The sequence below is a fragment of the Crinia signifera genome, chromosome 4 (genome assembly GCF_055691185.1).
Source record: "Crinia signifera chromosome 4, ASM5569118v1, whole genome shotgun sequence".
Lineage (NCBI taxonomy): Eukaryota > Metazoa > Chordata > Amphibia > Anura > Myobatrachidae > Crinia > Crinia signifera.
Window position 1 is genome coordinate 284,873,218 of NC_139220.1, and position 72,089 is coordinate 284,945,306.

Here is a 72,089-nt window from a genome sequence, read left to right on the forward strand (position 1 = left end):
CCCAAACCTGCAGGCGAGAGACAGACCAGGAGCAATGCCAAGCTACAAAGTGAGTGCTCTCTCATCTCACACAGACGCAGTGGCACATTGCATTCACTTCATGACGACACTTGTTTCAAGACCACGTTCCCATAATGTACGTCTGCGAACTTTAGCATAAGAAGCAGGCATCGAAGTCTCAATTAAACAATAAGAGACAGAAAAATGAAACAGAAAAAGACTGTGTAGCTCTGGGAGTAAACTTAAAAGAGCTGATTTATGTATTCCCCCCCCCCCCCCAATGTTCTTTAATGGGGTCAGGGGTAAAGTGGGAGCCAAGGGAGGGAAGTAGCCGCCCTGTGAGTGCATAGAGTCCTCAAATGTGAGGCACCAGGTGGATATCTATTGATATACAGTATATATACTATACTGGGAATCCCCCACATCATGAAAAGCTGAAACTGTATAATGAAGAAGGCTCATAATATATTCCATAGAAGCAATGTGCAAAATTATGTTTATGTCAGCGTACTAGAAGGCTGCAGTGCTTTCAGTAAGATTGCGTTTACGTATTTTACCATTCCCCTAGGCCTCATATGCCGATTGCCCATGCACAACTTCTTCCTCACTTTATGGCACATCACCTGACTTCATTCCACCTACAGTATATAAGACATAAGGCCCTGCAAACCCAGAACTAGGTACACAAATCTGGGTCTAATGCTTACAAAATGGCTTCTTCGTCTTTATGTTCATTTTAATAAAGTTCTCTCTTGTTCCTACAGACAGAAGGGTCCCACTGGTATAAAGTGAAGGACATTCTCTCTAAACTGACCCGTAAAAGTTCAGGACCATCAGCGGCTCCGAGGAGCACTCACACTGCAGAGGCGCAGTACAACTGCAGGTACAGGAACAGCCATCCTCAAATAATGTGGTCTTTGTGCCAATGAGATACAGCAACACTAAATGTGTGAGGATCTAACCATCTCTTCCCTCCTCACAGGACTCAGGCTCTGCATGACGGAACGTCTCAGCACCCAAGAAGACTTTTCCTGCCTGGACTGGTGATTAGACCACGAAACCGTAGCCAACAGTTCCGGTGAGAGGCTGTTTTCTATGGAAATAAACTGATGGTGGAATATACTGTGCCAGATGGATTTACCATCAGTCGCACACGCCGAGGAGAAACGCACCAGAATCTGGGAAGATTGACAATTGCACCAAGTATCAGTGCCAAGGAGTATTCCCCCCTTCTTCACCACACCCTGCACCTAAGTGTTAGCAGCAATGCTCTGCAATAAGGGACTCGCTGACTGCTGCAGATCTCTGGTCAGAGGACAGGCAAATCCTCACAATAGCCCTTATTCAGATCTGAGCTCAGTACAAATTTATTTGGAAAATGGGCAAAACCATGTGCTCTGCAGGTGGGGCAGATGTAACATGTGCAGAGAGAGTTCAATTTGGGTGGGGTGTGTTGAAACTGAAATCTAAATTGCAATGTAAAAATAATGCAGCCAGTATTTACCCTGCACAGAAACAAAATAACTCACACAAATCTAACTCTCTCTGAGCATGTTACATCTGCCCCACCTGCAGTGCACATGGTTTTGCCCATTTTCACAAAAAATTTGTACTGCGATCAGATCTGAATAAATGTACGGATGTTCCCAGTGTATCACTATGCAGAGCTGCTTGATATATATATATATATGTTTAAATGTATGTACAGAACTACAATTGTATATATGTGGTTAAATTATAAATATATTTGGAATTAAAATATTCATATTTTATATACACCAAAGTGTATTTATGTTATACAAAACAAGACTCATTAGAGGTATTTCACCGTTTTGGCGTGGCATAGCCACCACCACGTGGACACCACTAGCAGTTACGGGATGTGCGGTTCCCCCACAGTGTTTGTGTATAATTCGGAGACTGTGGCTGTGCTCAGTTGGTGTAACACAGCGCCCCATGCATATAGTTTTATAGGGCGTACACTAAACAGCCAGGGTGTTAGCTGCAAAAGCAAGACGCTAGAAAGTAAATCCATTACCTTCCTCATGTCGCCAGGTCTGAACACTGGTCACTATGACTTACTGCATGGGCCTCCATCTGGGATTTTTATAAGAAGTTATTTGCATTTGTTGCTAAGGAGACTTCCAGTGGACTCGCACTTCAGACGGACTGGAAATGGAGGCCTCAAGGCTCTCAGGAACATGGGACTCTAATGTCATAATGGCGTCTCTTCTCTTCATCTAATAGGGGAATCAAGAAATGTAATTGTCTATATTGTAACCATAAACTAATATCCTTATATAACCAAACATTAATGTATATATTAATCCATGACATGGATTACACCTAAATAAAGTTCAGGCGCCAGACCACTTATACAATGTCTATAAGCGCCACTTACATATGATGTCCATGAGGGAGAGACCCTTACATACGATGTCCATGAGGGAGGGACACTTACATATATGATGTCCATGATCGAGCGGCACTTACATATATGATGTCCATAGAAACATAGAATTTGACGGCAGATAAGAACCACTTGGCCCATCTAGTCTGCCCCTTTTTTAAACATGTTACCTCAAACCATGTTTGATCCTTATTTTTTTGTAAGGATATCAATATGCCTATCCCAAGCATGTTTACATTGTACTACTGTATTTGCCTCTACCACCTCTGTTGGGAGGCTATTCCACTTATCTACTACTCTTTCTGTGAAGTAATTCTTCCTCACATTTCCCCTGAATCTTCCTCCCTTTAGTTTCAGTGCATGTCCTCGTGTTCTGCTGCTCCTCTTCCTGTGAAGAATGTCTCCCACCTGTACCTTGTTAAAGCCCTTGATATATTTGAAAGTTTCTATCATGTCCCCCCTTTCCCTTCTCTGCTCTAAAGTATACATATTAAGATCTTTTAGTCTTTCCTGGTACGTTTTGTGATGTAGGCCATGCACCATTTTAGTTGCCCTTCTTTGTACAGTCTCTGATGTATTTATATCCTTCTGGTTATATGGCCTCCAGAACTGAACACAATACTCTAGGTGAGGTCGTACCAATGACCTATACAGTGGCATTATTACTTCTTTCTTTCTACAGCTGATACCTCTCCCTATGCAACCAAGCATCTGACTTGCCTTCTTCATTGCTTTGTTACTTTGCCTACCTGCTTTTAAGTCCCCTGAAGACACCTAGATCCCTCTCTTCCTCAGTAGTTTCCATTATAGAGCCATGAGCGAGCGCCACTTACATATAATGTCCATGAGTGAGGGACACTTCCATACGATGTCCATGAGTGAGTGCCACTTACATATATGATGTCCATAAGCGAGTGCCACTTACATATATGATGTCCATGAGCGAGTGCCACTTACATATATGATGTCCATGAGGGAAGGCCACGTACATACGATGTCCATGAGCGAGTGCCACTTACATATACGATGTCCATGAGTGAGTGCCACTTACATATATGATGTCCATAAGCGAGTGCCACTTACATATATGATGTCCATGAGCGAGTGCCACTTACATATATGATGTCCATGAGGGAAGGCCACGTACATACGATGTCCATGAGCAAGTGCCACTTACATATATGATGTCCATGAGCGAGTGCCACTTACATATATGATGTCCATGAGCGAGTGCCACTTACATGTATGATGTCCATGAGGGAAGGCCACGTACATACGATGTCCATGAGCGAGTGCCACTTACATATATAATGTCCATGAGCGAGTGCCACTTACATATGATGTCCATGATGGAGGGACACTTACATATGATGTCCATGAGGTAGGGCCACATACAAACCATGTCCATGAGTGAATGCTACTTACATATATGATGCCCATAAGGGAGAACCACTTTCGTACAACATCACAAACTTCATGTAAGCGGTTCCTAGTCATACACATGATATAACAGGCCCGATGTCATAACTTATGAACATTTTATAGAGTATAAGTAGCGCTCGCTCATGGACATTATATGTAAGTGGTACACCCTTGTGGACATTGTACAATATGGAAGGGTGCACCACTTACATACGGGGGGTTATTCTGTTTGGCACGGTGGGACCGTATACGGGTGGATCGGGCTTTTTTTAATATGCGCATGCGTATCTTTCGCAAAGCGCATGTGCAGGGCCCTCACACTGCTCACGGACGGGTCTCTCCGTGCGAAAAAACTTGTCCGCAAGAGCACGGTCATTGTGGGCGGCATGTGGGCGTTTTTATGGGAGCGGCCGGAATAATGAGGAAAACTGGGCGTAAACATGGGCGTACACGGGGTGTGCACACAAAATGCACGGTGCCACAACCGCCTCGATCGGGGAACGCACCGTGCATTTTGGCCTAAAAACAGGTGGACGCCAAAGATTGCTCCTGACCACCCCTAGAGTTACCGCATGAGAGCGGACGCCTGGGTCTGCTAATTAAAGCTGATTACTAGTCAAACACATACACCTGAATGTAATAAGCAATGCTGCAGGCTATTAAGTGAAAACCATTATTTCACTACCTGCAAGCCAGACACAGCCCTCAAACACATTGGAAGCTTATCTTTCTACACTTCTCTACATGTAAAGGTTGGTTTCATTTTAGGTAATATTCATTCTAATACCTGGTTATATATGTCCAGGTAGTTATTTTATAACCATCTACACCCATTCAGAAAGTGTTTTTTTCTACTTTAAAAAGCAGGACACTCAATTCACAGGAGCCGACATGTGTCAACTTTTTCACTGTAACACAAACATACCAGTTTTTTATTATGAAAAAGACACATAAACCACGTCTAAGAGCAACAATGATGTTTTTGGACTCAATTTCTACTTGTAATGGTGGAGCAATGTCCTAAGGCAGGCATGCCCAAAGTCAGGCCCGGGGGCCAATTGCGGCCCGTGCTGTCATTTCAAGTGGCCCGCAGCCTCCAACTGGAAGCGGGCAGAGCATTAGATGTGGGAAGCACAGCACAGGACACTAAAGGTGGGGCCCTGGGGAGCGCGCCTTTACCTTGCTGTCTGCTGCAGTGAGGAGGTGCCAGCTGCCACAGTCAGATGTGTTTGGCGTTCTTCCCCTGCTGCTGCAATCGTATATCACCCTACTCCACAATCACAGTAACAGCAGTGTTTGGGGGGGTGCAGCAAGGGGGAAGCTTGCTCCCGTAACATGCAGAGTGGAGGAGGGCAGCAACGGAAGCCCAAGCATCTCCTGTCCTTGCAGTGCCTGCTTTGCCTCTCCTTCCTCTGATTCACACAAGGGGCTGGGAAAAATACAGAGAAGGGAGGGGGCAGAGTGGGGGACATACAGTGAAGGAGGGTCAGGCTGGGGGACATACAGTGAATGGAGGCAGTGATGGCCATTCAGAGAAGAGGGAGCAGGGGCAGGCTGGGGGACATACAGTGAATGGGGGCAGAGTGGAGTACATAGTGAATGGGAGTCATACAGTGAAGGAGGGTCGGGCTTGGGGACATACAATGAATGGAGGCACTGATGGACATTAAGAGAAAGTGGGCAGGCGGTGGGACAGAGTGAATGGGTGCAGAGTGGGGAACATACAGTGAATGGGGGACATACAGTGAAGGAGGGGCAGGCTGGGGGACATAGAGTAAATGGGGGCAGAGTGGGGGATCATTCTGATGTGATTAATGATTCAAAGAATGTCAGGCTGAATGGTCGGCCCCCCACATTTTTACCTCATCAAATCTGGCCCTCGTCGGGAAAAGTTTGGACACCCCTGTCCTAAGGCCATGGCCACTATTTTGCACACAATCTGTATTTTTTTTTCCCAAGAACATACATTATGCACTTTCATTTCTGCTATGAACTTTATGTAGCACACTCTGTATGTAAGATGCCACCAAGCACATTATTACAATCACATATCTCTAACAAAGGATCCCAACATCTGCCTATCACACTCTAAAGTCTTATTTTGAACAATATTAGAACATGTTTGCATGTGGCGTACGCTCAGATATACGGAAGTTGTCAGTGGGAAAACGGACGAGATCCGTCCGTGCACTGTGGCGTACGCTCAGATATACGCCAGGTATCGTGGCTAAGAGGAAGATCTGTCCGTGCACGGTGGCGTACGCTCAAGTGAACGCCACTCCCCATTGTCGGTGTCTGTGACCGTCCGTGTGCGGCTGTTCTGTGGGCGGACTTACGCTCACCGTGAGCGTACGGAAAACGCACGGTGTGATGGACCGTATGCACATTTCACCGTACCAAACAGAATAACCCCCACGGTGTCCATGAGGGAATAAGATTTAAAAAAATATATATGTTTTAAGGTCGACACTGCATACATGTTTTTGAAAGGAATGCTGGGTAACAATGACGCAATACCATACTGAGCACCTGACAGGTTTATCTAGGGCAGCGCAGAACACTCACAATGTGCAGGAACATGAAACAAAGATTGAGAACCACATAATTGCATCATATCTATTATACAAAACTAAAGGCAATTTTGGGGAGATCACAGGTGGGGGAGTCATGTACTCACATCTGATACAGCCACATACAGACATGAGTAAAGGATAACAGATCTGAGTCATCCTCCTTTTTTAACCCTTTGAGTGCCAAGTGAATTTGGCAAAATAGGTGTGAAAATTGCCAAGTAAACATTGTTATTCATCATAATGACCTGTAATGTTTACCTTATAGAAAATATCATCTTTATTTACCCAACATTTATTTATTTATATAACAAATGTGAGGGACGCTGGCATTTTTTAGCAGATATTTTGCACTTCTCTCACAGACGTTGGCCTTGGGCCTTATTCTAGTTCACTCTTTCTGACAAATTCCTTCTTATATGGACAAAACCATGTGCGCTGCAGCGGGGCAGATGTAAAATGTGGCAGCTCATCCTGTACATAAAATATTATATTTCTACTGGGGTACATGAAGCGCCCATGATCCACACAGTATCAGTAACTTGATGAGCAAAGTGTGCCCACAAGGGTACACTCCAGAAATAAAAGAAAATAACCTACACCTATTTAAATTACAATAAAATAAAAAGTGCTGTGAGGGCATCTAACAACTTCCGCCCTCACCTCATGTCACATCCTGGTCAAGAAACAGAAGTGGATCTAGACACAACCATATTTTTAGGGCAGCTGATCAATCCTCCAGGAATTCGTGGCATCACTGAGGAAAGAGGTGGCAATTTTAATAGATGAACCAATAATTCTAAGAAATGAGTGAACCGCCTGTATGTGGAGACACGTAAGTTGCATTTTCCCACAGTGCCTCGGGCCTCAATGTTGTCACTGATTCTCAGTAATATTATAAGCTACATTGTGCACTCCTGGAGATCAGATGTTGGTGAAAACATCAATGGCGGAGGGTGTGAGGTAAATCCATTTTCTCTGATAGGATTAATTTCATCTCCGCTTGTACAATGAGGACCTGACTGTAGATATCCCCATACACAATAGAGCTCTCTGTGTACAACACACACAGCCTCTTATTTACAGTATACAATGGCACTTTCATTTAGCCTCAGAGAGCTACAGTCACACAAAACTCCTTGTTTGAGATGGAGTTGGATTCTATTAGTAGGTGTGGACAGGTGGTGGTAAGGGGGGATCCAGTGTGTTCTATGAATGGGGATTACACAGCGCAGATGTACAGTGAGCACTATTGTATGTTAATGTATAAATAGGAACATACAGTATGCCTCCACAGCAGGCAGGGGACGGATTCCACTCATTAGCTCCTAGGTCTTTGTGTTCACAGTTGATATAAACTTCTCACTTCCTCTACAGAGAGAGAACGAGGCATTGTCTGTGGGGATTACTTGGTACACTATTGTCTTAATGTGATGACTGTGTCACATGTATAACTGTGGCAACTGCTGTACCATTCCAATTATTACAGCAAAGAGCTCCCCCTGTGTTCCATAAAGGAACTACACTCCAGTACACAAAAATGAGAGGCTTGAAGAAAGACAGAAATCCGGTTCTACATTATACAGAATAGAGTGTTTGTCTATATTGCCTGACAGCAGCCTCCTGACTGGCAAAACCCAGGATCTCATTCTAACTGACCCTACTTGGAAAGTGAGCAGATGATTAGACTGACAGGTGAAGCAGTAGGGTCACTGGCTGTGCAGCCAGTCCTACCTGTATAATATGGGCAGTACAAATGGGAACGAGCACCATGCTGCTTCCATCCTTGTCTACATACAGTAGCATCAATGTTCCGAAAAAAACTCCCAGATTTCATTCTTAGAGCATAATGTGGGACCAAGTATACGCAGACAAAAAATGCTTTTATATTCATTTTGGTACGCACACCAAAGCTTTTTATTATATGTTCATTTTAATATGCAGTTTCAAACATACTAGGAGAGATGAAGACCTTCTAAAGTAGCTGTGTATTTTATATATTTACTTATGTATTTGTGCACCTTAGGGGGGACAGATTTTTTTGTTGGACAGAGCAAAGGGGCATACACACATTGAGATGCGTGCTAACCTATTGTGTTAAGCGATTCAGGAAGGCGATTTCCCTTGAACTTCCTGGAGTCTAGATCGACCTACACACACATTGCAATGTGCTAAGCGACCATTTCGCGTGGGGTGTACATACAAAATGGTTTGTCCAAACTTAAATCTAAATTGCAGTGTTAACATAAAGCTACATACAAAAACACCCAGTATTTACCCTGCAGGCAAAAAAAAAAAAAACGTTTGTACACCCCTTGGAAAATGGTTTGTTCCAGAGGTTACCTGTTATTATGTTTTGCTCCTGATTGAGAATCAGCCAGCACCTATAATTCAACTACAATTACAAGTAATTTGTCGGGTGTATTTGTGAATGTATCACATTATATGGATGGAAAGGGATTAGTGCACCTATAAATAATTAAGCTGTCCTTTTATTTCTCTTAATGTGATTATTATTTGTTATACTTGTTTACTAAAACAACAGTGCTGCTGGTTTTCCACGGGGCAGTAATTGAATCGCTCCAAGCATTTAACCTGGGTGGGAGCTAATAGAATCCCCCCAGTATGTCAGGTATACCGAGCGTACACTTATGTATGCAACAATAATGCCACATGTCCACAGGACAAAAGAGCTGCTGAATCATGGGCCCATTTATCTATAAATATTTGCATCTTGTACAAAATATTCTGGAGCTTGGTGTTAGCCCGTTGTAGCATATGTACTATACTTTGAAAACGTATTCAGGAGAGGGTTCCTCCGAAACCTTCTCCGGTAATGGCCAATGCGCATGCATGGTCAGCGGGTGAGGGTCCACGTCTTCACGGACAAGTTCTGTAACCACAATGAGCACATCGTAGGGACGGGAGCCCCTGTCTCTGCAGGCATAGATTGTTACACTGTAATAATGGATTGCTGCAATGTGATTCTGGGTGTTAATATCACACCGTGAGCCAAATGTAATAGGGTGTGAGACAGTGGCGTAACTTAAATTTTTGCACCCCCACACCCGCCCGCCCAAGTAAAGTTAAGCCACCCCCTTACCCCTCCCTATGCCACTGCAGATATCCTCCTGGCTCCGTCTCCTGCGGTTCTAATGAAAAATGACACGCAAAATGGCTGCCCCATAATAACAGACAGTTTTTAACGATGCTAGAGGAGGCCTCCGTTTTTAAGGATTCCTAAAAAACTGTCTGCTGTAGGGGGGCAGCCATTTTGTCCTGTAATTTTTCATTAGAACTGCAGGAGACGGAGCCAGGAGGATATCTGCGGTGCCGGACCTGGGATGCGGGGGCGGCAGCACGGGCGGCTCTCAGCAGGCGCTGGGAGACTGTCTGCCCTGATGAGCTCCGGCAGCACCCCGCTGGTGCTTGCTCCCCCAAGCAGCCGCGGTGGCTGCCCTACGGTAGCTACGCCACTGGTGTGAGAATCAGAAAGTTTTTGGGAGAGTTTTCCCAATGTTTTAAAGCAGCAATCCATTACATGGCAAAATGTGCCACTGTGGTGAGACGGAGACCGCGTTCAGCTTAGTGCTAGTGTGCAGGGGAGACCTCGCAGTACATCCTCTGCCTCTACGTCGATACCCGGCAGAGAGACCTGTCAGTCACAGCCACTGTTAGTTCACTGTGTGATGCCGCAGCACTTCAGCCGCCATCACCCTCACAGACACACGGTGCAGACTTCCCTGCTTTAACAGAGAGAGACCTCCATTACCTCCATCCATATACTGCAACTAAAGGATAAGTACAGTACCTGCACCATACACCTGCCTGTGATATACATTGCTATATACTGCATACCTGCAAGTTAACCCTTGACCCTGTTAACTCTGTGCATACCACAATAAACTATATTCCTGGTTCAGCTTCTTAAAAAGTGTGTCCTCTAACAACATAAGCACCGGTATATACTCTGTCAACAGAACTAGGCTGCATCTCCCAGCACTAAAATATAGGGAGGAAAAAAAAACACCAGGGGGCGCTATACAATGGATAGTTGTGAACCACTAGTTTCCAGCTACCAATGTCCCATCAAAATCGGTTGAGAAGTACGCTTTTGCTTTCTTTTGTCATTATCAATGGTGGGAGATATTAATTTTCCTAAAAACCAGTGGCATTACCATAGGGATGGGCATCTAAAGCAGGGTTGCATACCTGACCCTCTCCTTCAGGGAGAAAATGCTCTGTTCCTGGACTTCCCTGGTAATGTACGATTGCCATCACCTGTGGTGACGTCCTTACCTCGTCCTTTTAGATGGGGTAGGACAATTTTTCACACCCCCACAACGGCCTTCTGGCTGAGGTATCTTTATTATTTATTTCTCTTCCCCTCTCACGTTTGTCACTTTTCACGTTCCTTGTTTTTTGTAGTTGTGTGACGTTTTTTTGGGTAGTGTGGTCGACTCTTTCGGGCCTTCCATTTCCCCAATGTGCCGAAGCTCTCGCCTTTTGGGGAGAGCTTTGGTCCCCCAAGGACGACCCCGAGCCACAAGGCGGAGGGAAGTCTACTGAGGGTCTCTCCAAACCTTCGGGTGCGGAGGACCCACTGTCCTAACCCTTCCGGGGGTTGAGGAATGAGGGTCTCTCTAAGCTTCGGCGAAGAGGATCCACCATTCCCTATTTTCCCCTCTTCGGCCTTATGGTTGAGAGGGGTATGGGGAAAAACGGGGCCCGTCTCCTTCGGCAGATGGCTCAATTCGATCGCACGGCCCCCTTTGCACGTGTTTAGGCACAGCACTGGTGGTAGGGAGCACACCTCGGGCTCCTGAGTTTTTTCAAACTCAAACCCTGATCTAAAGCTCACAGATCAGATGATGACTGGGTTTTTACCATCAAAACTTTCGATGCTATGATAGCGATCAGATACATAAAAATAATTTTATTGTTCACCCATGTGCAAAAACCATGTTTGCAGAAGCACAACCGTGACCCACAGTAGTTCATTTTTTTTTTTAATTTATGGCACAAAGTCCCTGGAGCATATTTTCTACCAGGAAAGACCTTGCGTCATATACTAGGTAGAACATGTGCAGCATACATCAGTACATGCCATACACTGACTCATCCTGCGTCCTTCGGCTTACAGGTGTTTATTCACCACAGGTTATTGTGTTTAGATAATGACTGGGGCCTAACACACTGTTTACAATAAATCACAATAATTAACTTATTAGAGCAAAATAAATGGGAAAAGCAGAAGCAGATGATCACAGTGCGAGGAGGATTCAGACTGGAGACTATAAATAAAGCAAACCTGTAACACAAAGCACAGCACAGCATGATCCCAACTCTCTGCAAGCAGATAGGAAGCAGTACTACAGGAGCAGTCCGTCCAGCACTGCAGCGCTGAAGGTTACAACCAGCGCACTGTAGCGCCATCTAGTGGTTGGATGCAAAACTTCTTAAAAGGAGCAGCCAAAAATAATTTATACTTCTGTTGATGACTTTTACAAATATATTACAAGTTATATAGCTTTTGCTTAGATTAACAAAATAATTGACTAAATACCTTCACTTGAGAGCAACTGTTATGTGTTGTGTCCAGCTTTCCTCACAGAATGGACTATGTATTTATTTGAGAACCTCTTCAACCGCTTCTGGGGAGCGAGTACTTTTTACCCAGGCCCGAGTCTGATGAAGCTTGCTACCACCCTCCCCCTTTGCTTACATTGTTTGAGCTTACATTAATGCCAGTGCAACTTCGGAACTCTTCCACCATGGAATCAGCAGAGCGCCCGTTAGCAGCTGTTAACCCGCTCTGTGATTTTACATGGGCTTCCGCTTCATGGTTGAGTTGCTGTTGTTCCTAAACACTTTTTAAACCACTCTCTAATAATATCACCCAACTGTAATATGCTGCTGGGACAACATTTTACAGACCATCCTAATGCACTTCAGCATTTTGTGACAAATGTTTGCAAATGGAGACTGCATGGCTAGGTGCCCCATACACACTAGGCGATATTGTTCACAGTATTGCTTAGCAAGGGTTTTCTGGACGATATCGCAGATAGTATCGCTTGGTGTGTATGCTCAGTCATTAACGATGCACATTCCCGCACGTTGTTAACAACCCCCTCCCCCGACCAAGCATGATGAGAGAGGTCATCGTTAATGTCGGCCATCGCTCCCGCTACATACAGTGTGTGTGTATATATATATATATATATATATATATATATATATATATATATATATTTTACCACATGTTTTGGGAGTACGCACACCTTTGGTAATCCAAGATTGGGCTTGAAGTCTGCAAGTTTTTTGTAGGCTAAACCTCATGCCTAATTGAATTGGTACTTGTGTATCATCTGGGCGCCCGATTTTTTCATCGCATGCCACTACTTAAGGCATGCGATGCGATTTTTCATTGTAAAGACCTGATTTTTTAATGTATAGTCACCCATGGGTCATTTTATACCCCCACTATCCAACTACACATGGAGTTGATTTTATATAGTGTGGAGAGCGCAGCGAGCGGACGCGGATTACTTTATATGTATTCTGCGTCCACTCGCCACACTATATAAAATCAACTCCATGCGTAGTTGGATAGTGGGGGTATGAAATCACCCATGGGTGACTATACATTTAAAAATTGGGTCTTTACAATGAAAAATCGCATAGCATGAATTGTATGCCACTAGATTGCATGTGATGCGATGCAATACAATGAAAAAAAATCGGGCGCCCAGGTATTACACAAGTACCATTGAATTTTCTCCTATGTGGTCATTGGGGGATACATACAATATCTCTGCAAGTAGGATCCTGGCATCCCAAATTTGAGAATCCAGACAGGATTCTCCCTAACTCCCCACAGCCTAACCCCTTGTTCTAGGTTCCTAAAATTAACACCTTCTCCACACAGCATATCCCTAACCCCCCATCCCTGGCCATTTGCTACCCACATATTTACCAATTGGGATGTTGGCTGTCAGTATTCCAGCATCTGCATCCTGATCTGATCATAGTTCCAGCCCCAGTCATCTGAAGGCTGTCGGGATGCCAGCGTCCGTGTACTGACTGCATTCCGTCAGTGGTTGCATTAAATGTATAGATATTGGTCTGAGCATTAAGTAAACGGGAGCATTATGCAGTTTATTCATCGTAGCGTGCCCCAGGAGGGGAGTGCATGAGGGGGGAGGGGCCAACATGGGTACAGCATACAGGGGGCACATGATTATATTCTCCCTCTAGTCCGAAATGGATGGTGAAGTCAGAACAAGCTGGCCCTACATGGGCGTGCCAGCAAAAACAATGGGCACCTCCATAGAAATGCTGGGAGTGCCCAGTCGAATGCAGGTGTTCATTTGCCTGCTAAGGATGGGTGCATGATGTCACACTGTGTACGCACCTTCACAGCGCAGGTTTCAGTGATATCCAGGCTTGAGCACAGGTGACTTAATTTGTACCTCAGTTATTTTGATTGTCCATCTCTGCCAAAGCCTGGATATCACTAAAACCTGCACTGCTGGTGTGTCTTGAAGTCCGTGGTTGGTAATGCCTGGTATAGAGATTCAGTTGCTCACATCTAGCATACCTCTCAGCGTGAGACGAAATGCTCTGTTCCTGGACCAAATGCAGCATGACCCCCCCATTTACCAATGCATGGTTCAGTGTGCATGCACAGTGCAATAGATCATCCTGTTGCCCATATGATCGACCATGGAACAGGTCATTGTGATGTGTACCTGGCCTTAGGACAGGATCATGCTTGCTTGGCACCTAGTGTCATGTCACAATGGTTAGGTGTAATGTCTGCCGCGCACAAGATCAGTTTAATCCAGTGGTTCCCAAACTGGGTGCCTCAGGACACTTGCAGGGGTGCCTTGGGTTGGTATACCAAGATCATTTAATATTATTTATGGTCAATGTACCAGGCAAAACCAGTGCTGGTGGCTGCCAATCATAATATATGTGGACAAACCGAAGCAAATCCTGTCCCTCGCCAGATAACTGTGACATATACACACAATGCACTTAATTGAATATATTTTTTTCTGAATTTAATCGATAAGAAACATTTTGCCTAGAGGTGCCTTGAAAATGTTTTGATGCTCTAGGGTGCCGTGATTCAAAAAAGTGTGGGAACCACTGGTCTAATCTGTTCAACATAACAAAAGGTATTCTGTGCCCCTCAGTGGTCTCTCCCATCCTTACCCAGTATACACATCACGCATTGTGCCTACAGAGGAAGTGATCCCACCACTGCTTTGTTATTTAATACAGAGACATAAATGGGTGGGCGGAGAGCGGCTCTCCAGAAAGACAGCTATCTCCCCTTACTACGCATTTGTACAGGTATAGAAAGTGCGTCTAGCTCAGGAGAATGCAAATGAGAGGGAACCAGACATCTGAGAAAAGAGCATGTGCACCAACATGGATTATTATTAGCAGGGATACCCCCCCCCCATCCCGAAGACCCAAGGAGCCCAGCAAAGACATAATTAGCAACAGTGGCATATATTGCGTGTGCTCATCTTACCCCTGCCCGCATGCAGTGTGTGTGTGATGGGCACAGGTGCCAGCCAGTAATTCCCTTGTACTTCCGAGCCTCTCTGACAGACAGCACACAGGGTCAGTGGTGAATAATATGGGACATTTGTACAGCACTTGCTGTTTCGGATCAGCTTTTTTGCCTCTGAAGCGGACTGGGCTTCCTTTAGACTGTGTATATTATATGGTTTTTATCTGTCATATATACTGAAATACATAATTTTTTTATGTCCACTTCATTGATATGCAAGAAGGAATATTACATTTACACGACGTGGTGTATGTACGCTTGACGCAGAACTGGGCACATATGCCTAATTACTCTGTATCTTAGGGAACCTAACATCGCCCCATCACTACTCCACTTCATGCCAAGTGGGTTGGTGCACTTGTGCCTCTTCCGGTGCCCACACACTAGAAAGTTCTGCTATCTTAAGATGGGCGCAGAAATTAGCCTTGAAATCTTTTGTCCATCCTGGACAAAAGATTTCAGGCAAGCGCACATCTTTACCAAAGATTTTTCTTAAGATCCCGAGTGCGTTCCTATGGATCTTTTGTTAAATCTTCTGATCTTTCGTGCAGCATGTAAGATCAGAAGATTTAGCAAAAGATCCACGGGAGCGCGCATCGGACCAATATCGACTGATTTTTTGCCGATTAGCTGTAAATATCAGACGACATATCGGCCGATTTATCGGAAATTGGCCAAAAAAAATGTTCTAGTGTGTGGGCACCTTTACTCTCAGGAGAGCACAATACATTATACATAATGTATACGTCTTGTTCAGAGAATTCTACTGCACATGGAATAGAAGCTTATCCCTAGAATGCATAGGAAGAGTCTGTAGGGTTTATCTCCCATGTGCCACACACTGAAATGACCAGAGACTTTAGATTCATATGGCAGAGTCCTTTGCAGTTCCAGATTTGGTACATGTGGTCCTCAGGTCACAGGCCATTCGGTACCTCTTCTCAGATATTCTCACCAATCCCACTGCATGGAGGGTACCACAAGTCCAGTGTCCTATTCTCTGGTGTACTACTCGCAGTGGCAGCCCAATACCCTCTAGAGGCTCATCTCTCCAGTCTATACTGTTCTTGGTAATTTGCTGGGACTGCTATAGTATAGATAATGCCTATCCTTGTGTATCATTCCTATTTCCTTATAGGTTTTAAGCTTGCGAGCAAGGCCCTCCAACCTCTATGTCTGTAATCACCCAGTTTGTCTCAAAATTCAAATTGTAACGAGCAACGGAATATAAGAAACTAAATTAATATACATGCGCCAATTTGCCTACAATTACAGATGATCTTTCTTCCACCTCATCCCAGATGTCTTCTTGACTTTCCAAAGCAAAACCGCCTAGAATTACAGGTCTTCTGCTATGGCAAACTATTGCAGAATCTTCCACATACACTCTAGGAGGGTAATCCAATAGCTGTGGGACTTACACCCCTTATACACTGCCATAAATATCCCTGGTTATTGCACATGAACGAGCCACTACCCGGGATGTTGTCCAGTGTAAACAGACCCATGTCGGAAGGCCCAGTGTACAAGGGGTCACAAAATGGGCTTTACCCTGGTTGGAGCCGGGAACAAAAACCTGGGTACGTTTTGGCTAATCATTTTAAATGGGGTATTACTGGGGGACTTTTAGCACCAGAGGTTAAAGCCTGAAGCTATTCAGTTACGGCTGGTAACCCAAAGGGTGCACTTACCCACCACCACCACCCCCAGAGCAAGTTGTATATTTATGAACAATGTGTATAGCTCCAGACACTTAGGAGTTTATTCTGGTTGTCTCACAAGGCTGCACATTTCATTTACCAGATGCCACCCAACACCCCCTCGAACACCGCGAAGCACGGCTACGAATGGATGTTTAGCCTAAACATCCATTTGCAGCCTTGGGTGCGGTGGAGGAATCATTAGACGGTCGGCAACCTTCAAAAGATTTCTCCTGCGCTCACAGATCTGAGACACCTCTGTGGTGTCTCAGATCTGCAGGCATCCTGTGTGGCTGCACTGTTGTGTGCGAGCGCCAGGCAAATAATCTATTCTCCATGGACACTACACAGCAACTGCACATAACTATGCGCAGTCGCGAAAACTCGCTCCCCTACGAGTACACGCAGGGGAGCGTGTCCTTCAGAATAGGGGCCTAAACCCAGAATCTAGGTGTACCATTCCTTACCCATGAGGCTTATCAAATATAACTGAACAGGCATGGGGACGTTTAACTCCAAGGTTAAGGTCTGCAACTGATTGCATTTCCCCCTCGCTGTCCTACTGACAGAAGAATGACCACATAATCCAGCTCATACAGAAGAGATAAAAACACCAGTTTTATCATTTTTATTTTAAAAACAAACAAATCCCCTACAATCCCACCCAAATTACAATTACACAGTATTAAAATAAGCTATTTCTCAGATTAATTACATAGGAAAAAAAAAACATAAATACAGGCTTGAAAACTAGTAGAGTTTTAAAAATTGTAGCACAAAGATGTCAGCTTTTATCCCACCCAGCAGAGCCAGCTTCCAGGATCACCTGACAGGAATAAAGGAGAACGGTCTCTGATCCTGCTCGGCTATAGCAGTGTGTACAGTGATTCAGAAAACTTGTCATGCTGGAGGAACAGACGGAAAGGAGCAAGGGAACGGTTTTTGTGGAGGTAAAAAATGCTACTATGTAAATAACGCAGTTTGTTACACAAGCAACATCTTATTAGCAGCCCCCTAGTATGCGTCTGACAGAAGTCAGGACAGGGACAGAGACGTTGGTGGTATGGGGATTGTAGTCAAATATGACTTGTAAATATCTCCAAATGAGAATGACACAGAGTATACTGACACTTCAGGGATGAGACGGGTGCCGGACGGCTCTCCGACAGTCGGGATTCCGACAGTCATTCCTCCGACGTCGGAATCCCGACTGCTCCCTTGTGGGGGTCCACGACCCCCATAGAGGGAGAATAAAATAGGTGGCAAGCGCAGCCCGCCACCGAGCCCGCAAGGGGCTTCATTGCGCTCCCCACGCTGTGCAGTTGGGATTCCGACGTCTGAGCAATGACTGTCAGAATCCCGACTGTCAGGGAAATATACCACACCCGGATAAGACACAGAATCATACTGCATAAATAATCAGCTGGAGTAGTGTTAATGGACGGATAGTGGCATAGGACTAGGTGTTTGGTACATAAACAAAAAGGAGAGGTAGCATATAGTGACTCAAGTATGGAGCAGGGATCTTCACATTCATAGCGCCTTATAACTTTCTCAGAGGTACGAGGAGACAGCCTACAAGGAACACATTCCAGGGCAGGTTAATAGAACAGGAAACCCGGTCCTGGCAGCAGACACCAGGATATTTGGGAGAGGGTTAGCGGGGACACATGACTTTCACCCTATGAGATTCCTCCTGAAAAGTAAAATGTCAGTATATTTTATTAGATTACCTTTCGTTACTCATTTGGGCATCTATTAATCTAAGGAAACCTTTGGCAAATGACCACATTCCTGATCATGTGACCACCATTATAGTACAAACAATTCCTTTGTTCTCCCAACCCATTGTGTAGTCATTGCTTTGTGTGTGGACAGAAACGTATACTAAGGTAAGTAGAGGCCTCTAGTGTCATTACATCACAAATGTCCTTGCTAATCCCATTACAGAATTTACTGGAATTTAAATCTATAATGAATTAAAATCTAGAAATGACAACTTGTTTTACTTGAGAAAACGTACTTACTGCATGCGGACACCTTTAGATGAGAGAGTGTTAGACACAGCTTTCTTGTTATAGATGAGGTATCGCATCCTTAAAATTCTCAGGTACAATATGTTATGGATATAGTATAACTTATCAGAAGCAATAAAGCAGCCACATACAGTAATAGCGGCTTCTGGAGTAAGGGGGATGGCAGGAATCCTGTGCGGAACGCAGTTGACGATTGAGTGGAGACACAAAAATGGACGATTGGACAGATGTACAGTTTTGCAATTAAGATCTCAAGGGATGGACATTCTATGACCCTACGACCCGCAATTCAGGACAGAAGTGAAAATATCACAACTATAAAAATAAATTAAAAAATTATAGCAAAAAGGCACTTTAGGAGATGGTCAATCTGCTACCCACACGGGAACGTAGCAGTCAGGATGTCACCGTTCCACAATGCTCACAGTAGCAGGTTGACACTGACCATTTACGTCAACATTTGCAAAGTGTTGACATTGAGAGAATGTCGACACCAGCAAGGTCTACATTTCCATGAGGCTTAGGGTTATAGTAAGGTACACAATGACAAGAAAAACAGTATGTCGACATAACACGAATGTCAACATAATGTATGTCCAACAAATACCCAACCCAAGCCCAACTGCCCGTTGTCTGCCTTTCACCCTCACAATGCCTGGAGTATAACCATGCTGGGAAGCGGTCAGGGCAATAAGGACTAGGATTGGGTACAGTATAGGTCAGGTCACATAACAGTAGTGTGTTGTCAGATGTGACCAAAGAGTCTTTGTGGTGAATACCTGAGGAGCCGAACAGCCAAGGAAACCCAACTGTGATTGCTTTACTGAACTTGGATCTGATGACACATGTAGCCGTCCCTGGTAAAACAACATCTCAGTCCAATAGAACCATGTTCCTCAGAGTTCCGGCATCAATCATCAGCTACGATAGACAAGGCTCGCAGTTCGGACAGTTTGGCCTCATTTTCCTTCTCTCGCTCAGCATCTGTTAGTGGCACCTCATCCACTTGCTGGGCCAGCTCTCCAAAGACCCTGGACATCTCTGTATAATAGACCACCTAGAGAGAAGAAGATTGCACACAGTAAGTGCAGGCCCTATGTACAACTAGAGCCATTATCTATAGGGCATATGGATGAAGGTGTAGTAGTATGAGGAGGAACAAACCTCTGCCCGGATCAATGACTGGAAGCTGGGCTTGAAGAAATCTATGCGACTGTTGTAAAATTTCGGCATTTCATCCAACAGCTGTCGGTTCTTCACATCAAAGTCCTCCCGAACAGGACGTAACTCTTCCCTGGCCTGGAGCAAAGGACAAGTCATAGTTGGAAACGCACATCAGCATATCGCAGACACCGGTCATCTTGTTATAAAGGAACAAAGCTTTAGGGACTGAGACCGTGCTGGGTTCAATGTCTTTGTCTCATGCATACATCAATATTCCCAGGTATAGGGACAAAATGGTCAAACTTCATGTCAATTTATCACACATAAAAATATCCATAAAACGCAATAAAAAAGGTTTTACTCCTAGGACATATGTGGGATGCTCCCACGTAGATGGCTCTCACTATGGGGGTATCTTTCACCTCTCCCTGGGGGTTTTGGTAGAGTAGGTCAACCACTATTGGTCGACATGGACAAAAGGCTGACATGAGTTTTTCATGTGTGCCATGCTTCAGGCGAGGTGGATTGCTGCTCTCGGCACACTATTATAATCTAACTATGCCTCGTGGATGGTACAGTATGAACAAACCAAAAATTATGAAAACAAAACAAAAAACTGATGTAGACCTTTTTTCACGTTGACCTTTTCCTCTGCCTTACTTTATCGCAATGTGATGGGCTTGCTTCGTCCAGCTGGTGGTCCGAGCCGGAGATCATCGTAATACAGCCGTGGTGAGTGCCATCATGTGCGGACTGCTTAAGTGCCAGCAAGCAAAGGTGGACGTGGTCACCTAAGAATTATACTGGAGAACCTTTTATCGGAAGCTGTACAGGATAGCACTCACCATGGCTGCCTTACAACAATCGGGTATGGTGTGACCTCCCAATGTAGTTGGGATTCCGGCAGTCATTAGATCGCCGCAGATTCTGTTCTCCCTCTATGGGGTCGTGGCCCTCCACAAGGGAGAATAGCCTGTCAGTCAGGATCCCGACTGTCCGGCTTTAAACAGTCGGGATTTGGACGACCATCTACTGACCGGCAGAATGTAGACTATCCAGCACACCACTGATCTGCCGGCTGGGTCAACCAGCAGGACGAAGCAAACCCATCACATTGCGATTAAGTAAGGCAGAGGAAACTATAGATGTGTATTACACGGCTACTTCGCAAAATAAAATTGTGACCCCCATCCCCCTGCACAGATGTGTACATCATTAACAGAGGAAAAGGGGAGTGGATTAGACCTAGGGATTCGGATATACACTGCCATACCCCCTTCCATATACTCATAGTAAAGAAGTTTGACACCTACGTTTTGGAAGCCCGATAAGCCATATATGTGGGTGCCACCTGGTTCTTTTAATAGAGCAAAAACCTTTATTGCTCTTTTGAATGTTTTTAGATGTAATACATTTACATTTGTCCTGGAATATTGACATTGAACCCAGAGCGGTCTCAGTCCCCAAAGCTTTTTTCTTTTTAATACTGCATTCGGACTGTTGATTGAACTTTCCTTCATGGTGAACATCAGCTGCAACGTGTTAATACGGTTTACTGGTGAACAGTTCACTGTTACAACACTAGATGGCAGCGTTTTACATCTTATAAATGGCGGTTATGCTACTTCAGGATTTCCCAGCCTCGGCCCTCCAGGCACACTTTAGGTGCCCACACACTAGAAAGATCTGTGATCTATAGATGTGCGGATAAATTAACCTTCAAATCTTTTGTCTGTCCTGGACAAAAGATTTCAGGCAAGCGCACATCTTTACAAAAGATTTTTCTTAAGATCCCATGTGCGTTCCTATGTATCTTTTGTTAAATCTTCTGATCTTTCATGCAGCATGTAGGATCAGAAGATTTAGCAAAAGATCCACGTGAGCACGCATCGGACCAATATCGGCCGATTCTCTGTAAACATCGGACGATTTATCGACAATCGACCAAAAAAATAAATAAAACATTCTAGTGTGTGGGCACCTTACGGTCCAAGTTTTAGGGATAGCTATACTTGAGCACAGGTGCCTTAATTAGAACCCAGGATATTCTGATGTATCACTCTATGCTCAAGCATGGATATCCTTATAACTGGGAGTGTTACGGTGCCTTGAAGACTGAACTCCTGGATCTCAAAGGGACATGTTAAGACACTTCAACCTATAGAATTATAAAGCCAGCGGTTCCCAGCGTGACAACACTTTAGTTTGTCACAAAAATGGGGCAAGAAAGCCAGGTTCCGCCAACCAGCAGTACAAGTGGCCAATGATTCAGACGTAGGGTCACCCACCAGCAGTCACTGGGCCTTGGTTTCCTTCACAGAGCTGCACCAAATAAGCAGACAAGTCATAGTAGCTACTCTGCAAACACACTGGGGCTGTATAGGGTCCCTCACAGGGGGTGTGCGTGCGTGTATGAGTGTTGTCACTCTTCAATGTTCTGACACACACAAAAAACCTGACTAGTATTATTTAGACTTCCAATCTACCAGACTAAAGAGATGCGAGGTATAGTAATGCTTACACTGAGAGCTAGGTATGGTACAGTAAGCACGGTGCACACCGAGAGCTAGGTATGGTAAAGTAAGCACGGTGCACACCGAGTGCTAGGCATGGTACAGTAAGCACGGTGCACACCGAGAGCTAGGTATGGTAAAGTAAGCACGGTGCACACCGAGAGCTAGGCATGGTACAGTAAGCACGGTGCACACCGAGTGCTAGGTATGGTACAGTAAGCACGGTGTACACCGAGTGCTAGGCATGGTACAGTAAGCACAGTGTACACCGAGTGCTAGGCATGGTACAGTAAGCACAGTGTACACCGAGTGCTAGGCATGGTACAGTAAGCACGGTGTACACCGAGTGCTAGGCATGGTACAGTAAGCACGGTGTACACCGAGTGCTAGGCATGGTACAGTAAGCACGGTGTACACCGAGTGCTAGGTATGGTACAGTAAGCACGGTGTACACCGAGTGCTAGGTATGGTACAGTAAGCACGGTGCACACCGAGTGCTAGGCATGGTACAGTAAGCACGGTGCACACCGAGTGCTAGGTATGGTACAGTAAGCACGGTGTACACCGAGTGCTAGGTATGGTACAGTAAGCACGGTGTACACCGAGTGCTAGGTATGGTACAGTAAGCACGGTGTACACCGAGTGCTAGGTATGGTACAGTAAGCACAGTGTACACCGAGTGCTAGGTATGGTACAGTAAGCACAGTGTACACTGAGTGCTAGGCATGGTACAGTAAGCACGGTGCACACCGAGTGCTAGGTATGGTACAGTAAGCACGGTGTACACCGAGTGCTAGGTATGGTACAGTAAGCACGGTGTACACCGAGTGCTAGGTATGGTACAGTAAGCACGGTGTACACTGAGTGCTAGGTATGGTACAGTAAGCACGGTGTACACTGAGTGCTAGGTATGGTACAGTAAGCACAATGTACACAGAGTGCTAGGTATGGTACAGTAAGCACAGTGTACACTGAGTGCTAGGTATGGTACAGTAAGCACGGTGTACACTGAGTGCTAGGCATGGTACAGTAAGCACGGTGCACACCGAGTGCTAGGTATGGTACAGTAAGCACGGTGTACACCGAGTGCTAGGTATGGTACAGTAAGCACGGTGTACACCGAGTGCTAGGTATGGTACAGTAAGCACGGTGTACACCGAGTGCTAGGTATGGTACAGTAAGCACGGTGTACACTGAGTGCTAGGTATGGTACAGTAAGCACAATGTACACAGAGTGCTAGGTATGGTACAGTAAGCACAGTGTACACTGAGTGCTAGGTATGGTACAGTAAGCACGGTGTACACTGAGTGCTAGGTATGGTACAGTAAGCACGGTGTACACTGAGTGCTAGGTATGGTACAGTAAGCACGGTGTACACCGAGTGCTAGGTATGGTACAGTAAGCACAGTGTACACCGAGTGCTAGGTATGGTACAGTAAGCACAGTGTACACTGAGTGCTAGGTATGGTACAGTAAGCACGGTGTACACTGAGTGCTAGGTATGGTACAGTAAGCACAGTGTACACCGAGTGCTAGGTATGGTACAGTAAGCATGGAGCACAATAAGAAGTGACAAACTATAGCAAAGTCTAACATTAGTGCGGAAGATCAAGTCAACATACGTTTTTCACAGTTTACTTGACCCGAATGTCGACGTAGTCAACATGGACACCATCAAAGTGTACCACTGCGCTCACCATGTTTCGGACACACTGATATATTCTCCCACCTCGCCATAGTGAATGGTAGGGCATGGAATACCGCCTGTCGGCACATGTTGGCTCAATAATACAAAAAAAAGTGAAAAACTTCTGTCAACCTTTTAACGGTAGACATTCCCCTTGTCAACCTAAATGTTGACCTTTAGGGTCGACGTAATGACTGTATTCCTTCTTGAGGAAAGGGGTGTACAAGCAAATATTGGTCCCGTGAGGCAGGAAGGTGCGCTGCCAGATGCCGCGGCAGGGACACATTGCAGAGAATGGAGTTGGTCCTTTCGGGTTTAGGGTCACTACTGCAATATTATATTTTGCATAAGCAGCGACTTGTTGTAAACAGAGGTGCGCAGAGACACACATTACATTTGTAGCATATGGAGAAAATGATCACTAAGGAGAGGATGGAATCCATGCTGATTATGCCGCTGGCAGTGTGAGGGAGGAGAGCGGAAGAGACTGGGGTGGGGGTGGAATATGCAGATAGTGGGATGGTGTGGTGACTGACAGGCTCAGCGCTGTAGGCCTCGGGCTTGCAACTAAATCAGGTGAAACTGTAGGCATAGCACACATTCCAGGTGTACGGTATATGCTCAGCCCCTGAGAAGCACGATACCTGTCACAGGATCGCTGATACTCTGAAGGTGATATTTTAGGAACGGAAAGGGAAGTAGATGCTTGAAATAGACTTGAAACAGAAGTGGCAGAAAGAGAAACTAAGAAAACGCTGGAGAGAATTGGTAAGATATGACACTGTGAAACTAAAACACAAATAGAATCTGCTGGTCTTTATCTACCGCCACACAACAGTTATACAACGCAGGCACCACCATACAGAGGTGTACAGCAGGTCACTCTCCCCAGTGTCCAGCTACTTATCACTACACTGTGTATCAGCACTTCTCACCTGGTGTAACTTAGCGATCACAGCACCGGTTCTCTCCTTATCCTCGTATTTCTCCACTTTCGACTGAATCCTCTTGTAGTCCTGCAGTGCCTGCTCCCTGCGCTTCACCGCCATGTTCAGAGAGGGGAACACGCTGCCATACCTGTGTGTGATAAATACCATATACACAATGTAGTGCATTACAGAGCCTGCTGCCTGTGTTTTACCGCCATGTACTGTACTTGGGTGTGGTATGGCGGTCCGACAATATGGATACTGACGGTCAGTATCCCGGCATCAGAATCCCGACTGCTGGTGCTCCGACAGGGGGGCTAGTGCAAAGAATCCCCTTGCGGGCTTGCTGCAATCGCCACAGGTTCTAATCTCCCTCTATGGGGTTCGTGGACCCCCACAAGGGAAAATTGCCCCTGTGAATCGGGATCCCTACTGTCAGGCATTTAAACAGTCGGGATTCCAATTTTGGAGTTAATCCCGACTTTCGGGCAGTCATCTGGCACCCCATGTCCTTATAGGGGGAAGAGCTGTTGGGTGTGGATCATATTGTCGACACCACTTAGGTCGACAGTCATTAGGTTGACACCACTGGGTCGACAGGCAACTAGGTTGACAGGTTCTAGGTCGACACGGATGAAGGTCGACAGGTGTCTAGGTCGACATGGGTTAGGCTGACATGTCGCGAGGTCGACATGGGTTTTTTCACAGTTTTTTTTACACGAATGTCATCACAGTCGACATGGACACAGTTGGAAGTCAACCGCAGCCCCTTGCATCGCTCGTGATGCTTCGGCATGGTGCCTCACTGCGCTCAGCACACTATTTTGTGCATGGTAGGGCATGAAATACCGCCTGTCGGCACATGTCGGCTCAAAAAACAGTGAAAAACCCTGTCGACCTAATGACTGTCAACCTAAGTGGGGTCGACAATTCGACCGTTTCTCAAGCTGCTATCCCTGTGTGTGATAAATACCATACACGCAATGTAGAGCCTGATCCCTGTGTTTTACCGCCATGTACTTAGGAAGGGGGGACAGCTGCTATACCTGTGTGTGATAAATACCATGGACAAAAGGGGTTCTCAACCTGAATCCCCAAGTGCCACGAACATGTCATATTTTGTGGCTTTGTCTGCGGACATACTGTAGGTGGGAAAATGACTGAGCTACCAAAATAGAATAACTCACATGTGCATGACAAAAGGAATCCACAATGACCTGCTCATGGTAATTATAAATCAGGATCGACAATACGTATGTATGTGGTGGTATCCCACCTAAAAGCTCACACTAAACAAAAAAAAGTGACAATAATACTATTATACTCATACACATTCTTCACCTTTTCAGGGGCTCCATCACCGTTTTCTGAATTTGGTTCACCTGGAAATTATAGACACACATTTTTTTATAAGCAACCTTAGTGTTACAGGACAAGTCTCACATATACCAGCAAACCACCAAAATATACAGAATTTAATCAAATATAACTGAACCCAGAATAATCTAAAACTGGGAGCCCATGTTATGCAATATGAAAACTACTGCAATGTATCATCCAGTCTCCTTCAGCCACAATGTATCGAGTCAGAGGGGGGAGGGGTTTTCTCCTATGCACACCTGAGCCTACTTCCATTGACCCTACAAGATTCCGATGCAACTTAGATTGCTGGTCAGTGCAGCACCCCAGGTTCCACCAGCCCCACCAAGAGATTTACAGACACGTCGTACCTTCTCCTGATTGAAGGCATCCATACGCTTCATTGCTGTATCCAGTGCAGTAACCATGGACAGGAAATCTGGGTCTGGCTCACACAAGGGATTACCCAGCAAATCTGAGGAGATCCTGACAGCAGACTTCGACATGGCTGGTGGGGAATGTACAATACATAATAAGTTATACGGAGTGAGGTAAATAACCCCCCTTCAGCGCTCTCCCCCATCCCAGGATACCTAAATCTGCCTCTATACTTTTCTTCATGTCTTTTTGAAGCTTTTTGGTCTGTTCTTCCAGCCTGTGAAAGAGAATGAACAGAAGGAGGTCATGGGGCAGAGGGAATGGTGACACACAGGCAGCACAGGTGAGAGCAGGGAGGAAAGGACACTGACTGACATGGCCATACAGGCTGCTGACAGAATTGCTGCCATTGGTATGATATCACAGAACCAGTGCGTAAGGATTAGCTGGGAGGTGATTGGGAGAATAGGGGCCAGGCTGTTGTAGAAGGTACTTACTGCTGCAGCTTGCCATACTCCCGCTCAAAGTCTCTCTCTTCCTGAAAACAGACAAATCTTGTGAGCGCCTCATTGTGACGACATAGCACAGCACACGATCATAGTGTCCTTGTTGTGTCCCCCCCCCCTCTCCAGGTGTCAGAACTGACCTCTAATATACAGTAGGGATAAGGTCGACCACTATTGGCTGACAGTAAAAAGGTTGACATGGAAAACGATGACACGTGAAAAGGTCAACATGAGTTTTTCAGGATTTTTGGGTGCCTATTTTGACATGGACCCCAATTAGTGTATCGCTTACCCTCGCATGGCTCGTTACCAATTGTAGTCCATGTGAATCAAAGTATAAATAAGTTTTCTGAGTGAAAACCATTTTTGACCATTGAGCCATGTCAACCTTTTGGCAGTGTCGACCTAGGTCAACAGTCAAAAGGTCAACATGAACTAACAAGCGGAACCACTCAGGGGTGGGGGGTGTATTTGCAACACGAAGCAGACTTCCGGTCTGTAATCTTACCAAGGGACCTGCAGATGTTCCTGTGCAGAAAGCAACACCATTAAGCTTGCAGGTATTATTCAAAGCTCTTATTTTTGGGCTTAGGGGTCATTCTGTATCTAAACCTCAGTGCCAGCTATTTGTGACGATGAGAGATGACCGTCTGTGCTCGCTCAGCATTATGTCACCGGCAGATCCGCTTTGTGTACAAACAGGACGATTGGTAAACAAGCCTTTTCCATGACCCTGTGCTTCCTCCTACCGCTTCCAACCGCTGACACTAGTGGAAAGCAGAAGACGGTAGTGATGATAAGCACACATGGAAGTGGTTTCTACCTAATCTCCAGGCTCCATGATGTCACAGCTGCTCCCGCCCGCTCTCCGGCAAAAGAAAAAGGGGAATTTTATGCAAAACACGTGGGTGCAGAGTTGTACAGTCGCACACAATGGAGGCTCTGTGAAATATGGCACCGAAATCCCAAAACACAGACATCATCGGCTGCCCACACTGCGTAGCAGAGGGCAGCGCAAAGGACACACTCACGCCAGGGCTGAAGCTGATGTAAAAGTGGCAGACTGTAACCCTGCGCCTTGTGGCCAGGAGCCTGGTGGCATTACAGGACGGAAGTCTGCTGAGCCTGGGAATCTATCAGCCCCATCTCCACAATTCTGAGAGAACTTAGCAACTTCACACACAGATGAATGGTGGTATTATTATTATCATCCCTCCTATATAAAGTCATTTTACCATTATAGAAGTTTAATCGCCCGAACAACCTTGTTTCTCTAGTGCAGTCACAGCTAGGGGCATTTATGTATGCAGTCAACAGTATCTAGGTGAACATTCAACATGCATTAGGTCGGCGTGGATAAGGGTCGACATGGGTTTTTCGTGATTTTTTTTCTTTTTATCCTTTACCATCCCAGTGGGCATAGAGGGAGAATATATGCCCAAAGCCGTGAGCCATACAAGGGGACGCGATACACTTATACAATGTTCATGTCCACATAGACAACAGAAAACCTGTGAAAAACCCATGTCGACCCTTTTGAAGAGTCGACATTTTGACTGTCGACTTAATGACCCATGCTCGGACATTTACTATCTTGCAACTTATAATATGGTCACTATTAAAAATAAATTAGTAAATGGTCCATATATAAAGCAATCAAGACCTCCCCCTCTAATTATCTATAGAATAAAAACACCATAAGCAGAAATGAAAACATAATATAATATTACAGTGCTGGGACACAAACTGTAGGGGCTGGGGACAAGGAATAGAAGCTCAGAGCCATGTGTCCACTTACACACAGTAACAGGGTAAATATAATAAAGTGGGAGTTTGTAGAAGTGAGAGATGTTGTCCTTAGCAACCAATCAGATCCTACTCCTTTATCTAATACCAGAGCATTATAGCTGTGTTCTGATAACTCACACTAGACGATGGGTCTTACAAGCAGGGCTGCAGAAACTGAAGAAAACCTAACTGGACCCTTGAAAACCACCAGCATCACTGTCCAGCAGATTATAAGCAATGTACTTACTGATTTTGAGACAATCTGCTTTTTTGGTCCAGTTTTGAAGAGGTTCCTTGAAGAAAGAAGAAAAACCCTGTATCTACAATCTATAGAGTATACACAAAGGTTACATACATTCCTAAATGGAGAGGTGAACAGAGTGACACGCACACGGCTAACCAATACTCACATCTATGAGGCGAAGTACCAACACTGACCACTAGAGGCCACTCTACAGACCACGTTACTCTTGTGTGTTAAATATTGTCATAACAGAAAGTGAAAGCAATTTTTGCAAAGACACTAATCGGTTTCAAACTTGCTCGATATGGAGGGGAGGGAGCTGTGAAGACAGAGATTGGAGGTAGGAGCAGATAGGGACCCTAAGCACCCTTCCCTAAAAAAATCCTAGGTTGAACACTATGGTATTGTGAACATATTGAAGCTCCATATAAATTTAAGTCAACAACAACTACTTGCTAATACAATGGGGCACTATGTAAATGAGGTGATGAGTTATGACCGTATCTCACACAAGACACTACTAAATCTCTTATCCATGCACTCATTATATCCCGCATTGATTATTGCAATAGTCTCCTAACTGGTCTTCCCAAGAACAGACTCACGCCACTGCAATCCATTTTAAATGCTGCTGCGAGGCTGATCTTCCTTGCAAGACGCTCATCGTCTGCTGATCCGCTCTGCCAGTCCCTTCATTGGTTACCTGTGTTTTACCGTATTCAAGATAAAATACTTCTACTCACATATAAAGCTATTATTAACCATAGTACACTAATATATATATATATATATATATATATATATATATATATATATATATATATATATATATATATATATATATATATATATATATATATATATATATATATATATATCTTTACTTATCACAAAATATGGAATATGGAATGCCCTTCCACACACAATAAGACTCTCTACTAACCTCCAAAACTTCAAGCGTTCCCTGAAAACTCATCTCTTCAGGCAAGCCATATCATATCATACCACACACATAACCCTCTGAGGCACTTGGACCTACAAGCTATGCTATTACTGGTGCCTGTCCTTGTGTGTCCCTCCTATGTCCCTATAGACTGTAAGCTTGCAGCAGGGCCCTCCTACCTCCAAGTCTGTCTGTTGTTACTCAGTTTGTTTTATCACTGTGTACTATTGTAAAGCGCAACAGAATCTGCTGCGCTATATAAGACACTGTAAATAAATAAATGAGTTGAGTGAGCTTTGTGAATTAGGTGAAACAGTGTTAGCTTATAGGGCTAATTGATGGACCCAGAGGAACCCATTAGCTGCAGTAATTTACTGCTGCTAACACGATGCTGCTGTTAAGGCCCATTCACACTGGGCGCCTAAGCAAAATGCAGCTCAGTTTTGTCATGTAATCTGCTTTCAGCTCCAAAGCCAGTGGCACACACTGGGGGCGGGGGGTTTCTGAGTACATAGTATGCAGTTGGGAGTCCCCCGTGAATAGACGTCTATTCATGCCCCCACAGTGGCCTCGCTGACGGGGGCTGGGGTGCACAGGGACTGGGGGCAGCCTAGCAGCTTACCTTGGTGCTAGGCTTGTCCCCAACGCGATGATCAGCGATCCTGACGCTTGGAGAGGATGTCATCTCCAAGTGCCGCCCCCGTTTACACCGCAGGTAGGCACATTCCAGATCCGACCTGGCTTGAATCTGTGTTCCAAATACCGGGTCGGATCTGGGATTTGAGTATAAAAGGTGTATGCGCTCTACTGGGGCAGGGACTGATGTGAACGTTCAAATATCCACTGTAAAAAAGTGTTGCAGAATATTTATGCACTATATACCGTATATACTCAAGTATAAGCCGACCTGATTATAAGTCGAGGCACCTAATTTTACAACAAAAACCTGGGAAAACTTATTGACTCAAGTGGGACCCTTACTCGAGTATAAGCTGAGGGGGGGGGGGTGGCTTTTTCAGCATACAAAATAGTCTGAAAAAGTAGGCTTATACTCGAGTATATATGGTAAATAACTGCTAATAAATAACGTGTAATGTAGCATGACTAAGTCACAGAGTAAATGATTTTATATATATATTAGTAGTAAGTGCACTAAATTACAGTATGTGTTTAAAACATTTATATTATTACTTAGTCATAACAAACCTTAACTTCCTCTTGAAATACTGCTACTCTCATGGCTTATACGGCCTACACACATGCCGATATTAAGGCATTTTCTAAGCGATTTTGCTTAGTTTTGCAAAGTCGCTTAGCAAATGCCCTCACATCGGTGTATGTGTGGGGGCTGTATCGGCATCCGTGCGCGTCTTTATCGGTGACCGAGATTGATGGACAGTGTCCATCAATATCGGCATCGGCAGTGTTCTCCCACAGGAGAACACTGGCGCTGTCCGCTCGCTTAGCACACAGAGCTGACAGCTCTCTCTGTGTGTGGGCTGTCAGCTCTGTGTGCTAGGCGATAGCGGCGCAGAACAGCCCGACCTAGCATAGCTAGGTAGCCCTGCACACATCGGCATGTGTGTAGGGCCCATTAGTTTCGTTAGGATCAGCAGTCACAGAAATACTAGTGTCAACAGTATAGGAAACACTGTTTTTTTTTTATTTTTTTTACATCCAATTTACCTTGAAGCAGCAATTTTGAAAATATATTTTTGGGTTTTTAAGTTTGGTTTCAAGGTCTATGGGATGGCCTCACATTTAAAGCTCTAACCCATACTTGCCTACCCTTCCGGAATAGCCAGGAGGGTCTCAAAAAATGCATCCCCCTCCCGGCAAGTCTACCACATCACCGCCGCAGCCCCCACTCCCCCCTTTTCCCACTGTATAAAATCCTGAATTTCGCATCATTTTCGCCTCTCCCCAATCCTCGTGACTGACTTCATGGGGGCGGGGCATGGTGGCTTCAGCCTCACCCTGCCACACGTAGCCTCGTCCCACCCCCCTTTCACTCTCTGAGTTTGTTGATGTGCCGCGACTTGAAAAAGGTTGAAAATCACTGATGTAGAGGATGTACACAAATCTATAGCAGCAAGCACTCAGCTACTTGTGATTAATGTTTGATTAAATGGAGCATTTAGTCAAGAAACACTGTTCACCCTTAATATAAATGGTGTAATGTTCAGCCTCCTGGTGCTGGTGCCTGTGCTGCTGGGGTGCAGTAGGCAGAGCAGGTGGAGGAATGTATAAGAATACACAGGTCTCACTACGCCTGTGTGCATGAAGCTGCAGGCAGGCCAAACACTTCCGATCACTTTATTCCTAGCTCACTCTCCCCCTCTTTCCGCCTGTGCCCACAAGCCACACAATTATGGGCAGGTAATCACTGGCTGTGGCCTGGCCTCCTTCCTGTTTATTGTTGCAGCACAGGAGGACACAAACCACGTCACTCACGGAAGAGTCATAAATAGCCCCCACTTTCCTTCACACTGGATCCTTCCTTGCACCCCTTCACTGCCAAATACACAGGAACTCCTATCAGTGTTTAATAACTTGTGTCCCACCACAGACCTGGCAATGTGCCAGCAGGCCCCAATATCCGGAAAGGCTCAGTGCCGGGACGCCAGATATGGGTGGGAATAAGATGGTTGGACTTCCAAGTCACACACATCTGGATGTACTACCATGTGTTACCAGAGTGATCAGGCTGGAGCTGACTCATTACTCCATCCTGCCTCACCAGACACGCCACACTATAATTTAAGGCTAGGTTTACTAATGCGTTTATATATATAAAAAAGAAATCTATTCTCGTCCGCTAATGTCAACAGCTTTTATATTTCAAAGATTATCTGCACCCGGACTTTATAATAATCAAAAGCCACTGACAGAAATGTGATTATAGGGCATATCTGCGTTTTCTATTCCTGTGTCCTTGCAGACGGAACGTAATGGAGGCACCCTTACCTTACGCTTATAGCAACATTATACACCGATGAAAAAGGTCACAGTTTAACCAGGTAAAAATGAAAGAATATTGCACCATTTTCTTGCGTTTCTGCCCGTGCCACGTAAATTACTGCCATCCAGCTTACACTCCGGGGGTGATTCTGGTCTGTTTGGTTCCCAGTGAACTCGCAACGGGGACCAATGTTTACATTCTGCATTTGCACAGGAGCAGGACTGCGGTGCAGGCGCAGTTGTTGACTTGCATAGTCACCGAGGTGTTTTCATGGGATGCAGTTACAATCCAGTTGGCGAACAAAATACTGACCGCCGAAATCCAGACACTTTCTCCCTCTATGGGTGTCCACGACACCCACAGAGGGAGAATAAATTAGTGTGCCGAGCGCATAGAGCCCGCAAGGGGGGGAATCCACGTCTCCCCCTTGTTGGGATTTCGGTGGTCGGGATTCCGGCGTCGGGATTTCTTCCCAATCCCGTTTTCACAGGGGAAATCGGGGAAGGCGGGCAGGGGGCTGGCGCATGGGGATGCCTTGCGAACACAGCCTGCCGGGGGTGGGTGGCATCACAGGGCATCAGTCGCCTGACCAGTTCTCGGAACCGGACGCCGCAAATATAGGCCAGTCAAGACTGACTTATTTGCGACAACCATCGAATGACTTCACCCCTGTATGCACCCTATCGAATGGATGCTTATGCTAAACACCCATTTGCAATGCGCAATGTATGTGCGGGGTCGCGCATTCGCTCGCCCTGCCGGCAGCGTTAGTTGGGTCGCTAAGCGGCAGATTTACGCTGCTTAGCGAGTCACCCAGAATCATCCCCTCAGTGCGGACAGCGTTCTTGAGTTGTCATGATGCAAACAGAATGCCAGTGAAGCAAGGTACAGAATGCCAAACTACAGGGACTCCGGGCTTAACCCAACATTAATATGATCATTTAGTTATATGGTGCCACCATGTGATGCGGAGCTGTACAGAGAGAACATTAGTCACTTATATCAATCCACAGAGCATAGGAGCTTACAACCCAATTCCCAGACATAAATACATTTTAAGTCATCTGCCAAATAACGTATGTAAGGGGGGTTTTATGGAGAAGAAAAAAACTGAGATCCTGCAATAACCACTTCAAATACAGGGAGAACGTACAAACTACAAACATACAGGACCCTGGTTGTGACGCCCAGTAATGACCCATTGAATCCAGAAGAAAGTCAATCTAGAAGAATTTGCTTCATTTTAACATGGTGTACTGGGTGTGGTACAAAAAAGCTGACACTCATGGAGGAATTCAATTGTTTTTGCGCGCAGGATCTCTCTTTATCACCCATTTAACCTGACCTGGCGATATTAGATTTAGGTGTTTTATGCACATGATGTAAACAAATAGATGGAGTTTAGCCATATACAGGGGTTAAACCCAATGTCTGAAGCCGTGAATAGCAGACATTTTCTGGTTTGTGCTCACCACCTCAGGAGGCTGCAAGCAGAAATAATGCTATCACACCCGCCGGCAGAAGTAACTGATTGGCTGCCATCAGGTGCAATACTGCTGCGGTGGCATAAACAACTGAATCGCCCTCATGTTGACATCTCTATCGTGTCGGCAGTTTGCTTTTCCCACTGACTAAACAACTACAAACCCGAATCATAACTGTAAACACAGTCTAACCCTAAAAGTGGCAGTCGACATTCAATATCCTGTCAGGGTCAACAGGATAGAAGACTAAATTCATACATGTCGACACGGACAATGTATGATCCACAATACCCATGTGACAGCCGTCCCTTGGTAGTTGACATGCATCCGTGTGTATCACTTCCGCCTGCAGACGTGTTCTATAAACATCAGACATGCTCACCTTGGATAACCAGTTACAGTTATAGCAGCAGGAAGGGGCAGTGGGGAAAGCAGGAGTAGAACAGGAAGACATGCGGCTGGCAGGAACAGACTGAGGTCTAACCACTAATGAGCAGCTGTAGCCCTCAGCGAGAAGCGGACACTATGCCACAACAGAATGTGGTGTGCGCACCGGCAGGCCAGCACTATACTACATGGTGATGGTGCTGCTCACTGCGCTTTAATAAGGATATTAAATCCTCTATTAAGGCTAATGGATACTGCAGGCTAGACAAGCTCCCGGGCTATCAGATCACATGAACCAAGATACTCAGAATAGTTCTACAAAGCAGCCAGATCATTAGTATATACAGAAGGGAAACGGTCATATGTCAGACCAGACTTAGGTCGACCCCGGAAGGTCGACTGTCCCCAAGTCGACATGGCTCAAGGTCGACAGTCATTAGGTGGACATGAGTTTTTCACTGTTTTTTGAGCCGACGTGCCGACCGGCGGTATTTCATGCCCTACCATCCACCAGTGCGTGGTGGGAGAATAAAATAGTGTGCCGAGCGCAGCGAGGCAACGTGCCCGAAGCATGGCGAGCGAAACGAGCGATGCGAGGGGCTGCGGTTCAACTCCAACTGTGTCCATGTCTACATTCGGGTAAAAAAAACAGTGAAAAACTCATGTCGACCTAATGACTGTCGACCTAGAACCATGTCGACCTTGGCCCATGTCGACCTTCCGGGGTCGACCTAATGACTGTAGACCTAAGTCTGTTCTGACAGATGTACCGCTTCCATACAGAGGCATATTTAGAACATATATTTTTTTTTAGCTGATGTGCCGACAGGCGATATTTCATGCCCTACCATCCACTACGGCATTGTGGGAGAATAACACAGTGTGCCAAGCACAGCGAGGCACCGTGCCCGAAGCAAGAAGAGTGCAGAGAGCCATGCAAGGGGACCCAGCACACTCACACATGTCATTGTCGACATTTGGGATAAAAGACGTGAAAAACTCATGGTGACCTTTTGACTGTCGATTTAATGCTTGTGTCGACCTTTTGTACTCTACGATAGCCATGTCAACCTATTTCAGGTGTCGACCTAGCCTTATCTACCTTCAATGGTCGACCCAATGTATGTTGCCTAAATTGGGGCGACACAATGACCCATACCCATTGGAAGCAATTCTAAAACAAACTGGGTAGTTACAGACTGTCAAAATAGTAGGAAGGCCTGGCTCAAAAGCTTACAATCTATACGGAAATGGGGATTGAAACACAAGGATTGGACTGCAAAGGTTCTTGGTGGGCTGTATAGCACGGTCACCCAGCAATGTTGGACTGGGGCCAGCAGGATGGGAAAGCTGAAGAAAGAGAAAATATGTGCGGATAAGTGTGAGCTGTACAGTGGGGATGTAACTGGAAAGGAAAGGTTTATGAAGGTTACAGAATTGAATAAGCTGCATGAAGGGGTAAGGTTTTAGGGAATGCTTGAAGGTTAGAAGAATAGAAGAGAATCTTACTGTACATAGGAGGGCATTCCACAGAATGGGTGCAGTATGAAGAAAGTCCTGGAATCATGAGAGTCAAAAGGTCGACATGGGGTTTTCACTGGTTTTTGAGCCGACATGTGCGGACAGGCGGTATTAAATGCCCTACCATCCACTATGGCGTGGTGGGAGAATTAAATAGCGTGCCAAGCGTAGGGAGCCATGCAAGGGGATGTGGTGCACTTTATCCTGTATCCATGTCGACTGTGTCAACATTCGGGTAAAAAAAAAACATGTTGACCAACTTATGGTCGACCATATGACCCACACCCCTATTATTGGTCTGTGGAAATATTAATAATTTCCTAAATAGGACAAAAAGGCATTCAGTGGCACGAGCCAATACAGACTGTGACAAATCTGGAGAGGATAGGAAGATTTGAGTATCATCGACATACAGATGATATGTAAGGCCAAATGTAATAGCTTCCGAATTTGGCGGCCATGCAGGATGGGTGCCGGATGATGGAGTGACAGTTGTACACAGAAATCGGAATCCCAACTGTAAAATGCCTGACAGTTGGGATCCCACTGACAGGGGCTATTCTCCCTCGTGGGGGTCCACAGCTCCCATAGAGGGAGAACAGAACCTGTGACGAGTACAGTGAGCCCGCAGCAAGACGAGCACAGTGAGCCTGCAAGGGGCTTTGTTGCACTCACCCCTCTGTTGGAGTACAGAGGTTCAACATACCACACCCATTCAGGTTCTTGGCTGAACTTTTTTTTAAAGGGGCAATCATTTATAAGCCAAAACCATGACTTGTAAATTACTGCCCCTTTAAAAAAAAAAAAAACTTAGTTTAGCCGGCATCCCGCTCGGCCGCGGAACTCGGAGGCCATTACATTTGTCCAATAGTTTTCATGCTAGGCTGTTTTAGCAAGGGGCCCTGTCCTTTTAGCAGCACCATGCCCCCATCGTGCAGGCTACCTATTCACATGAAGCGCAGAGCTTGGGAGAAGCCCAAAACAGCACATATTGCTGGGGCATAGCATGTGTGTCAGTGATGTGTGCGGACAATCTGTGCTCAGCTACATTGCTTAGCACAGCCGAAGTTGCCACGTGTGTACTAGACTTAAGAATGAACCTTGCAATGCAACAACTGATACTGTAGATGTAGCGAAGAGGAGCTGGATTCAGGAAAGCAGACACTGAAAGAGTCACTAGCTAGGATGAGAACCAAGAAAGAGCCGCGGTCCTGAAGACATGCATTAAATGCTGTAAAAATATCTAGAAGAATAAGTAGTGAGTAATCACCGATTATAGCAGTTATCAGTGTATTGAGATCACTCAGCACTGTATAATGATGCTCAGTATCTCTATACACTGATAATGATCACGCTGCACTGTATAATGATGCTGAGTATCTCTATACACTGATAATGATCATGCTGCACTGTATAATGATGCTGAGTATCTCTATACACTGATAATGGTCACGCTGCACTGTATAATGATCCTGAGTATCTCTATACACTGATAATGAGCATGCTGCACTGTATAATGATGCTGAGTATCTCTATACACTGATAATGGTCACGCTGCACTATATAATGATGCTGAGTATTATATGCACTGATAATGATCACGCTGCACTGTATAATGGTGCTGAGTATCTCTATACACTGATAATGATCACGCTGCACTGTATAATGATGCTCAGTATCTCTATACACTGATAATGGTCACGCTGCACTGTATAATGATGCTGAGTATCTCTATACACTGATAATGGTCACGCTGCACTGTATAATGATGCTGAGTATTATATACACTGATAATGGTCACGCTGCACTGTATAATGATGCTGAGTATTATATACACTGATAATGGTCACGCTGCACTGTATAATGATGCTGAGTATCTCTATACACTGATAATGATCACGCTGCGCTGTATAATGATGCTGAGTATATCTATACACTGATAATGATTACGCTGCACTGTATAATGATGCTGAGTATCTCTATACACTGATAATGATCACGCTGCACTGTATAATGATGCTGAGTATCTCTATACACTGATAATGGTCACGCTGCACTGTATAATGATGCTGAGTATCTCTATACACTGATAATGATCACGCTGCACTGTATAATGATGCTGAGTATCTCTATACACTGATAATGATCACGCTGCACTGTATAATGATGCTGAGTATCTATACACTGATAATAATCACGCTGCACTGTATAATGATGCTGAGTATTATATACACTGATAATGGTCACGCTGCACTGTATAATGATGCTGAGTATCTCTATACACTGATAATGATTACGCTGCACTGTATAATGATCCTGAGTATCTCTATACACTGATAATGGTCACGCTGCACTGTATAATGATGCTGAGTATCTCTATACACTGATAATGGTCACGCTGCACTATATAATGATGCTGAGTATTATACACACTGATAATGATCACACTGCACTGTATAATGATGCTCAGTATCTCTATACACTGATAATGGTCACGCTGCACTGTATAATGATGCTGAGTATCTCCATACACTGATAATGGTCACGCTGCACTGTATAATGATGCTGAGTATTATATACACTGATAATGGTCACGCTGCACTGTATAATGATGCTGAGTATTATATACACTGATAATGGTCACGCTGCACTGTATAATGATGCTGAGTATCTCTATACACTGATAATGATCACGCTGCGCTGTATAATGATGCTGAGTATATCTATACACTGATAATGATTACGCTGCACTGTATAATGATGCTGAGTATCTCTATACACTGATAATGATCACGCTGCACTGTATAATGATGCTGAGTATCTCTATACACTGATAATGGTCACGCTGCACTGTATAATGATGCTGAGTATCTCTATACACTGATAATGATCACGCTGCACTGTATAATGATGCTGAGTATCTCTATACACTGATAAGGATCACGCTGCACTGTATAATGATGCTGAGTATCTATACACTGATAATAATCACGCTGCACTGTATAATGATGCTGAGTATTATATACACTGATAATGGTCACGCTGCACTGTATAATGATGCTGAGTATCTCTATACACTGATAATGGTCACGCTGCACTGTATAATGATCCTGAGTATCTCTATACACTGATAATGGTCACGCTGCACTGTATAATGATGCTGAGTATCTCTATACACTGATAATGGTCACGCTGCACTATATAATGATGCTGAGTATTATACACACTGATAATGATCACACTGCACTGTATAATGATGCTGAGTATCTCTATACACTGATAATGGTCACGCTGCACTGTATAATGATGCTGAGTATCTCTATACACTGATAATGGTCACGCTACACTGTATAATGGTGCTGAGTATCTCTATACACTGATAATGATCACGCTGCACTGTATAATGATGCTGAGTATCTCTATACACTGATAATGATCACGCTGCACTGTATAATGTCGCTGAGTATCTCTATACACTGATAATAATCACGCTGCACTGTATAATGATGCTGAGTATTATATACACTGATAATGGTCACGCTGCACTGTATAATGATGCTGAGTATCTCTATACACTGATAATGATTACGCTGCACTGTATAATGATGCTGAGTATCTCTATACACTGATAATGGTCACGCTGCACTGTATAATGATGCTGAGTATTATATACACTGATAATGGTCACGCTGCACTGTATAATGATGCTGAGTATCTCTATACACTGATAATGATCACGCTGCACTGTATAATGATGCTGAGTATCACTATACACTGATAATGATCACGCTGTGCTGTATAATGATGCTGAGTATCTATACACTGATAATGATCACGCTGCACTGTATAATGATGCTGAGTATCTCTATACACTGATAATGGTCACGCTGCACTGTATAATGATGCTGAGTATCTCTATACACTGATAATGATCACACTGCACTGTATAATGATGCTGAGTATCTCTATACACTGATAATGATCCCGCTGCACTGTATAATGATGCTGAGTATCGCTATACACTGATAATGGTCACACTGCACTGTATAATGATGCTGAGTGCAGTGTGACCATTATCAGTGTATAGAGATACTCAGCACCATTATACGGTGCAGTGTGATCATTATCAGTGTATAGAGATACTCAGCATCATTATACAGTGCAGTGTGATCATTATCAGTGTATATAATACTCGGCATCATTATACAGTGCAGCGTGACCATTATCAGTGTATAGAGATACTCAGCACCATTATACAGTGCAGTGTGATCATTATGAGTGTATACAATACTCAACAACATTACACACTTCATTTTCATGTTGAAATAAATGCCATGACTATCGTTCAGCACAAATCAGTGCATTACTGACGGCCGGGGGTTGACTGTCCCTGGTCAGATAAGCAGAGCTATAGATGCCCCAGTACAGAGTTGGCAACCATGTGCCAGACCCGCACTACCTACAATAAGATCATGTTACACCCGATCATTATACCCTCTCTCTCTCTCCTTCTAACCATCTCCGCTCCGCTCCTCCCTCACCAAACTTTATGTCCCTACAAAATGGGATGTGCCAGAGTTCTGGCACCGGGGATTCTCTGGCAGCAGAGGATAATTAAAAAGAAAAAATAATGATTTAAAAGAAAGAAAGAGGAAAAAAAGTATATCTGCACATGGCAACCAGCTCTCCGACAGCCAATGGGGTGGCAGCAGTGGCTGGACCGGTTTTCGGAGGCTGGCTATGCATTGGTATATTTAGAAGCCCTGACTCACAGCTTGTTTACAGTACAGATCTCCAGATGGACTCGTGGAAAGCACAATCCACTGCAGGGAAAATATACAGATATATAACTGCTTTTTAACATCTCCGAGGGAAGGCTCGGTTAACCCCCTGCTTTCTCCTGCACCAAATAAGTATGGCCCAAACGCTTCTCAGGGTTAATGCCATAGCTGCACAAACACAATTGGGCTCGGAGTCCTTGGTTGTATCCCCAGCTAGCCAAGAACTTGGTCAGTCACCAGCTCAGTCGTCGTGTGGCCGAGCCAGTCACTACTCACCATCTGTCCGTCTCTCGCTGGTCACCTATACCGCGATAAAGGGCTATGAACCCATACAGATTCCCAATAAACACCCCCGACTCACAGAAAACACAGACTGCAACAGTTTAATGATAATAAGTGGACCGGCATAGTTCCCCAACAGAGATTCTTGGCATTATGAAGTAGTGCAATCTGTTCATGGTACAGAGAATAATATACCAGGTTCTAGAACTAATCAGCATATATTATCTGAGTGTTGTTGTACAGCTCCCCCCCCCCCCCTTCAACTTTCCCATCTATATCTTTATTAAAATGGAAAATTTTAACAAGCATTGAGAAATAAGCAGAGTTGTACTAATTCAGCCTTGAACAGGTGTGAAAGAAACCAAGTGCCTGCTTCACCTGTACGCCGTCTACCAACTGCAGTGAATTATGGGTCCATTTACTATTAAATATTTGTGGCGAACCCATTTGGTCTAAACCAGCCAACCCTGTAAAAAATCAACACTAATTCCACAATTTAGCGGCAGTTTCCGACAATGCGGATCCAACTTTTAAACAAGCCAGATGTCGGAAAATATCCGCCAGGACCTATCTGGAATATCGGCCAACATTGAATAACCCCATAGGAAAGCCGCAGATACAAAAAACATGGCATACATGCTCTTAGATCAACTCTGGTCATCTATAGTGATTAAGATTGTGTATCGTTATACATTTTGTTGGGTTATGAGGTATTATGTGTTTCCCAAACAGTCCTCATGGTTCACTCACAGTCCAGACAGAGTTATCCATGAGAAGCACAGTGAGGTAAATCAAATTGTGCTCACGCGAAGTTATCCTTAAGCTCTGTACGCACAGGGCAATGGGAGCACCGTGCTGAGCGATGTGCTTAAGCACACATCGATGACACACATGCGACGCACCAGCGATGTGGGCTGAGCGATCTGTGTTCACTGGTGAGATCACTGGCGATGTGAGTCAATATCTAGTCAGGCGATAATGCACAGAGCGCACATCGACGAAGTCCGGGGGTATACAAACTGAGCGGTCCGTGCTTAATTTCTAAGCGATCTAATCAGATCAATTAGAAATAGCCGTGAAATCACCCCGTTTGTATGGGCCTTCAGTATCTGGACACACTGCCTTAGGAAAATACTCATTTTGCAACAGCCCCATTTTGACCCCACAATGGGACCAATCATTGCCACCATTAGCATAAACATTTCAAATATTGTTCTCCAGCCTTTTCCATACTCATCTCTCCGGAACCTACTTATGCCAGTCTCCCCTATACCTCATGTTTGTGACACTCACACCTATATAATCTATCCCATAGTTAAGAAAGACCAATTTGCCGGAAGGTGGCCATACACACGCAGATATATCTGCAGATCTGTCTGGTTGGAACAAAAATCTGGTTATGGATGAGAGCAAATGACAGTTGACCATTTGCTTGGATATGCTTGAAAACTGACAAACTGTCACATCCATAACCATGTTTTTGTTCCAACCAGCCAGATCTGCAGATAAATCTTACTAGTGTATGGGCACCTTAAGTTCGCCACAGAGGTGCATGGTAATACATATGAGGCAAAATGTAATATGAGAATCCGAAAGTGAGAGATTTTGGGAGTTTTTTCCGAATTTTTTTAAAGCAGCAATCAATTCCCAGGCAAAAAAATAAATAAGCCTTTAATAAATGATTGCCACTTAAAAAAAAAAAAAGGAGGGAAAACTCTCCCCAAATCTCTAACTTTGATTCTCACACCCTATTACATTTTGCCCATGATGTTGTTGTAACATAATTCTAGCCATGTCTACAGACAAACACTGAGTTTGAAACATCAATTGCCACTGGAACTTCGAATGATTTGCCTAGTAGCGCTAACTGTCTATGCTATGCTGACAGGTGGCTGTTCTGCTCATCCACTTAACCTCCCTCCCTCCACGTTACCATACCTACTAAAATCATAGCCATCCAAAAACCAAAGATTCCACTAACTGTAGAAAATGTATGTAACTTCTAAATACCAACCTGATACATTTCAGCAATTATTAAGAAATGGATTCTGGGTGGATTCAGAGTACTGCACTGTCTGCCCCTAATACGCACATAGAAACCAAGGTGTTCCATGAGGTACGCATCTGCAGGCAACACCGGTATGACTTGAGACAGCGTCTGCAATAGTTGGGCATTTCAGGGTTGAAACTGCAAGCAATAGTGGAACGGTCCGATCCACAAGGGCAGTTGAGCAATGCCCATAAGTCCTATCAGTGTATATAGTATTTTGGAGCGTAACCAAAGATTTTTTTATGATGCTACTCAACAGCAGAGAGTACCAGCACCTTGGTTGTCTGCAAACATTCAACTATTCTGTAATTGCATTATATTTAAACAGTTTTTCGGAGTTCTCCTCTGTTCTAGCTACTTATGCTGCTTTCACACCGCAAAAACAGCATTGACCCGGTAATTTAAAACGTTTTTAAAAATGGGTCAGACCCATTGCAATGTTAACCCCTTTCACATTGCATATCTTAAATGGTATATTACCCGTTTAAGTGCAGTCTGAAAGGGGCATTACCGTTTCAATGCCATTTTGTTCCATCACATTACACAGGGACATTGAAAACGGGTAGGACCCTGCTTTCTAACCGTTTTGAATTACCGGTTTTCTTGAACCGGTAAATTCAAAACGGACCTTTCACACCGCACATATTACCGTTTGACACGGTAAAAAAACGTCATTTTACCCGGTAATAAGTACGGTCTGAAAGGGGTATTAAGACTTAAAACTAAGCTGACCAATGGACCTTCAGTAGTTTATGTGAGTGCAGGCACCTTTTCTACATAGTATTGGTAGCATTATCAATATAATAATGACAACAACAACACTGATGTAAGTACCACAAACACCTTACGCCTTTTTGACTTACACATAGGACAAATGCTAGATAATATAATCATTTTATATAGCGTTCTTTCTCAAATAGAATTCAAGGCTCTTAACAGCTCGAATGAACATAATGAGCACAATACAGTACAGAAAAAGTTTTTCATAAAATACAGAGAGCTTGGAGCAACTAAAGTAAATAAGGAAATGCAGAGTGAACAGGAGCCTTGGAGCATGTTTTTGAAGGAATCTATAGTGGGGGCCTCTCGAACTGTGCGGCCAATGGAGTTCCAGAGTCGGAGCCGTATGGCTAAAAGCTAACGTCAAATGAATTATGGGAAATTTTACAGAGTTAAAAGGTGAAACTCATGATGCAATTACAGAAATAGACTGAAGACATTCCTGAACCAATATTTCTGTACTGAAAATGTAGACTATATAAACTGCAGCGGCTATTGTGTGTAAGACACTCCTCCACACTAGTCTATCCTCATTCTTGAAATTTTTGTTCAGTGTTTGAGGTTTTCATTCAGGTTTTCCTGTTGGTTAACACTTAAGTCAGAGGCATCACCTGACCAGTCAGACTGCTCGTAAAACGTGCAATCGATTCAATCAGCATCCTACATATATCCCTACCCTGTCCTAGGACACCAGCATGAGGGACGCAGGTGCACACAGTTATTTCAGGGGGAAAAAAAAAAATACTGGGACTTTCACAAAAAGGCCAGGCACCCAGATAAAGATGTAGTACTTCAGGTAACGCTGTTCTGTTACAGGTGATGGGTGTATTATGCACGTACACCGTCTCCTCATTTGCCAACCATTTAACTAGTGTTACCTCTCTGAGAACTAGTCCCCTCCTGAATGACTCTGGAGCTGAGCTGTCACTAGTGAATGCAGAACGCGGTGAGTCAGGACGCGGGGAAGGGGAGGGAGAACTTCACATAGATTTTGTTTGCGGAGCAGATTTGGCTGCATTTGATATTTTTCTCTGGGAGCTGGATATTGGCCAAAAAATACCCAAGAATGGGCTCTGTGCTATGAAAGCTGTGTAACTCTTCTGTCGCCGAGACACGAACGTCTATAAGTATGGGCGAGGGATACGGTCTTCCTGAATGGTGATAGTTAAATCAACAATTATTTCTGTAGACTAGATTACAATTGATGTAACCCTGCCAATGTATGAAGAATGGCCTTCGTATTCACAAAAACAGAGCTCCCTCTGCATAACACCTTGTCCCCCTTTTTAGAACACCCACCTCACTACTTACCAAGTACATTACAAAGCATCAATCCCATTACATACCTCACCAGCTGTAGAACCATTAGGCTTTAAGCTGGCATAAAACGGCTATTTATTTCAATAGGCAAGACAATTATCTTTATAACTCTCAACTGATTTAACCGTCAACCCCCCACCTTTAAAAATTGTGTTTAACTTTTTAATTATAACTGCATATATTTAAACATATAGGGGCTGGACATGTTATAACAGGCCTATACCTACATTTCAACATAATCCATGCGCAAAGCAAAGAACAGAACAAAAACGCAGCCAAGCAAACCATCCATGCAAAATACATTTTGTTTTAAAAAAAAAAAATTGCCAGCTGCCAGCTCTGTGTAACTTGGTTATAATTTGTTATTACAAAATGTGTCATATTTTTTATCTGTGGCTCTTGTACATGCCTAAAATGGTGCAAATGATATATTTAAGTGCAGCAAGTTTCCAATTATTGTGTTGCTGAGAAAATTAATAGCACATCCAATGAAGCCACCTCACAGTACATCCAACAGGACTCTAAGGGTGGTATTCAATTGTTATCACGCACGATCTCTTGTCTAAAGTGACAGGAGATCATTTTTGTGCTCATGACACAAAGAGTCCCCCGCGACTTGTGACTTTTCGTGCACTTCAGCTCGCCACCCCCGTAGTGACGGGCTGCAATGTTAGCACACCTCTCGATAGAAACAATTGAATAGCAGCCAGTGGGCACAGGGAGGGGCAGAAACAATTCAATACCACCCTAAAAGAAGATCAGGATTTGCGATTTATTGATGTTCCTGTACACAATAGAACCTTCATGCTATTCCGTTGTCGAAGGCTTTGAGAATTCTGTTTCAATGTAATCCAGCAGGACACACCCAACGCCTGTGTGCAGGACAATCTCCTCTTTTCCTCAATTAAGTGACAATAGTGGGGTAGATGTATGGCTTGCATAGCCCTTCATCAATGGTAACCATAGCACCACCTGTTTTTCAGGGACTCATAGTGTGAAGTGCAACTGCTAATCCCACAAGACATTGGGCCTAATTCAGATGTGGTTGGATGGTGCATCGCTGCTGCTTACTTGGAATCAGCAGCGATGTACATGGTAATGCAGCAAGAGGTTTCTGGTATAAGTAGACCCCTCCTGCATGCATTTGGATCCAATGCTTCAACGCAGCATCAGATCACCTGCGTGACACATAAGTCCGGCCACAGCACACCTCAGTTTTATTAAAAGGCTGCGCTTGCCACCGCCAACTACTTGCATCTGAATAACTGCGAACTGACAATCTACTGACATCTGCAGTATGGGTCCAGCACATGCGCAAACAACCGAGTATCACTACTTTTCATCATGAGCACAGTGCCTGATTAGCCAATAAGCTAATTAGGTTGCAGTCTAGGGCGCCAGGACAGAGGAGGTGTGTGTGTGGGGGGGGGGGGGGGGGGGGGGTGGCCTTGCAGATGAAAGCCGAAGAATAAAATTGAGGCTTAATTTATTTCATGCTTCTTATACCGCTTTCAGACCGCACTCCGAACACGGCTTACTGCCGTGTTCGCGGGGCCTAAACACGGGTCACGGTGCGGTCTGAAAAGGCCACCACGGGTCGAGCAACACGGGTGTTCAACCCTGGTAATGACCAGGGTTGAACACGGCTATGACCCGTGTCAAGTGCAGTGTGAACGGGTGCCTGGGTCAAGCGACCCGTGTCCCGTTCACAGTATGGAGGAGGCAGCACTGTCAGCTCCAAGTACTGCCTTCTCCCGAGCCCCCGATGACACGCCGCCGCCCAGCACCGCCCCATGTGACGTCACCGACTCGGCAATATGCCGTGTCGGAACTTTCAGACCGCATTGCCGTGTTGCTCTGGGGATGGGACCCGTGTCCTAATCCCGTGTGCGACACGGCATTTGCGGTCTGAAAGTAGTATTAGCTATCTCCTTTCATGATGTACTGTGGGGGGTAAAGTTATTAGGGTGACTGCCAGAGGGCTACAACAACAGCTTAAAGCCAAAGTCTCCTTCACATGCCACAAGCATTAGATCCTACATGCCAGTTGTAGAACCCTCATTATATACACATGGGCAGTATGAATAGTGAATCCCTGAGTGCACATACACTTGTGTTTCGCAGCATTACAAGGGCAGCGACATGTGTATTAGTTTAGGGCACCATGAACCTTTAATTCCATTATCAGTCCCCAAAAAGTTATTTTTCGATTTAAAAATGTAATTTCCAGTGAGGCAAATAGCAATGAGATGTTGTAGCCCATACAATTAATTCGGGTCAGTTTTCATCTCCATTACTAGGCAGATATATGCTGTCACATGATTGGTTGCTATAGCACTTTACAGTGTTTTAGCAGACTACAAGTACCTATGTAATGTATGCACTTGTAAAACAATTGTATTAAGTGGAGGGGGGGGGGGAATAGTTATTAAAAATATTTGGTAGTCATACAGATCCCCATGGAATGTCACCAGATACATAACTGACACCTGAAAGCATCCAAACAGGTTTCCCATCAAAGCTCAAGCATCCTGAAAATTCATCCTATTACTGGCCAATATAATTACAGCCGATTACCATTTGTTATCTGCATTAATCAACAGCCGCAAAGCTATAGACAAGATTTATAGGTAAACAAGTGACAAGACCAGAATAATCTAGAAGACAAGAGGTACCTACTGTATATCGCACTGCCGCCTGTCACATAACCAATTTTAACTGAGGCCTATGGGCTTTGTAGAATGTGAGATGCTGACGTAATGCTGGAGTCTTCGGATGTGCTTATATTGTTAAAATGGTCAAGTCGGATTGGCTTTGTTTTTTTAATTGATTGCTGCTGTAAAAATATGTTGAGATGCAGACTAATCGCACTAGTGCTGGCTATTAAATAAGGCCATATAACAGCCCCAGTTCTTTATAAAATAACATCTAAAAAGCCAAATGACAAAGCTGGGTATCCAATTAGTCTTGACGAAACATCAATGGAAAAGGGATGTTTTCGCAATGTGCCGGATGTTCTCTGATATTTTGTTCTGGGAAATCCAATTATAGTTTCCCGCAATATACACAGGTTCAATGAAACTTGTGCGTTTTCGTGGTCTGCAGCTGTTTTTTTTGCTTGAAAATATGGCTGCTTTCTGGTATCTGGGTTCGCATGCCTGAGGCAGGTGAAACAAAATCCCTGATAAGCCAGTGCATGCCGCAGTTTATCGGTGCTAATTGGATGGCCCCCTGTACAGACAATTATCTGTGGCAATTTAACGTGCATAAATGGATAAACCACAAAGTGGTTATCCTCTCTGCTGGGTCAGCATCATTCTCAGTTTGGGGCTGATGCACAGAAACAGCTCTCATGGGAACACAATAACCACATTCATGCTCATGATACTGCAGGTCTGATAAGTATATAAATATAAAAGTGCTCCTCCTGTACTTTTACATTATAAATTGTGGTGTGCTGGTTCCTCTACTTGACTTTGTGTATATGGCTAATGTTTAAAAAACTCCCTCATCACTGGGTACCCAAGGTGTATTATAATGAAGGTGTGTGTGTGTGTGTGTAATATATATATATATATACACACACACACACACAATCAATACACATACATACACACACACACATACAATCATATGCTGCAAAATATATCACCACATTCACAACATGACATATCCGGGTATTGTGGAAACACAAGTCCCAGCAAGAGGCGCAGCAGGAATAGGCCACACGGGGCGGTAGCGAGTGACAGTAACTCACCAGCTCATCTTCCTCCCGGTCCGGTGGACGCTCCTACCGGTGTTCCACTTCTGCTGTTTCCGGGTATATGTCAGCGGCCGGGAAGTTTACATTCCCAAACTGCGGCGCCTGGGACGGAAGTGACATCACCAATGGGCGTGGCATCATGGCTTAAAGCACACTTGCAGCGACTCGACATAGACGGCATCAATGTCTCCATAGCAACGTATTTACTGCGTCTGCGCGCTGCGGAGGGTGGCAAGTGGTGTCACAAGTTTGAAATTCAAGTGACAGCCAGGGCCACACCCTGGATCACTGCGCAGTGACGTCATGTTCACTGTAAAGCTTCGTGGTGCTAATCATTTCATTAGCCCCAGCGGTATGTATCTGTGGGGCAGATGTATCAAGCTTCCCTTAACGTTAGTATTTTAACGTTTGCCACTTCTCCTGGCATAACGCTCAGGAGCAGGGACAGTTTTCACCCTAATGTATTATCTTTAAGTTAGTGAGTAACGCTAATCGTTAACTCACCTTTTTTTCTGTCTGGGTTTTTTTTTCCGTCTCCAAGATAACGCCTCTGGCCGCATCTCCCCCTCCTCCCTGCAGCAATCTCCCCCTCCTCCCTGCAGCAGCTTCCCCTGTCCCCCTGGTAGGCGGCATATAGGGGCAGGTATCTTTAATTAGAAATAAAAAAAAGTTAAAAATCACCCCACCAGCTATTGGAGCTGGCAGGGAATCCGTGCGGCAATGTGGAAGCCGCGATCAGAGAGGGGTCCCTGCGGTGATGTGGATTAACTCGGCGGGGTCCCTACACTGTATAGGAAATAACTAGTGCTATCCCCCGGGCAGCGGCGCGGGAAGCGCAGCTGGGTTTGAAACCACTTGCTGCACGATGATTGGCTTGAGATTCAGCCAATCATCTTGCGGCAAGTGGTTTCAAAACCAGCTGCGCTTCCCGCGCCGCTGCCCGGGGGATAGCAGCACTAGTTATTTCCTATACAGTGTAGGGACCCCGCCGAGTTAATCCACATCACCGCAGGGACCCGGAGCTCTCCAGCCACTGCCGCTGCCGCATCTCCTCCCATGCCGCCAGCATGCCGACACCAGTCGACAGCATGTTGCTGCTGCCGGCTTCCCTGCACCACTCCCCCCCCCCCCCCCTTCCATTTGTTTAATTTTTCCGGGTCCCCCCCCCCCCCCCTTCGTTCCGCCAGCATGCCGTCTCCTGTCAGCATGCTGGCACCGGCGGCTGTCCCGCTCCAGTCCCCCGCCCCCACAGCTCTCCGATCGCGCTGTACCCCGCTGTTTTAATATATGTACCGCAGGGTGACCAGGGTCCTCAAGAGAGCGGGGACGCGGCGGGAGGGTTGGCACATGATTGGCATAAGACCGGGCGGGCAGATGCGGTCTAGTTGCTAGCGGAGGAGACGCGGCGGGAGAGCTGTCAGATATCACATTCAAAAGACCGGGCGGGCGGCTGATGATTGGCTGAGAGCTGAGCTCTGAGCTCTCAGCTGAGCTCTCAGCCAATCATCAGCCGCCCGCCCGGTCTTTTGAATGTGATATCTGACAGCTCTCCCGCCGCGTCTCCTCCGCTAGCAACTAGACCGCATCTGCCCGCCCGGTCTTATGCCAATCATGTGCCAACCCTCCCGCCGCGTCCCCGCTCTCTTGGGGACCCTGGTCACCCTGCGGCACATATATTAAAACAGCGGGGTACAGCGCGATCGGAGAGCTGTGGGGGCGGGGGACTGGAGCGGGACAGCCGCCGGTGCCAGCATGCTGACAGGAGACGGCATGCTGGCGGAACGAAGGGGGGGGGAAACCCGGAAAAATTAAACAAATGGAAGGGGGGGGGGGAGTGGTGCAGGGAAGCCGGCAGCAGCAACATGCTGTCGACTGGTGTCGGCATGCTGGCGGCATGGGAGGAGATGCTGCGGTGGCCGGATATCTCCCGAAGCTATAGCAGTGAGGGGGGAGGGGGTTTTAAAAAACCCCTAACGCCAGCCTGAGGCTGGCGAAGCGAAACAGCGGGCTTAACGTCGGGGAAGGCAATAATACATTGCCTGCGACGTTAAAGCTCATAACTTTAAGCAGGAGGACAGCGCCTGAACGTTAAGTTCATGGCTGCCTCAGGGGGACGTTAAAAGCCCCTTTGATACATTTCCCCAAAACGTTAAAAAGTACATTTACTGGCGTTAAGTGCTACTTAAGCACTTAACGCTGCTTCGTACATCTGCCCCACTATCTGGTACTGTGACTATCTGGTACAGGCAGGGAGAGGCCTGGGGCCATGGCTGATATTGACTGTAGGACATGGGAGAACCATACTTGCCTACCTGACCCTCTCCATGAGGGAGAAAATGCTCTGTTCTGGACTGCCCTGGTAATATATAATTGCCATCACCTGTGAGGAGCTAGTTCATTGATAAGAAAGGCGTTTCATCACAGGTGATGGAAATCATACATTACCAGGGAAGTCCAGGAGCAGAGCATTTTCTCCCTTAATGGAGATGGTCAGGTAGGCAAGTATGGGGAGAACCATACTTGCCTACTTTTGAAAACTAGTTTCAGGGAGATTATGGTTGGTAGAATTTAGCACAGCACCCCATTGAGGGGGCGTGTCATGCTCCAACCAAAGGGCGTGTCTAGTTCCATATATGGAGAGATCTTGAAAAGAGATTGTGAACATGGCACCTAGAAGTGTGTGTGTACTGCTACATCTGAGAGGAATCTTGTAAAATGACTTATATCCAAATGTAGATAATCCCCAAAGCTGTTCGAGCTACTATACTTGGTAAAGTGCTGGGAAATGGTGCTGATTATTCAATGTAAATGTATCTATCTCTCATTTCTTTTTTCCCCAAAAATGCAACAGTGTAATGTGGGCTAGGTGAAATGAGGGAGATTGCTAGACTAATGAGGGAGATTGCTGAATGCACGCTCTGTTTGCAATAAATAAACAACCATCCATGACCTCTTTATCTCTCACAACTTCAATCTGATGGCAATTACTAGAGACAGGATTATATGCAACATAAAAAGCTTGAAATATGCATGCAAATATGCATGAAAAATACTTAAAATATGCATGAAAAGTGTTGAAATATGCTACATTAAATAATAAAAAAACCACCTAATTTTTAACTTATTTATTTAAAAATCAGCATACAATTAGTTGCACATAAACCGCAAAAATAGGCCCACAGCATCTGCAGATGTCTAGTGCTGTACACAGGATTTTTTTTCTTCCTGGCTGCTACAGCAGACTGCAGCGTCCAAAGCTCTTCTTATATCAACTACACCAGGGCTTGACAATTTAAAAAAAAATCTAGGAGCCAGGATGAAAGTGTAGGAGCCAGAAAACTAACAATAGGTAAATTTCGTGCCAAAACGTCACACCATAATGCCTATTACACATGTCGAACACCCATTAGATATTATACCACATGCCGCAATGCCCATTACACATACACATGCTGTAATACCTATTGCGTATTATACTTCATGCCATAATGCCCATTACACTGTTTACCAAACACCGTAATGCCTATTGCACCTTATGCCACACACTGTGATGCCCATTATATATAAAACCACATGCCATAATGTCCATTACATATTATGCCACATTGATACCAGGCAGGGGCAGATCGATAAAAAAACTACAGGGGGGGGGGGGGGCACCATTACAGGATAGTGGATGAGAAGGTAGAGGTGGACAGGGAGAGGCAGGGGGTGTTGCAAAGAAAAACAATGACAAACAGGGGGTGACTGACAGGAAGAATCCGTGGGTAACAGGGAGAGGAAAAGGGTGACCAAGAGTGGGTGAAAGGGATAGATAGAGTGTGACAGAGAGCATAAGCAGTGTGACAGGGGGACTGATGAAAAAGGGAGAGGTAGTGAGTGTCAGTGTGAGAGAAGCAGAGGGTGACACAGGCATCACTGTTTATATCCCCCTGTGCCCCCCTCTCCATTTCCCCATCCCCTCATTCCCAATAGAAGCAGTGCTGTTTACTGTACCTAGAGCAGTGAGTCCTGGCAGAGTTATTCTGTCAGGGGTGCTGGCAACAGCCTCTGGTGTCTTTGCTATCAGACACGTAAGCATCGGGTTCCCGGTGGAGGACTCCATCCAGGAGCAGTTGCAGCAGCCTCTGGTGCTCCTGTCATCAGACCACGTGAGCAGCAGCCCCGCTGTGGGTTATACTGTTAGCTATAACATCCAGCGGCAGCGCCGCAGCAGCCAGCAGGGCCGCGCACAACTCACCCGGCTGCTGCTGTGTCAGAGCACACAGCAGCAGCCAGCAGGGCCGCGCACAACTCACCCGGCTGCTGCTGTGTCAGAGCACACAGCAGTTCCGCAGCGCGACAGCCCCACGATGGGTTATACTATAACCGGTTATCTATAACATCCAGCGCCGCAGCAGCTAGCAGTGCCGCGCACAACTCACGCGGCTGCTGCTGTATCAGAGCACACAGCAGGTCCGCAGCGTGACTATTTGAAAAGTCAAGACGGCTCCCGAGCCAATCAGGAGCTACCACTGTAGCTCCGCCGTGCTTAACTTTTAAATAGCCACGCCGCAGACCTGCTCTGATACAGCGGCAGCCGGGTGAGTTGTGCACCGCTCTGCCGGCTGCTGCGGCTTGGCTGGATGTTATAGTTAACAGTATAGTTATACTCCTCCATGGGGCCCGCTACAGTTAGTAATTAAAGTCACTCTGCCCGAGGAGTAGTACTGCTTCCTGGCAAAACTGATCGCCAGGAAGCAAAATCTGGTCGCCATGGCGACCAGGCGACCGGGTTTTGTCGAGCCCTGAACTACACGGACCCTCATCTCCAGCGCCAATGGATCAAATGTCAGCATAGTGTGTAAGGGCGGCACAGTGGAAGGCTTCCTCCCTGCGCAGCATACTCACTGTGACACGGCATTTCCTATGCACTGCGTGATGTCACAACCCTTCTGCCCGCCTCCTCTGCTGCAGAAGTCTGTCTCTTGGTGTAAAGTCCCAGGCCAGGGGCAGGCAAAGGTTCAGGAGCTTCGTAATGGCACCCGCCCCGACTGACTTTTATTAACATGGATTAGCAGTCTACAGCAGTGTCAGACATAGCGTACATCCAAGGTTCCCCACACTGCGCACATATTGCCCCAGCCTGCACACTCTACCACTACCTGGCCAACAGCAGCAGGGCAAAGCAGTGCTGTGACTAGTGGGTGGGAAGAGGGCGGGGCCTAAAATATGCACTATCACTAGATTTTAGGTAAAATATGCAATAACCAGCAAGAATGGGCAAAATATGCAAATGCATATGCAAATATGCAAATGCATATAATCCTGTCTCTAGCAATTACAGAAACCTGGCTCACACAATCAGACACGGTCTCGCCTGCAGCACTGTCACATGGTGGTTTCCACTTCACTCACACCTCCAGGTCTGGTAACTGTAAAGGAGGTGGAGTTGGTATATTACTGTCACAAGCCTTCACATACTCAGTTCTCCCACCAGTTCCCTCACTCACATTTACATCATTTGAAGTACACTCCATTAGGCCTCTCTCTGCACACAGGGTACTGACAGGACACGCTTTTGTCAGCCCCTGTTGCTCTGTCAGTGGGCCTTATTCTAATCCACTCTTTCTGACAAAATCCTTCTTAGATGGGCAAAACCATGTGCACTGCAGGTGGGGCAGATGTTACTTGTGCAGAGATAATTAGATTTGGGTGGGGTTTTACTTCAAAGTGAGATCTATATTGCAGTGTAAAAATAAAACAGTCAGTATTTACCCTGCACAGAAACAAAATAACTCACCCAAATCTAATTCTCTCTGCACATGTTACATCTGCCCCCCCCCCCCTGCAGTGCACATGGTTTTGTCCGTCTAAGAAGGATTTTGTCAGAAAGAGTGGATTAGAATAACCCCCAGTGTGAGGATTCTCAAAGAATCCTCCACTGTGCCTGTCCTAACTAAGTGTAAAATTTATAAAAAACAAACACCCTAGTTCAGGGGTTCCCAATCTTTTTTGATTCACGGCACCCTAGAGAATCAGACTTTTTTTTTCACGGCACCCCTAGGTCAATTTTTTTTTTATTTAGATTGGGTTTATATGCGATTCTTAGTGGCAGTTATGTGGTAAAGGGCAGGATTTGCTTCTGTTGGTACACATTCTATGATTGCCAGCTACCAGCACTTGTTTTGCTCATAAATAATTAACCATTAATAATTTGAGTTGGTCCTAGACCACCAAGCCGCAGCACCCCTGCATGTGTCCCGAGGCACCCCAGGGAGCCACGGCACACAGTTTGGGAACCACTGCCCTAGTTCGTCTCTCCTGGCTGCGGAATCATGGGATGCAGAAGGGAGGAGCCTGCCTCTCTGAAACTTTAGCATAGGTGCCTGGCTTCTTCGGACCCCTCCTACATCCCAAGGTTGAAGCTGTGTCACCAGGATAGATGACAGAAACCATGTGGGCTGCATGGGAGCAGATGTAAAATGTGCAGAGTGAATTCGATTTGGGTGAGTTATTTTGTTTCTGTGCAGGGAAAATACTGACTGCTTTATTTTTACACTGCAATATAGATTTCACTTTGAAGTAAAACCCCTCCCAAATATAACTCTCTCTGCACAAGTAACATCTACCCCACCTGCAGTGCATATGGCTTTGTCCATTTAAGAAGGAATTTGCCGGAAGGAGTGAACCAGAATAAAGGTGCCCATACACTGAAGCGATTTGATCCGATTTCGGCCGATTGCGACCAATCGGCCAGTAAAATCGGGCCAAACCGTTCCTCCATGACATGCTGTCGGGTCCGATGCGCAGTCCCATGTGCAGCGGACCCGACCACCCGTTCCTCCTGGCGGCGAGGCGGGCGGGAAGCAAGGATGCATGTGATCCATCACAACGGATCGCATGCGTCCCTGCCGCCGGGAAGGCTTGCAGGCTGTCGGGTGTCCGTACACTGCTGCGAGACAGCAGTGTATGGGCACCTTAACCCCTATATGCCTGCCTTGTTCCCTTAGCAGCGGAAGCCACCTGGTTCCCATTGAACACGCATGCAGGAGGAGATGGGACACACCATAGTACAGAGGTTCCCAAACGCGGTCCTCAAGGCACCCCAACGGTCCAGGTATTCAGTATATCCATGCTTGGCCACAGGTGACTTAATTAGTAACTCAGTCAGTCTGATTTAATCATCTGTGCTGAGCCATGGATATACCTAAAACCTGGACCGTTGGGCGCCTTGAGGACCGCATTTGGGAACCTCTGCCATAGTATATCATACTTACCTGACCCTCTCCAGGTAGAAATTGCTCTGTTCCTGGACTTCCCTGGTAATGTATGATTACCATCACCTGTGGTGAGCTAGGTAATTAATAAGAAAGGTGTTTCACCACAGGTGATGGCAATCATACATTACCAGGGAAGTCCAGGAACGGAGCAATTTCTCCCTCATTGAGAGGGTCAGGTAGGAAATTATGTAGTATATTATTACATAGATGTTTGGTATATAACATGGGAAACAACCAGTACCTCAGCAGCTTTAATTCCACTATCTGGACACTCTCAGTGATAGGCTAATTAAAGTAATTTACAAAGTAGTTCTCCCCATAGTTACCTACCCTCCTGCATTCTGCAGGAGACTCCCTGAAATATTTATTTTATTTATTTATTTACAGTTTCTTATATAGTGCAGCAGATTCCGTTGCGCTTTACAATAGTAGACAGTGATAAAACAAACTGGGTAACAACAGACAGACTTTGAGGTAGGAGAGCCCTGCTGCAAGCTTACAATCTATAGGTATATAGGAGGGAAACGCAAGGACAGGCACCAGTAATAGCATAGCAGTCCCACCAAGTAACAAGTCCAGAAGGGAAGCTATATAGTACATAAGTGCCTCAGAGGGTTATGCGTGTAGAAGTTAAACATGATAGACTTGCCTGAAGAGGTGAGTTTTCAGGGAACGCTTAAAAGTTTGGAGGCTAGCGGAGAGTCTTATTGTGCGTGGAAGGGCATTCCATAGGATGGGAGCAGCCCGTTGAAAGTCCTGTAATAGTGAATGGGAGCTAGTGATCCGTTCAGATGAGAGACGCAAATCTTGTGCAGAGCGGAGTGGTCGAGATGGGAGATATTTTGTGATAAGTGCAGAGATATATGCTGGTGCAGTATGGTTAATAGCTTTATATGCTAGTAGAAGTGTTTTCTATTGAATACGGTAAGATACAGGTAACCAATGGAGGGACTGGCAGAGCGGATCAGCAGACGATGAGCGTCTTGCAAGGAAGATCAGCCTAGCAGCAGCAGCATTTAAAATGGATTGTAGTGGTGAGAGTCTGTTCTTGGGAAGACCAGTTAGGAGACTATTGCAATAATCAATTCGGGATATAATGAGTGCATGGATAAGAGATTTAGTAGTGTCTTGTGTGAGATACGGTCATATTTTGGATATGTTTTTTAGATGCATGTAACATGATTTGGAGACAGATTGAATGTGGGGAACAAAGGACAGGTCAGAGTCGAGGGTGACCCCTAAGCAACGAGATTGTGGGGTAGGGTAGATTTTCGAGTTGTCAACAGTGATGGAGACATCAGGATGGTAACTTTTCTTAGTTGGCGGGAATAAAAGTAATTCAGTTTTGGAAATATTGAGTTTGAGTTGGCGACAAGACATCCAAAATGAGATGGCAGAGAGACATTCAGAGACTCGGCCCAAAACCACTGGTGACAACTCTGGGGTTGATAGATAGATTTGAGTATCATCCGCATATAAATGATACTGAAATCCGAAAGAGCAGATTAGTTTGCCAAGCGAGGAGGTATAGATTGAGAAAAGCAGAGGACCTAAGACTGAGCCTTGCGGAACTCCGACTGAGAGAGGTAGTGAAGAGGAAGTAGAGTCAGAGAAGCGAACAGTGAAAGAGCGATCAGATAGGTAAGATGTGAACCAGGAAAGGGCTGTATCATTAAGACCTAGGGAGTGTAGTGTTTGTAAAAGGAGAGTGTGATCCACAGTGTCAAATGCAGCAGAAAGATCTAGAAGAATAAGCAGTGAGTAATGGCCTTTAGACTTAGCTGTTACCAGATCATTCACCACTTTAGTCAGTGCTGTCTCAGTGGAGTGTTGAGGGCGAAAGCCTGACTGAAGCGGGTCTAATAGGGTGTTAGAGTTAAGAAAGTTTGTTAGGCGAGAGTAGACAAGTCTCTCGAGTAGCTTGGAGAGGCATGGGAGCTGAGAGATAGGACGATAGTTAGAGAGAGAGTTAGGGTCAGAATTGTGTTTTTTCAGAATGGGAGTAATCACTGCATGTTTGAGCAGAGACGGAAAAGTACCAGTAGCAAGAGAGAGATTGCAGATTTTAGTTAAGGTTGGAATAAGCACAGGAGATAGATTTTTAATGACTTGTGCAGGTATAGGATCAAGGGGAGAGGTAGTAGAGTAGGAGGATAAGGATTTTCATTTGTGGGCTCAAATGAAGAGAAAGTGCCAGAGGGTTCAGGTGGGAAAGAAAGAGGGTTAGAGGTTGAGGAAGAGCATACCATTTCATCTTGGATGTTATCAATCTTGTCCTTAAAGTAGGAGGCAAGTTCTTGTGCACTGATAGTAGCCGGTGGGGGAGGAGGGGGAGGGTACAGAAGAGACTTAAAGGTGTTAAAAAGTCGCTTAGGGTTGGTGGCATGAGAAGAGATGAGAGATTGGTAGTATGTTTGTTTGGCCGTGTCCAAAGCATTGCAGTAGGAGTGGTAGTTAGTCTTATATGTGAGGAGATCAGTAATATTACGAGATTTACGCCATTGCCGTTCTACTTTACGTGACTGATTTCGTAGTTGTCTTGTTGTTTTGGAGTGCCATGGTTGGCATCTAAGCCTACGTGGGGTGTAATGGGTAGCTGGAGCCACGTCATCAAGGGCTGTTTCAAGCGTCAGGTACAGGTGGGAAACAGCAGAGTCAGGAGAGGTAAATGTAGAAATTAGTGAGAGCTGTTGTTGGAGGGAGGTGGAAAGTTGTGGAAAATTAATATCATTAGTATTTCTGCGGGTTAGAGTAGGCATGCATGATTTCTGTGTCAGTGAACTTGAGGTAATGGAGGAGAGTGAGAGGGTAATGAGATTGTGATCAGAGAGAGGGAAGGGAGTGTTAGTAAAATCAGAGACTGAGCACAGCCTGGTGAAAACAAGGTCAAGGCAGTGGCCTTCCTCATGAGTAGAGGCATCGGACCACTGGGAGAGGCCGAGAGAGGTGGTTAGAGAGAGGAGTTTGGAAGCATGCAAAGATGGTGGACTGTCAAAAGCAATGTTGATGTCACCCAGGATGATAGTGGAGATGTCAGAGGATAAGAAATGGGGGAGCCAGGCAGAGAAATCTTCCAGAAATGTAGATTTTGGAAGCCCAGGTGGGCGATAGATAGCAGCAACACGCAGAGAGAAAGGGGAAAAAACCCTCGCAGCTGCATTCAAAATGGATTGTAGTGGTGAGAGTCTTTTCTTAGGATGACCAGTAAAGAAGCTATTGCAATAATCAATGTGTGATATAATGAGTGCATGGATTAGAGTTTTAGCAGTGTCTTGTGTAAGGTACAAATTAATTTTAGATATGTTTGTTAGATGCATGTAACACGATTTAGCGACAGATTAAATGTGAGGAATAAAGGTCAGTTCAGAGTCGAGGTTGACCCCTAGGCAGCGAGCTGTGGAGTAGGATTGATTGTTGTCTTCAGTGATAGAGATATCAGGTTAGTTACTACTCTTGGCTGGTGGGAATATGATTAATTCTGTTTTGGAAATGTTGAGTTTGAGGTGGTGAGATGACATCCAATATAAAATGGCAGAAAGGCATTCAGAGACACGGAGCAATACTGATGGTGACAATTCAGGGGAGGATAATTAGATTTGAGTATCATCGGCGTACAGATGATCCTGAAATCCGAAAGAGTTGTTTGTTAAGTGAGGAGGTATAGATTGAGAAAAGCAGAGCAGGGCCATCTTAACAGCAGTGTGGGCCCCTAGGCAAAGCAATGCACTGGGGCCCTTACCCATTCTCCTCTCCTTGGGGTGGGGGGTGGTATCAGCAGCAGCTTTGATATCCCACGGGTGGCAGGGAGTTCTCTATCTTCCATTCAACATGTAGGACCTGGAGCAGTAACTTCTGCTAATTACTCCTTTACTGCACAGGTGGTGGGAGGGAGAACACTAACGTGTGGAAGGGGGCACTGAGCTGAATGAAGGGTCCCTTGTAATGACTTCCAGGGAGGTAGGGGGTGTTTTATACGCAGGGGAGGGTTGGATAATGGAGTGTACTTAATAATCGTCATTTTCCGGTGGAAGGGCAGCTTGTTTGACTGCAGATATCGCCATTATCTGGAAATAGATTTCTTAGCCTTCAATATTATAAAGACGTAGAGTCCCAACTTTCAGGAGGTGCTGGGGACTTGGGGCTCAGGGATCAGAAGCCAGAGCAATCCATTGACAAAAATATAAAACTGTACACCAGACGTTTGGAGCTGGAGAAGGGATCGGCTGCTGGAGGCTGATATCTCTGGTTCTGGGCATGATAGAGACTAGCCAAAAGTGTCGACAGAAAGGGGAGAGTCCCAGATTTTGGAATATACTCTCAGAAAACCTGAGAAATATGACTGGGAATTGCAATTAACAGGTCGGATGTGGATTGCTACTTTGAAGTTGGATATCTCCAGTTCCCCAGGGCCGATTTTAAAAATTCTGGTATCCATGGAAAAAGGGGATCATCAGCGATCAGCACAAGCTGCCCCGCATTGCCCCCTCCCCCCTCACCTGTGTCCGGGCAGCACAGCGCAGTGCTGCCCGGACCTGTGACCTCCTCCCTGCACTGATCCTCTTCCGGGTGCAGGGAGGAGGAGAGCCCGGCGCAGCAGCAGCAGCGCCGGGTGTGGGAGGGAGGGGAGAGCCGCCGGGACCTGCTGGGACCCGGCGACTCTCACCGCAAAGGACAGCTCTTAACGCAATGTTACAGCATATGCAATAATTAAATATGCGATGGGCGGCGAAGGGGGGGCGGAGATTCTTAGAGAATCTCCCCCATAGTGAAAAGGAGGTAGAATCAGTGAAGTGAACACTGAAAGAGCGAATAGATAGGTACAGTGGCGTAAGTTCATCCCAGTTGCCCGGAGGCATGATATATATTGGTGCCCCCCCTTACACACACACAACACTATATATAGTATCTGCTCTGAAATATATATATATATATATATATATATATATATATATATGTGTGTATTATAAATATTTATATTATAATGAGAGAGAGAGAGAACACACAGAGTTGCAGACACATATATATTTCAGAACTCAGCCACAGAAGTGATAGACGGCTTTCAATTAATTAATTTAAACTCGCAAGGGAGGAGAGGTGCCCCCTTGGTAGCAGGAGCCCGGTAGCAGATAACTTCATTGCCTCCCAAAGTTCTGCCTCTGGATAGGTAGGATGAGAACCAAGAAAGAAAACACACAATTCAACTACGAATATGTTCAGGTGCCCGGGACATGGACTGAGTTTCAAAAGCAGCTGCTAGAAGTGGGGATAGTCAGTCCTCACAAGACAAAAAAAAAACAACAATACACAGAAATAGCAGCGCTGGTTATATAATAATAAAAAAGTGAATGATAGTAGGAATATTAGTTTACTTGATAGAATATAAAATAACAATACATTTACAACACACAAGAAAAATAAAAAAATTGTATAAAATATTGGCATGACACCAGTGGCGCCGGTTTTACCTATGGGCTGCAGGGCCCCCAGGTAAAATCCGCCACTGTAGTGAAGCCAGATGCAGTCTGTGAGACTGCACTGGCTTCACTGTGACTAACAGTGACTTTCTATTGGAAGTCTGACCTTCCAGTCACCAAGGAAGTCCCATTGGGAGGTGTTCCCTCCCTCTGGGACGCCTTTCTGTGGGCTGCCGTGCGGAAACGCCGATTGTGCCTGCACAGTACCTATATCGGTACTACGCACGCGCTGGTCCTGGTGCCTGTCATTTGTATTGTACAGGCGCCGGGACCATGATTTCTTCTATGTATCAGGCGCCGGGAACTCTAACTGCAGGGACCGACGGTGGCAGCGGTGGCGACAGGGAGGGGTGCCTGCCTGCATAGCGGTCAGAGGCAGCCCCCCTCCCCAGAAAAGGTACAGGCCGCCACTGCATGACACCCCCTGTTGCATTAATAGATTAGAGCGTTCACTGCTGTTTCCACATACGTAGCAGCGATAACTAATCCATTCACATCTGTGAACATTCAGGAGATCACTGGACATTATGGGCAGATTGTAATGCCGCTCAAGTTCGGCAGGCAGTGCGGGATGCCAAATGAACTTGGGCAATCAATTCCGAGGCAAAACCATGCCTTGTAAGTGATTGACCCTTTGAAAAAAAGTCAGAGTTCGGTGGGCATCCCACACTGTCGCCGAACTCGTGTGACACTACATTCCGCTCAATATACCCAGCACTTCACTACCTTGTTCCGGTGTAGTCAAATGTAGGGGTACGTTTACTAAGATGGGAGATCTATTGAAGATGGCATGTTGCCCATAGCAACCAACCAGATTATACTTATTTATTTAGCACCTTCTAGAAAATAATAGGCAACATCGCATCTTCCATAGAACGCCCAACTAGGGATGGCCATCTACCATCGATGATTCAAAATCATCAATGGTTTATAGCCGAGGTCGAATATGTGTACCATTGATGGGGGAGAATCAGATAATTTCCCTCTCGATGGCACAGCAAAAGCAATGTTTTGCTGTTTTTTTTTGTTTTTAAAGTGCCGGGACACAGCGCATAGCTCCACACCCAACACCCGTGAAGCCCCGTCCCATGTTTTGATTGTCCCACAGGTAGTAGTTTGTTTATTTATAAGGCGCCACAAAGTGTCTGCAGCGCTGTACATAGCAAACATAAAAACAAATTACAAGGTAGCGTACAGGGAGTGATGATAAAATGCAGCATAAATAGGGGTATAGCTGGTAGAACTAAAATCAGCCTCAGTTCTGAAGTAGGTGTCAAAATTGTCGAGGAGACTGAAGATGAAGTAGAGGAAGGGAAGAACAGGGCAGGAGCGCTGGTGAGGTAAAGAGGTAGGGCTAAAGACTAAAAGGAGGTGGGTGGACGAACGAAAAACAATAGGACAAGTAGGAACGGATGAAGAGGTAGGGTAGGCAGGATAGGAGGAGCGACAGAGGTTAGGAGGAGAAGGGATAGGCTAGTCAGAAGAAGTGGGTTTTGAGGGAGCGCTTGAAGAAGGTAAGGGAATCAGAAAGCCTGATGGGTGGTGGGAGGTTGTTCCAGTGCAGGGGGGCAGCGCGAAGTCTGGGACACGGAAGTGGGAGGAGGTGATTAGGTGAGAGGTCAGGCGGCGGTCGGCGGCAGAGAGAAGAGGACGGGAGGGGGTGTGGATAGAGATCAATGAGGAGCGGTAAGGAGCGGTGGAGGAGGAGAGAGCCTTGTAGGTGGTGGTGAGGAGTTTAAAGAGAACTCAGAAAGGAATGGGGAGTCAGTGAAGAGATAGACAGAGGGGGGAGGCGGAGATAGAGTGGCGGGAGAGGAAGATGAGCCTAGCAGCGGCGTTAAGAATGGATTGGAGCCGGGCGAGGCGGGCGAGAGGTAGCCCGGAGAGAAGGATGTTGCAGTAATCAAGGCGGGAGATGACAAGAGAGTGAATGAGAATTTGCGGAGGTGAAAGCGGCAGGACTGTGAGAGAGCACGAATGTGGGGGTGAAAGAGATGGAGGAGTCAATGATGACACCGAGGCAGCGCGTTTGGTCGGTGGAGGTGATCTCGGTTTCACCAATGCTAGGTGGTAATGGAAGCCGTAGGAGCTGATGAGGGTGCCCAGAGAGGTGGTGTAAAGGGAGAAGAGGAGAGGGCCAAGGACTGACCCTTGGGGAACACCGACTGGCTGAGGGGTAGTAGGAGTGGAGGAGGTCGGAGTAGAGATGGAGATGGAGCGATTGGAGAGGTATGAGGTGAACCAGGAGAAGACCGTGCCAGTGATACCAAAGGAGCAGAGGGTGTTGAGCAGGAGAGGGTGGTCAACAGTGTCAAAGGCAGCCGACAGATCAAGCTGAATGAGGATAGAGAAGAGGCCTTTGGATTTAGCCGATAGTAGATCGTTAGTGACCTTGGTCAGGGCAGTTTCAGTGGAATGTAAAGGGTGGAACCCGGATTGGAGGGGGTCTATAATGGAGTTAGTGGTAAGGTGGCTTAGGAGACGATTATAGGCCAGATGTTCTAGGAGCTTGGAGGCAAAAGGGAGGAGGGAGATGGGCCTGTAGTTGGGCGGAGAGTTGGGGTCCAGATTTTTTTTTTTGAGATTTGGGGAGACAAGAGCGTGTTTGAAGGAGGAGGGGAAGATCCCAGAGGATAGGGAAAGATTAAAGAGGTGAGCCAGGTGAGAGCAGACCGATGGACGACGGATAATATTGGAGGGGATAGGATCGAGCGGGCAGGTGGAGGGAGAAGCGGATTGAAGGATATAATGGATTTCAGCAGCAGTGGTGGGGTAAAATGAGGACAGGGGTGGGAAGGAGGGGAGTGGAGATGTTGGAGGGGAGGAGGGAGAGGGTGAGGTCAGGGCAGCAGTGATGGCAGTCCTGAGAGAGGAGATTTTGGTTGAAAAGTAGGTAGCAAAATCAGCAGCTACAATGGAGGATGGAAGAGCTGGATGATTGGGAAAGGATGAGGGACTTAAAGTAGGATTCCTTGGCCAGAGCAAGGGCAGAGCTGAAGGAGGAAAGAATTAATTTGAAATGGAGATAATCCGCTAGGGAGCGTGATTTCTTTCAGAAGCGCTCAGCTTTTTAAGGAATTGAGTGATAGGCGAGTACCACGGATGGGGGTTGGAGCATCGAAGGGGGATAGAGGAGGGAGGGCAGGCAGAGTCCAATGCCGAAGATAGGCTCTGCAGCCACCATCTCCGCCCGCTGTACCCCGCCGCCACTCAGCCACCAGCAGGGAGGGTGGAAGAGAGGGGGTGATTGATAGGAGAAATGGGTGAGGGGGTTGGTTTGGAGGGGGTGGGGGGGAAGAGAAGAGAATGGGGGGTTTAGTTGGGAGAAGATAGGAGGGGGGTTTAGGAGGGTAAGGGGGGCACTGGGGTGGGGGGGGGGGAGTAGAAGGAGGTGGGAGAGTGCTGCTTGTTCGAGGGTAGTCCTCACCCTAAAAAAAAAACCTGGTAACCCCTGGCATCCATAGGGGAAACCTTGACCCAGGTTCAGTGTAAACAGCGCAGACCCAAGTCAAAGTGCTGTGTAAATGTGGTATGAAGCTGAGTCCGACCCTGGACACTCTCGTGTTTGAAGACCAGGGTCCGACCAGGGATTTTGGTGTAAAAGGGGTATTACTGAGCACAGGCAGAGGCTCCACAAGGCTGTTGGAGGTAGCTGCCCATGCGCAGTTAGCATTGACAACACTGTACAGCATCCACTTCTGGGGATGGTTCTTAGCGAACCGGCCAGCAACCTGATCTGTAGCCCATAGGTTACCACTAGCTGCCGCTGTTTTCAGATGGTAGTAGCTAGGGGGGCCCATATCTGGAATGTTGTGCAGTCTGGATGTTAGTAAATCAGGCAGCATCGCATCCTCCATTGAAACCTATGAATTATTTATTTATTTACAGTTTCTTATATAGCGCAGCAGATTCAGTTTCACTATACAATTGTAGACAGTGATAAAACAAACTGGGTAGCAATAGGCAGACTTGGAGGTAAGAATGGAGATACTTGCTGTGGTCCCTCTGTCATATATGGGAGGTACTTGTGGTGGGATACGGTCATTGGGTCTACAGCAACTAGGTCGACAAGCATTGGGTCGACACCACTAGGTCGACAGGCAGTAAGGTCGACATGGGTCAAGGTCGACAGGCCATAAGTTGACACAAGCATTAGGTCGACATGGGCAAGGTGGACAGTCAAAAGGTCGACATAGGGATTTTCACTGTTTTTTTGAGCCGAAATGTGCCGACAAACGGTATTTCATGCCCTAACATCCACTAGGGTGTGGTGGGAGAATAAAATAGTGTGGCACCGTGAGAAACCATCCTGTAAAAATTCTAGCAATCTAGAAATCGTAAACCTAGAAGTGTGAATCTTTTGCCGTTCACACCCCCTAATATATGTTTTCCAAACTCTGAAATTGTTTTTTGAAGAAACCGGTTTCCTTGCATTTATCATGGTAGAGATAACTGCTTCTGAAAACCCCTTCTTCTTCAAGATAGAGGTTTCAAGAGCCAGGCCGTCAAATTTAGCCGAGCTAGGTCCTGATGAAAGAAAGGACCCTGTCGGAGCAGGTCTGGCCACAGAGGAAGACACCACAACGCTGTCGATAACCTCAGAATGCTGGAGTACCAAGATCTCCTTGGCCAGTCTGGTGCTATCAGGATGACGCACGTCCCTTGTGATCTCACCCTCTTCAACACTCGGGCAATCATTGGAAATGGCGGGAAGATATATGCCAACTTGACATTCCAGGGCACTGTCATGGCATCCACCGCCCAAGCCAGTGGATCACTGGTCCTCACACAGAACCTGGGTACTTGACAATGGTGCCTGGACGCCATCAACTCCACTTCTGGAAGGTCCCAAAGAGCTACAATCTCCTGGAAGACTTGCGGATGTAATGCCCATTCCCCTTCCAGAAGCTCCTCCCTGTTCAGGAAATCCGCTTCCACATTCCGGATTCCTGGAATGAAAACAGCAGATATGGCCGGAACATTGTTCTCTGCCCATTGAAAAATCCTGGAGACCTCCCTCATTGCCATCCTGCTGCGCGTGCTCCCTTGGTGGTTCAAATATGCCCCAGCCGTGGCATTGTCTGATTGAATGTGAATGGGCGAACCCTTCAGCATCTCTTCCGATTGTGACCGTCTTCCAGACTGCACGTAATTCCAGCACATTGATCGGCAGTACCGATTCTTTCCTGGACCATAGGCCCTGTAACCTTAAGTCCAGAGCCACTGCTCCCCAGCCCCTGAGACTGGCGTCTGTGGTTACCACCAGCCACTCCCATGACTGAAGAGAGCGATCCCATTGTAGGGAGTCCACTTCTGTCCACCAAAGCAAAGCTGTACGTGTTTCCGGAGTTAAGATCACGGTACTTGTGGAGTATCACGGCTCCCATCGTATGGCATCGTATGCCATATGTAGTGGCATACGATGGCATACGATGCGATGCGATGTTTTACCGATTTTTGAGCATTTTTGCTCAAAAATCATATACCATCGCATGGCATCGTATGCCATATGTAGTGGCATACGATGTCATACGATGCGATACGATGTTTTACCGATTTTTGAGCAAAAATGGTCAAAAATCGGTAAAACATCGCATAACATCGTATGCCATATGTAGTGGCATACGATGTCATACGATGCGATACGATGCGGACACTTTGTGGCGCCTTATAAATAAACATACTACTACTACTACTACTATGCAGGGAGCCGGCTCTGGGGTCCACCTGGGCACAGGAAGTCTCCTTTGAGGTGGCTAGAGTGCTGTGCAGAGGCTGCTCTTCCTGGCTAGATGTTCAACGTCTGCTGATCCGCTCTGTCAGTCCCTCCATTGGTTGCCTGTATATTACCACATTCAATATAAAGTACTTCTACTTACCATAGGCGAATCTAGAATTATAGTAATGGGTGGTCCCAGATCTAGACATAATAGTAGGGGGGCTTTTGCGCGGCGCAGCCGTGTGGCAAAAGGGGGCGTGGCCTCATGGGAAGGAGACGTGGCATCACAAAAAGGGGTGTGGTATTACACTTTAGACCATACACAGTAATGCCCATTACACATTTTATCAAACTCCGTAATACCCATTACATATAAAGCCACACGCCGTAATGCCAATTACACATTGGGCCACACATCATGATGCCCATTACATACTATATAACAAACCGTAATGCCCATTACATATTTGCCACATAAGTGCTGCTAACCTACGTGCTCATTGCTAGGGGGTTCTTGCTTGATGGCACCATAGTACCCATTACACATGATGCCGCACACCATAGTACCCATTACACATGATGCCGCACACCATAGTACCCATTACACATGATGCTGCGCACCATAGTACCCATTACACATGATGCTGCACACATAATGTCCCTTACACATGATGCTGCACACCTTAATGCCCCTTACACATAAAGCCACACATTATGCGTAATGCCCCCACATACCGCCACTTACTGTAAATTTTTATATGAGCCTTCGCTGCAGGGAGAGATGGAGAGCAGTGCAGCTGCTTCTACGGGGAGAGGAGCAAAGCGCAGCGCAGAGCACGCTCCCACTCTCTCCTGGTGTCCCCTCTAGCTGAGTGGACATTTGAAATATTGTGCGCGCTGTTGTTTTGCGTGACGTCGGGGGAGCACGCCGGGCGCCGGCATCACATGATTAAAGGGGGGGGGGGGGGGGCGGGCTGAGGTGAAATCAGGGAGAAGAATTGGTGCGGAAGCTGCAGGGGTGACAGTCATTGACAGCTGGGGGCTGCCCAACTGTATTCAGAGCACTGCAGGTCACGGCTGTTTGAAATAATACCCCTTTCACAACAGAAAATGCAGGGATTTACCCAGGAATATGGTCCCAGGATCATGCAGGGACATTCCCAGGCTGACCCCTTAAGGCCCCCTTACATTATGCGATTTGGGCACGATTTTGCCCGATTCCGATGAATCGGGCCGTGAAATCGTCCCAAATCGCATATGGAGACATCCCCTCCGACCCGATGCGCGGCCCCGTGCACATCGGATCGGAGACGGGAGGTCGGACGGGCTGCACATAAGATTTGTTAAATCTTATGTGCTGCCCGGAGCCGTGCTCCCCCGCAACAGGGGACCTACCAGAGCAGAAGGAGCCGGGCAGCATCAGCGGGAGCAGGGGGGGGGGGCGGCGCAGAGTACCCAGGGAGCCGGTCAGGAGAAGACGCTGCAGCAGCACTTCCAAAAAAAAAAAAGCCCATACAAACGCATAGGAAGCCATTGATTGGCTGAGACCTCTCTCAGCCAATCAGCGATTGGCTGAGAGAGGTCTCAGCCAATCAATGGCTTACTATGCATTTGTATGGAGTTTTTCATTTTTTGGAAGTGCTCTGCTGCTCGTGCCACTCGCGCTGCTGCTGTATCGTCTTCACCTGCCCGGCTCCCTGGTACTCTGCGCCGCCAACCCCCCCCTGCTTCCTGCCCAGCGGCTTCTTGCGCGGCTCCCTGCGCCCCCTCCACCCCCGCCCGCTCTCTGGTAGCGGGCATATCCCGCTGCTGTCCCCCGCTCCCATTGTCCCTGCAGCACCCCGGGAGTGGCATGTGATAAATCGCATGCGATCTATCACATGCAAAACTTGGCACATGAAGTGCCATCGCATGTGATCCCTCCCGGGGAGCTGCTGGGACAATCGGGTCCGACTTGTCGTTATGACAAGTCGGACAAATGTAAGGGGGCCTTTATACACCAGCCTGCATTTTCTGGTGTGTAGGGAGAGACAACCACTCCCCTCTCCCTACCCCCCTTTAACCAACCAGCTATATCTTCAGAACCAACTGACCCATTTACATGAGACCAGTATCATATTGAAGAACTTTTGAGTTGGCTTCAAATGATTTTGGTACCGTGAAACTGGGCTGTTTGGTTACAAAGAAATCTGCCCTCAAGGAACATAAACAGTCATGAAATTACATTTAAGAAATGAAAAAAAAAAAACGGTTTAACCTCAATATCCCTGGAACCAATTAACCCATATGGATCCAGCCTGGTATCAGATTGAAGGCCCAGCGATTTGCGTTCGCCTGAGATCAACCTCCAGCTTCAGTGATGCCGAAGGGGGAACTGGCAGCCGATGAACTGGGTGGGGGTCGGAATTAGCGGGTCCCATGTTATCCTATAGGGAAAACGTTCCGGCTTTGCCTGGCAGTATCTCTGGTTCCCAGGGGGCTAGAGACACGGGGTTGGGCTCGTTGGAAAGCCCCATCCCTCAGCTACAAAATGGGCTAATGGATGGTCCCGGACCACCCCCTAGATTCGCCTATGCTACTTACATACAAAACCATTACTCTGACTACACCGACATATCTCTTTGCTTATCTCAAAATATATCCCCACCGACCTCTCTGCTCTGCACAAAATCTGCGTCTCTCATCCACACTCATTAATTGCTCCCACTTACACTTGCAGGATTTTTGTCATGCAGCATACACCATATGGAATGCCCTTCCATGCACATTAAGACTCTCCGTTAGCCTCCAAAATTTCAAGCGTTCCCTGAAAACTCACCTCTTCAGGCAAGCTTATCATATTCAGAAACACCAACACAACCTCCAGTAGCATTCATATCTAATTGCATCCCATCAGGACTGTCTTGTAATCTGGTGGGACTGCCATGCTATGGAATCCTATCCTTATGTATCCCTCCTATTATCCCTTTAGATTGTAAGCTTGCGAGCAGGGCCCTCCTACCTCTATGTCGGTTTGTTTCTACCCAGTTTGTTTAATCACTGTTGTTTCCAATTGTAAAGCGCAACGGAATATGCTGTGCTATATAAGAAACTGTAAATAATAAATAAGCTGTTTGACCCATGAGGTCACGGAAGGTGACCACTAAAGAAGCTGTAAAGAGGCCAGGAAATCTCAACCCTCGGACAGACATCCTGGCCCTGTTCCTCCCTAAAAACGTCAGCAACACGCCTCCATTTTGTGAAATGGAGAAAGTTGCTTTCACCTCCTCTGCCCCAAAAGGCATCACCCTGCCAGTCTGATGGTACAGTGTGACTGACGTTTCATATCTGTACTGCACATGTGCAGTAAGGATCCAGCACATGTACCAAGTACCGACAATCTGTGTTGGGACTAGAATTAGGCCCAATATCAGGACAGGGTCACACAGAGCTGGGTATGTACAGAGTAACCTGTAACTTTGTCCCATTTCCTGTTGCGGTAGCAGTATACCACAGGAGGATGCGACTGATCACAGCCACAGGTTTTCTTCACTGAATGGATCGTGGGTGCGAATAGACGCAGGAAATACATGCCGCAATGCATGGTACATACAGCCAGGTATATTGACCCTTATTCTGCACAAGTTACATCTGCCCCACCTGCAGTGCACATGGTTTTGTCCATTTAGAAAGGAATTTGCCTTTGCGAGTGAACCAGAATAAGGGCCATTGTGACAAAATTATTTATGTCAACACAAATAAAATATAGATTAGAATGTCGGTGTCTTCTGAGTTTGGCAGGATGACTTCCAGGGGATCCTGTGGCACTTACAGCTGTAAGTATGACCAATCCTAACATTATCCTCTCCTCCAGTAGTCTAACTATAACCCTCCCCTGGCACCTAACCTTCCCCTCCCATAGCATAACCCTAACCCTGCACTGCTGGTCTGTGCAGAATATCAGCATTTTACATAGCGGTATTATAAACACATTGACATTCTGCAGATACCATCATTGTTCAAGCATTATATGTCCGTGAATTACATCTTTCACAGACTTATCTCATCGGCGGTATAGTATAGCC

The 72,089-nt window shown here is 45.9% G+C and overlaps 2 protein-coding genes across 2 annotated transcripts in view; one reads left to right on the top strand and one right to left on the bottom strand.

Annotated features, from left to right (window-relative positions):
- C4H8orf58 (chromosome 4 C8orf58 homolog) overlaps nt 1-1,378 on the top strand; it is a 19,540-nt gene extending 18,162 nt beyond the window's left edge. Inside the window, exons 5-7 of the mRNA XM_083179836.1 lie at nt 1-49; nt 765-883; nt 983-1,378. The exon at nt 1-49 is cut by the window's left edge and continues 49 nt beyond it. Of these exons, the coding sequence (XP_083035962.1) occupies nt 1-49; nt 765-883; nt 983-1,082 (268 nt within the window). The 3' untranslated portion in view covers nt 1,083-1,378. The remainder of the gene's footprint in view (nt 50-764; nt 884-982) is intronic.
- A 15,927-nt stretch (nt 1,379-17,305) lies between these two features.
- Nucleotides 17,306-49,717, bottom strand: BIN3 (bridging integrator 3). Its single transcript, XM_083184841.1, has 9 exons — nt 49,565-49,717; nt 29,301-29,346; nt 27,257-27,297; nt 26,975-27,036; nt 26,753-26,889; nt 26,364-26,404; nt 25,029-25,170; nt 19,893-20,027; nt 17,306-19,785 (listed from the first exon to the last, which is right to left on the bottom strand). The coding sequence occupies exons 1-9, from the start codon at nt 49,570-49,572 to the stop codon at nt 19,639-19,641; spliced, it is 759 nt and encodes a 252-aa protein (XP_083040967.1). The 5' UTR covers nt 49,573-49,717; the 3' UTR covers nt 17,306-19,638.
- Nucleotides 49,718-72,089: the final 22,372 nt, after the last annotated feature.

Excerpts from the sequence above, each read along its gene's own strand:
- BIN3 (XM_083184841.1), bottom strand. Across the intron at positions 20,028-25,028 it reads TGATCGCTAAGTTACACCAG|GCCAGGGAAGAGTTACGTCC; the intron begins GTGAGAAGTGCT and ends CCTTTGCTCCAG. Across the intron at positions 19,786-19,892 it reads AGTCATTGATCCGGGCAGAG|GTGGTCTATTATACAGAGAT; the intron begins GTTTGTTCCTCC and ends TCTTCTCTCTAG.